Source organism: Paramormyrops kingsleyae, chromosome 7 (genome assembly GCF_048594095.1).
Source record: "Paramormyrops kingsleyae isolate MSU_618 chromosome 7, PKINGS_0.4, whole genome shotgun sequence".
In the NCBI taxonomy this organism is placed as follows: Eukaryota; Metazoa; Chordata; class Actinopteri; order Osteoglossiformes; family Mormyridae; genus Paramormyrops; species Paramormyrops kingsleyae.
The window spans coordinates 35,763,523-35,835,611 of record NC_132803.1 but is presented as its reverse complement, the minus strand read 5'-3'; the positions used below and the strand labels follow the sequence as shown (position 1 = coordinate 35,835,611).

The window sequence follows — 72,089 nt, the reverse complement described above, 5'->3', positions numbered from 1 at the left end:
CCCGCCCCCCTCCGCGCCAATGGGGGCCCCCTTGCAGGCAGGCACACGTGGGGCCCCTAGGCTTAAGCCATATCTAGCCTGTGCGTTAATCCGCCCCTGATTATATCACATTGTAGGCCTATATATCCTGCAACTTCTTAAAGATTATTAGATGATTATGCTTCCATGCTGACAAAAGCACATGATTTTGGTGCCATCATTTCAAATGTAAGACAAGATTGTTTGAAAAAATATATACTAATTGGTGTAGAAGTAGTGTGTGCACATTTGTGTGTATGCATGTGTGTTTTGAATGGATGAAATTGTCTCTCCTGAAATCATGGATGGATATTCACAGTTAATGTAATGGCTGCAGTCTATTACTTGCCAAGGGCAAATTACAAATGTACAATGCTATTTAGAGTTTTGCATGCCGTAGAAACATACACAAAATGTAGATAAGCTTTCCAGAAAATGGGCTTTAATACTTCTGCCTGCCCGGGACATCTGTAAACGATTGCAGAAAGACTATTCTCCAGGGCCCTGCTTCGTTTAGCATGCATGTAAATTTCACATTAATTTATATTTCTGTGGATGACGTCCAAACCAACTGTGCAAAGACTGAAGAACATATTCAGTAATGCACAAACCTGCCAGTTGGAAGAGGATTGTAGTTTTGCTGTATCTGAACAGAGAATTTTGGTCAAAAATGGCGAAATAATACAACGTGGAAAAATGATTGCACAGCAGTCACATCTAGAAAATACAAATATTAAAATATAGATATATAATTCCTCCTCTTGCACTGTGAATGTTAATTCCTGGGCAATTGGTCACAATATGTGTGTTTTCTAGATGTGACTGCTGTGCAATCCTTTTTCCACGTTGCATTATTTCAGCATTTTGGACCAAAATTCTCTGTTCAGATAAAGCTCTTCCTTTGAGAACAAGCAGAAGAAGTTATATATGTATAGATATATATATGTATGTATGCCATCCATCCATCCATCCATTTACTTCCGCTTATCCGAGGTCGGGTCGCGGGGGCAGCAGTCTCAGCAACTGAGACTGTATGTATGTATAATTATATTACAGTATGTAACTTCTTCTGCTTGTTCTCAAAGGAAGAGGACAAATGAGGTACACACAATGCAGACATGCAATCACCTTTTTTATTCTTGCAAAAACAATACACTGTGTATATTTCTCCAAATCCAGTAAAGACACAACAAAACACAGAACAACCCTTATGGCTGAAGAAAAACACATATGAAAACATTCCTCCTGCATGTGCAAGTGTGTGTAACTGTGATCATGTTTTCCATTTCATTACATTATACTGTTCCATTATTTATGGTAAAAATACTCTGCCTCTCATACTATGCATCTCTGAGTACCTTTTTGATGTTCTAATGTATTACTTTACACAGTTTTTTTTTTCAAAGGAAAGTTATAATACTGTTCCACGTTCAGATGAATTATTTGTTTATCAGGTACATTAAAATCTGATTTATTCTCGTTAATTCCCAGAAAACCGCTTGCTTTCTTGGGATGTAAATCTAAGGAAAGAGGAGGGATCTGCTTGTATGTCTGTCTTTTAAGAGCCCTCAGCTATTATTGGTATAGGAACAGCAGGGGAAAGGTTAGTTATCCATCGAAACGGTTGAAACGAAAGCCTTGTCAAGGCGCGTCAAGCAACTGCTGCTTTTTCTCACCATAACAGCCTCCCGCCTCCAGGATACTGGAGTGAGACATTTCTCATTGCGGCAGCACACAATTAAAATGAACGTTGTAATGTTAACAGGCTACAGGTAACAAAGGCAATAGCAGCGCAGTGACCTAGAAGGAGCTCTGTTTCTAGGAAAGATCTGTCAGCTACAATAAAAATTCCTGCTGGAAAAGGAATGTTCGGGGCTTTGGAAGGTGTCTGAGGGGAAATTCATTTGTGTTGCAGGCTCATCTGGTTGAAGTTCTGTCTTAAGGGAAGCTATAGCCTTTATCGTGCAATGGTACGAATATGAAGAGTAAAATGTAAGGCTAGTAGGAAAGCTGAAAGTGCAGGACAGCATTCTGTGTTTTGCTATAAAAAGCATAAAATAAACCTACTTCAATGTAGAAGCAGAAACATGCAGTCCCCAAAAAACAATATGAAGTAACTAAAATAAAATTAAGCTCAAATAAGCACATATAAGAATGGGAGCTACAGTTAATGACATGTTACGTCTCAATCAAGCTGGCATAAACGCAAGTACATGGTCAATGAGTCCAAAACCAGTGAATGCAGTTTTTTTAATAACCTGGCATAAATCACTGCAAGTTACTTTGAGTGAAAACATTGCTGACATAAAAAAGCCAACAAACAGCATTATTTTTGACAAGCATTTATGCAATATGTCATCATCAGTCAAACAGTCTAAAGGAAATCTTCGGAAAATTACAGATTCAGAGTCATATAAACCTGCAATTACTGTTTTATCTTCAGTCACCTCGTGCTGATAACAGCATAAAGACAATGGAAATAAAGCATAGGTTTAAAAACAGAAGAAAAGGACATTTACAGCAATGTAACTGTCTTGGTGATCAGAAATGAAAATGAACAGAGAGAAAAAATAAACTTCCCCTGGATGACTGACTGACTGACTGACTGACTGACAGACAGACAGACAGACAGACAGATAGATAGATAGATGAAAAAGCCACATTCTACATATCAGTTTACTTCAAATTTCCTACCCCAGATATAGTTGACAGAGGAAAGGATGGATTACATTTCTTGAATTTCCAAAATGTAATTGCAAACAATATCTCCTTATAGGTGGTTCCAGTCTGTTATCCTGCTGCTGTAAATAACTATATGCATCCATTTAAAGCTTATGAAGTAATTGTGTGTCGCTGGCTGCTCATGCTGGCATTGGCATCCCCTCACCATTCTCCAATGAACTTTCCAGCATTAAGCAGGGGGAACTGAACTGTGAAGGTCCACGTCCACCTCCAGAACGGAAGCCTTTGGACCAGACGCAGTGTTGGAAGCAGCTCATTTTGCCCATTAGACTGTATTTTTCCTCCAGAACCCAAGAAACATACTGTCCCACCAACATGCATCACAGTCACCCTGCATTAAATGTGAAGTGCATGGAAATATGATTGTTTCATACTTATTTTTCACATTATTTATCAGAATTTAAGGCAATAGTTCTTATTTCAGCATGCAATTAGTAAAATACTCACAGAACTGTTTTGTTTTCTAGTGTTTCACGGGATGTAAAGTGCACAAAACACAGGACAGTGTGAAACGGGGGCTGGACGCAAGGTTTATATACATAGTGCGATGTGTATTTCAGCTATAAATAATACAGTAGTATCTTAGGGTCAAATAAAAAAATGACTAACTAACAAGATAAATATTACACTAAAATATCACAATAAAGGGATGCTTTCCTTTAAAATCAATCATAACAAAAGATAGATCTTAAGTGCACACATTGACAGCAGAACAATACTGATGATGTGCAGAGATCTTTGATTATAATCTGTTGGCTGCCAAAACAAATTGGAAGGGAAATGTATGCCTCTGAAGTCGGTGTGTGAAGGTCTTCCGGCGTCCCTGCACACGCACCGCGGTTTGCTTTGGACATGCATGCAATCATGCAGAAGTGAACAGACCCCATTGTCTTCTGCACCTCCGTCATAAGAGCGCCCACCAACAAGGTCAGTTCTAAATGCGGCCACATCAGAGGAGCTGGGAATCTTGGCACATGGTAGCATCAAGCACAGGGAGCTGGGACATGCTGAAAGGCGACGCCCCCACCCCAGGAATAGTCTCCCCATTAAGAAGATGCTTCATACAAGGTGCAAAAAAGTCACTGCTATGTGACAGGGGAACTTCAGGCCAACCATACCCACTCACTCACCCTCTCACTAACCCGTCTAAAATGCTGAGACCAAATCTTTGAACTGCTTTTAATTGTGTTTATTTAATGACTCAGTTGGAACTATATTTACAACTTTCTTAACTCCAAGTATATAAACATATCTCCCCTGGGGGGGCAGGGGCGTATGTAGTTCATGTGAAAGGTTTTCCTTGTTTTGATTCTCTCCCACTGCACCTTAATCATGACTAAAAGTAACTTCAAACAATGATTTCTTCCTCTGCCAACCATGGGCGTCACCGCCATTAAATCTGAGGGGGACGTGTCCCCCTCAGATTTCATAATTATTTGTTTGGACCCCCCCACATTTAACATAAAATATTAGTTTTATGCCAGTGAGTCCCGTCCCCCCCCACATTCAAAATGCTTCTGACGACCCTGCAGCCAACCTACCCACAAGCTGAAAGCTGTCCTTCGCTGCTTATTTCTTCTTCTTCTTCCTCCTCTTCTTCTTCCACATATTCAGCAAAACAGTTGATGTCATCCCACAGTAAACACTGAAAAGAGAAACATCTTTCCGAATAAACCAGTGATGCTCTGTTACGTATCACGTATCTTAGTCCTCTTTGCAGCCAGATCACCAGTTAAACCGCATATCATTAGGATAAAAGCCTTAATAAAGGCAGGGAAAACAGGGCTCCCATGATGACCTTTTTTTTAAATGGGGAGGGGGCATGATACATTTTGCCAGATAGCCAGTCCACCTCTGCACACACGTTTATACTTGTTTCCCAGTCCCCAAGGTCTAAAATTTGCTAACAGCAAGGGCACCCTGTCAACATAGCTCATAGTAGTTACACCTCATTAATGGTATTTAAAAATAATATATCAATTTTTGTGTAGAAAAGCAAAATGTGTCAGTTTTGAAGGGGTACCCAGAAAAACATATTGACATCTGGAAAGCATTTAATATTTCTGTGGTTCCACTGTTCAGCTGTAAACACACAGCATTATTAATAACGCTACACCTCTGAATGCCTAAGTATTGTAAACTGTAGATTTGTTGCATACACCCTATTGCGATTTTATTGGATATTATTATTATTAGAGAACCAATTTGGTACGTGCAATCTGATTTTGAGTGCTTTTTAAAACACTAGTCAGTTTTATAAATGTCATGACATTCAGTCCCAGGAGTGAGTTGTCTTCTTATCCTTCAGCAGACAGTTGCAGACAGTTGCTTTCAGTCTTTGTACGTAGACATGAATTAATGGGTTATTCAAAAATAACGCAATATAATTATTATCATTATAAATAATTTGCACCAAAACAGCAAAAGCAGGTTTACAGGACATTAAACAATTGCATATTGCTATAGCCTAGAAAAGTAGAAAGCAGAATATTGCCTTAATAAATTTTGTTTGTTTTCTATATGTTTCCACATCTGCAAAATATGCAGGTCAGTGAACTTTCTGTCAATGTATTTTTGCAAAGGCCTTTTTTCGCTGCTTCTGGCCGTGCCGCGCACGGCTGTGGGATAAGCGCGCACCCGCCGCCCTTCTCCGCTACACAAACACAGACGGGCGCGAGAACGCGGCTCCAGTCCAAAGCAGAAGAGGCGATGTCTGGCGACCGCTAATCTGTATAAAGGAAAAATGTGAGGGGAAAAAAAACACTTAAATGAATGTGAATGGAAAGAGAGACCTCTGTTGGTGACACGGGGAGCGATTAATTAATTACTATCGAAAAAAGTCAGATAAACGCGTTGAACTGATTGAGTTTGATCTCAACGTAATGTAACTTCATCGTTTAAAATTGCTTAGCTAATTTATGACATAACAAAACTTCACAATAGGCCTATTAAAATTAAGTAAATATACTTTAAATAAATCATTATCATTAACCTATGCAATATATACAATAACCTGAAAAGCATAACATACCCGAGTTAAAGTATCCCGCGATAATGTATGTTCTATGTTCAACTGGAAAATCTGTTTAAAAGGAACAATTTTTTTTCCCAATTTTTTTTATGTGGAATAATAATTTAAATTGCATTCATAACGTTATGTGAACTGTCATCTTAAGAAATTGGGCACTTTGGCCCTTAATGGTCAGGGTCTTAAATATGTCTGTTTTCCAACAATGATGGGATTTAAACCAGGGAACTTACAATCACAGGTCTAACCCACGGATACACACACCACCTGTGAAAAAGATTAGATAGATAGATAGATAGATAGATAGATAGATAGATAGATAGATAGATAGATTGAGCATTTATGAAAATAGCGTATACAGTATTTATACTTTTTATGTAACGGTTATGCGAAAAAGATCCATGAATAGGGTACACTATTCTGTCAGAACTGATTGTCAGACATGCGGAGAATTATTAAATATGCATGAATTTATGTCTGAACAAGGTTGCATGAACCTGAAAATTGAGATGTGTGACACACGAAAATAGCCTGACGGTATCGCGAGACGCGCAGGCGTGTATGATGTGTTCATACCGATCTGCCTGGTATCGGCTAGCAGAACACCGGCAGCTCAGCGCAGCGTTATACAGAACAGCTTATACACACAGACACTTTACTGTTGTGTTGGTTTTCATATTGTTTATGTTATTTAGCAAAGTGCGCCAATTATTTCCAAATAATGTTTAAAAGATAAAAATTTAACATCTGGAATGTTTTGTGACATTTAGGCCTATAATCAGGGTTGCCAACTCTAGCGTACCTGGAGTGACACTCATGCTTTCAGACTCTTACACTCACGCAAGAAATCTTACAGCAAATATGTTATTCCATTTTAAACCGATAATTAGCTACATGAAAAGCCTTGGGATAGTTTGCAAAACATGCAGACTATTTACAAGGTAATAAAAGTGTTACATACATGTAAATGTGTGGGCAGACTTGAATATATCGACAATCTCACTCCCGCCAGCTGTCCAAAGTTGGCAACCCTGCCTATAATTACACATACACACATGACTGTGTGTAATACAAACACATATGACTAAACAGCATGACTAAATTTATATGCTAATATTCCATGACTAAAAAACATTTAACACCCAGTGAAATAACACTAATGATTTTGCTATTTAGTCATGTTATATTAGCATATGAACTGGTGATTTGTATATCATGGACTGTTTTGTCACTGAACTATATGAAATATCTTGTGTACCAAAACCCTTTTATTACCTGCTGTACAAAATCAATACCAAGATAAAACGGTGGCAAATCCTTAACTATTAGCATTGTTTTTGTAAACGTTCACATTTGGAACCCTCGATGATCCCAGGGCTGGCTGCATGGGCTAGATCCAGTAGCAAATAACTATATCTTTTCTGTGCCAAAATAGCTTTAAGCAGCACTGTTACCTGAGCAAAAATGCACAAAGTATTTGAAAAGCCACTTTGCTAACATGATCCTTTGTGCCTGATAGAGCCACTGTAGCACCTGCCTGTCTTCTTGGGTGGGGGGGGCGTTTGGTGATCAGGTGGGTGGGGTTGTGTATCATGGGGCCTTGGTTGACAAAATTTTGTCCTAGCAATTATGCATGGCAGGTCTGCTGTAGTGTATAAACGGTGGACGCTGCTATTCCCAGCATGACCTACTCTCCCCCTGCTTCATAAATCTGCCATTTTGGCAACGGGCCCCTTCCGAGGTACAACAGCAAAATATCTGATCTGTTCGATGCCTTCCCCGCACCCACTGCTTTGAGCGTGGGGGTTGGATACTCTAGCACTTCCTGCACACGCCAAAACAAATCGCTTTGTTTTCTCCAGGACTAGAGACAGAGCCAGGCTATCATCTTCTGAGAAGTGTTTCAGGTGGGGCCAAGGGCAGGGCCGTAGCCAGTATTTGAAAAATAGTGAGGTCCAGGACCCGGGGGTCGGTATCATCAATCACATTATTGATACCGTTGCCTTCATAAGCTGTTTATTTATTTTTTTTTAAAGTAATTACTTACGTGAAGCATTAGTTACTCTATTTTTTTATTCAGGTGAATATTTAGATTCAAATTTTATTTTTAACTCTTAAAAAATTACCAAGGTCTGGACCTCTGTGACCTCATAGCTAGCTATGGCCCTGACCGAGGAGCCAGAATAGCTAAGCTCCCACGCATGGATTTGGGATCTCCTGCTTCCACAAGCAGCATCACCATTTCTAACATGTGTGGAATGGAAGCTGGTGGTGATCCACATAGGAGTAAAGAATCAAAGAAAATGATGGATTAGTATTAAAACTAAGATGTATATTTCCTTCAAAAATATCCACAGTAAAGGATATTCGGAATGTGCGCATTATAAAAGTCCCACTCAAGGGTGGGATACAAAGAGGACTAAACACATCCTATCATCATTTTAATGTATCCTGTTATTAATATGTTCTATTGTAAATTAAAAGCAAAATTAACCAGGGAGGATTCTGGAGAAGGCATCTGCCTGGAAAAAACAGAAAAATTCTGTTGTTGTAAGTGTGTATAAGAGAAGGAGCATCCTATCGGTTTTTTGGAGATGCTTGATGACTTTGTCTGAAAATGCTCCCAAATGAGTGAAGCATTGATTAACAAAGAAGCAGAACCTTTCACCAGTTTAAGACTCATGCCTTTAGCTTCCACATCCATGACCTTCCCACACAGCCAGGTATGGCTCCATGAGGTCTGTCGCCCAAGGTCATCACCACACATGACCATCCTTTGATATTTCATAAAAACCAACCATGCTACTGACCATTTCTGACTTCTGAACATTCACGTTTTACAAATCCCTGTTGCAGTACTGCTGAGTAATACGGTGTTATATATGAACATAATTCATTTGCTGCCATATTGAATTCTGCTTAACTCAATTCCTATTGATGAATCGTTGACTTTTAGCAGTACATCATATCCCAAACCAAAATACAGTGGCACCTCAGTACTCAAACTCATTAGAACTCGAATTTCTTCGAGTCAAACCAACCAGTTCGAAAAAATATGAACTACAACTCGATTTGAATCTCAGAAGTCAAACCGTGAACGCCGACCTAGGATAACTTGTACGCGGGTAAATGAATCACGTGGCACGTCTCTCAGCGGAATCCAAGGGTAACGCTTCAGTCTCAGCCTCGCATTCGCTGTGATAGCATCGTGCGTGTTTACACTAGCTGAATACATATATTTAGACAGTAAAAATACATTTCGACAATGATAGACAGTAACAGTAATTATTATTATATAATAAAATACATTTAAAAATAAAGATTTCTTATTAATTAATTTAATATTAATTATAAACCATTAATACATTTAATTATAATAATATTATCGTGCTGAGCGGGGACGGAACGGAGACATAGGCGCAGATGTCAGGGTATCGGGGAATACGGGGTTTAATTACAGGTAAGGCAGGCAAAACGCAGACGCACAATATAATGACTGGACTGGGGAAACAAACTGAAATGCGGATGAAATACAGAGGGCTAATGAAAACAACTAGAAACAGCTGATCACACGGGGATTCCACATGGGGTTAACGAGCGGAGGATCGGGGCAGGACACATTGTTTTTTTAACTTTATACACATTGTTTGGATACATTTATTTTCTTACTTTACAAATTACTGTTTTGATGAATGTGCTTAGATGTGTTTAATACAGTATATGCTCTTCTTGTTTTATCCGGTTCATTTTGTGTTTAAATGCTAAAAAAAAAACATATTTAGGTGTATTTTTTTGGGGGCCGGGAAGCAATTAATTGGTTTTCCATTGTTTCTTATGGGGAAAATTCGATCACAACTCGAACTTTTTAGGATTCGATCCGGAGTTCTGAACGGATTAAATTCGAGTTCTGAGGTACCACTGTAATTAAAAATTATGTAGATGTTGTAAAAGGCAAAGCTACATGTGCAGGGATGGACATAACTGGTACGCAAGTACGCATTCACTTTTAAAAACGATATGTGCGATAATCGATTGTTTGTAAAACCGCAAATGAGTATGTATTTTATGTGCATTTGCGCTGCTATGACAAGAAAATACGTACTTGCATTTTAACCTGTATACTGCAAATGAAGTAGAGTTAGCATATAAATGCATTATATTTTGTTCTCATATAAGCGCAAATACACATGAAATAAGCATGCATTTACCCAGTGACCACAATCGATTGTCACACGTATCGTTTTTGAAGGTGAATGCGTACTTGCGTACCAGTTATGTCCATCCCTGTACATGTGACAAGGAGTACGTACCTGATTCTCTTGGTCACATGACCATGGGAATCTCCAAAATTATGTTTGATGATCCGGAGGTGGAAGGAATACTTTGAGGACCTCCTCAACCCTGCCTCAGATACATCTACGCATACTGCCTTTGAGACATCTGAGGGCAGAGAGCCCGAGGGGGCTGGGGGGGGCTTGCCCATCACTGAGGCTGAGGTGGCCGGGGTGGTTAAACAACTCCGTGGTGGCCGGGCCCCGGGGGTGGACGAGATCCGCCCGGAGTACCTGAAGGCTCTAGATGTTGTGGGGCTGTCGTGGCTGACACGCCTTCTCAACAGTGCGTGGAGGTCAGGGACAGTGCCGCTGGATTGGCAGACCGGGGTGGTGGTCCCCTTATTTAAGAAAGGGGACCGGAGGGTGTGTTCCAACTACAGGGGGATCACACTTCTCAGCCTCCCTGGGAAAGTCTATTCCGGGGTACTGGAGAAGAGGGTGAGATCGATAGTCGAATCTCGGATTCAGGAGGAACAATGCGGTTTTTGTCCTGGTCGTGGAACACTGGACCAGCTTTATACCCTTGCAAGGGTACTGGAGGGGGCCTGGGAGTTTGCCTATCCAGTCTACATGTGTTTTGTGGATTTGGAAAAGGCTTATGACCGGGTTCCCCGAGGTGCTCTGTGGGGGGTGCTTCGAGAGTATGGGGTCCGGGGTCCACTGCTGTGGGCGATCCGGTCCCTGTACGAACGGAGCAGAAGCTTGGTCCGCATTGCCGGCAATAAGTCGGACGTGTTCCAGGTGCGTGTTGGGCTCCGCCAGGGCTGCCCTTTGTCATCGGTCCTGTTTATCATATTTATGGACAGGATTTCTAGGCGCAGCCAAGGCGTCGAGGGTGTCCAGTTTGGTGACCTCAGGATTGCCTCGCTGCTTTTTGCAGACGATGTCATCCTGTTGGCTTCATCTCCAGCAGGCACTGGGGCGGTTCGCAGCCAAGTGCGAAGCGGCAGGGATGAGGATTAGCACCTCCAAGTCCGAGACCATGGTTCTCAGCCGGAAACGGGTGGTTTGCCCTCTTCGGGTTGGGGAAGACGTACTGCCTCAAGTGGAGGAGTTTAAGTATCTCGGGGTCTTGTTCACGAGTGAGGGTAGGCGAGATTGGGAGCTGGATAGACGGATCGGAGCGGCGTCTGCAGTTCTGCAGGCGCTTAACCGGTCCTTCGTGGCTAAGAAAGAACTGAGCCAAAAAGCCAAGCTCTCGATCTATTGGTCCATCTTTGTCCCTACCCTCACCTATGATCATGAGCTATGGGTAATGACCGAAAGAACGAGATCGCGAATACAAGCGGCCGAAATGAGGTTTCTCCGCAGGGTGTCTGGGCTCTCCCTTAGGGATAGGGTGAGAAGTTCAGATATCCGGGAGGACCTCAGAGTAGAACGGCTGCTTCTTCACGTCGAAAGGAGCCAGTTGAGGTGGTTTGGACATCTGGTGCGGATGCCTCCTGGGCGGCTACCCGGAGAGGTTTTCCTTGCATGTCCTACAGGGAGGAGGCCCCGGGGCAGGCCCAGGACTCGCTGGAGGGATTATATCTCTCGGCTGGCCTGGGAACGCCTCGGTGTCCCCCCCGAGGAGCTGGTGGGGTTAGCTGGGGAGAGGGAGGTCTGGGTGCCTCTACTGAAGCTGCTACCCCCACCACCCGAACCCCGGACAAGCGGCAGATGATGGATGGATGGATGGATGGATTAACAGCAGCAAATATATATATTGTTCCGAATGGCTTATACATAAGCCAAAATTACGTTTTCCTTCCCATTGATGCTGAGCCCCTTAGTGAAGCAGAGTATGCATTCATCTCAAGGGGAAGTTTACGCTAAAGATATTCAGCCCTTTTTATTTATATAGCTAACCACAGCTACTCCTCTTCTACAACGCTTAGGTTCAAACAGAAGCTTAGATCCGCAGTGCAATTCCAACAGACAGGGGGTGCCCTTTGAAGATCGTGGATAATTTGAATGTGGCTTTTTCGCATAGCAGGGCAGACTCTCCCAAAATAAAAGGAATGCATTGTTACTCGGGACAGGAGCATATGGGGAGGCTGCTTGTAAACCCTGTGAGGTGATCGCCTCCCACTTCCTGGGTACAGGGGAATGCACACTCCTGTAAAACACAGACAGCAGACTTGCCAAGCTTCATATTACGAGTCACGTTTGCTAAGATCAAAATCATATCCCTATGAATAAATACAGAAATATGTGCTACGCTTAGAATTACTCTGCAGTACTGCGAAGTGTGCATATTTCCTGACCATGTGTTGATATTTTGATTCAGATATTTCCCCAGGTTTGTTGATATGCATCTCAGGAACAGTCCTGATAGCCACCGTGGCCAATCAGAGTTGAACCGAGCGCTGCTTTATGAGGACTTCAGCTAACGAGCAGAGATTAAATTGCGCTCAGCACTAACAAGGTGAAAGGTGCTATGAAAAAATACCTCTAGCTCTCCAGTTCATAAGGCTGAGGTTATACAAAGAGAACCTTTTGATCCATTTCACAGGCCCATAGCTGCAAACGACAGCAGCAAATTCCGATTATGCACCAATGCATTACGCGCAACGTATTAAAATGCGGAATGCATATCGTCATGGCAAAGAGCCGCTCCCTGACCAGGGTAAGTGTTGTGGAGGCAGTCAGGCAATATGTCGTGAGTCCGTACGTGGACTCACAACAAGTAACAATGCTGGGACAGGGGAACCCAGGACAGGCAGGAAAATAGAAACACTGTTAGCAAGGAGTACATGAGGGGCAGATGTGGGCCATAACAGTAAATTCATGACAATAGATGAGAAACAACTGGGATAGATGCCAACAAAAGGGCACAGGATCACCAGCAGTGACATCTGCTGGCCAAACAGGAACAGGACAGGGGTGACAGAGATGGCTCATGACTGTGCCCTGCCTTTAGTATACCCCACCGATGGTTGTTCGACGCATGATTAACATAACAAGGCAATGGGTGTTTATCAATATGCATACTTAACCATTCTAGTGTTCTCACATACCCATTTGACATCATCCATTGCTGAAGTACAGTTCCAATACTCAAGAAACAAAACTATGAAGGATGGTGTCACGGATCAACCCCGGGGATCCCCGACTGACGTCAGGAAGACCACGCCTCCGGGAATTCCTTGATCCTACCTTCTCCGTTTTGACAAGCTGTCAGCTTTACGCAGCTATACCGGGTTGTCCAGTTTCTCCGGTTTTCATTGCAACCACCTACCGCAAGCTGTTGCAGGTCATTTCTGCCCCACGACAACGATCCAGTCTGCTCCTTTGGTTTATGTTGAGCGATACGTTCGCCAGTAAAACAATCTGGACTACTGAAAACCTTCGTTTGCTATTAAAATCACTTCGCATCTGTTTCCGCGACAGCGTCCTGTTTTCCCCAACTAAAACCCTTACAGAAAGATCTTGCCAGAGGAAGATGGACCCAGCGGATCAGGTGAGCGTCCAGCAGCTGGCTGAGGCTCTGGCTAGACAAGGCACCCTCCTGAGTCGTCAGCAGATGGACATCGGTGCTGTAGGAGACTCCTTGGATTCCCTCCATGCGGGATTGACAGCGCTAGCAATAGAGGTGCAGCGCATTCAGGAGACACGACCCGCCACTCTGCAGATCGCTTCTAGTGAGCCTCGTATGCAGCACCCCAGCCAATATAATGGAGAACCGGGTAGAGCATTCTTGTCACAGTGCTCCCTCGCCTTCGAATTGCAGCTCTCCGCGTTCCCTTTGGAACGCTCTAAAGTGGCTTACATTATCATGGCTCTGACCGGCTCTGCAAGAGAGTGGGCAACTGCCGCCTGGGACTCCGGTGCTTCGTTCTGTAATTCTCATGCCCGGTTTCAAGAGGAGATGAAACACGTCTTCGAACGTTCGAAGCACGGAAGAGAGGCAGCAGGAGAGATTATGCAGCTTCGCCAGGGTCATCGCACGGTGTCAGACTATACTATACAGTTCCAAACCCTCGCGATGTCCTTCGGCTGGGATTCTCATTCTTATTTGACGCCTATTATAACGGGCTGGCAGAGGACATTAAGGACGAACTCACCACACGGGAACTTCCTGAATCTCTGTCTGCACTGACTGATGTAGCCCTAAGGGTGGACATACGGATTCGTCAGCGTCGCAGAGAGCAACGCAGACCGGAGGAAGTACCCCGCACCTCGTACTCAAGCACTGTTAACCCCTTAGATGCCAGACCAGAGCCGATGCAGGTTGATCGGACCCGCCTTTCTCCAGCCGAAAAACAACAGTGCCTTACTGCCAGGGCATGTTTGTACTGTGGACAGGCTGGTCATTTTATTGCCCAGTGCCCAGTAAAAGGGCGCACGGACCAGTAGGGAAGAGGGTACTGGTGGGTGTGGTTCCGGTTAATAATCCCTCTTCTGTGCAGCGGACTTTTCTCCCAACAGTATTAACGTGGGAGTCCTCCCAGCAGTCCCTGGCTTTCCTAATTGATTCCGGGGCGGAAGAGTGCTTCATCGATTCCACCAGGGACGGATTACGGACCGGGTCAGTGGGGCCGCTGCCCAGGGGCCCTTGGGGTGCAATTTGCAACGCTTATCAACAATGTATTTTCGTTTGTCTATTTTAGAGGGCCTACATTCTTTGATCCTCTGCCTACAAGGGCCCCTGACCCTATAGGGCCTCTGATGGAAACATGGAGGGAGGGCGTTTGGCTGCCAAGGGCCCTTGAATTGTGGTGGTTGTGGTGGTGGTGCTGGTGGTGGTGGGGGGTGGGGGGGCCCTCGCGAACGTTTTGCCCAGGGGCCCACACAACCCATAATCCGTCCCTGGATTCCACGCTGGCTCAACAGTGGGGGATCGCCACCACCTGCGTCCAGGCAACACGGACAGCTTACGCTCTGGATGGAAGGAGAATGGCAACTATCTCCCAGGTTATGGTTCCAGTCAGTCTGTCACTAGAGGGAGCTCATGTTCAGACCCTTTCTTTCTATCTGATCAACTCACCCCAGGCACCCCAGGTGCTGGGGCATCCTTGGCTTGTCCGTCATAACCCACACATCGACTGGGAGAGGGGCACAATAATTGCCTGGAGTCCATTCTGTTTTTCCCAGTATCTGCATGCTAGCCAATCACTAGAGGTCCCCACACAGGATGAGGAGTTCCCGGATTTGTCAGGCGTTCCGGCAGAGTACCAAGACCTGAAGCTTGCTTTCAGTAAGTCCCTGGCTGCCTTCCTTCTGCCACATCGGCCTTATGACTGTGCTAAAGGTCTGCTACCGGGAACCTCCCCGCCCAGGGGCCATCTCTATTCTCTTTCGGGCCCCGAAAGAAGGGCTATGGAGGAATATGTTAACGGAGCTTTGGCTACAGGCATTATCCGTCCTTCTTCTTCCCCTGGTGGGGCAGGTTTCTTTTTCATAAATCCGTCTATTGACTATAGGGATCTGAATGAAATTACCGTTAAGAATTGCTACCCCTTGCCTTTGCTGTCCTCGGTCCTAGACCTTTGCCAGGGAAGCAAGGTCTTTACTAAATAGGATTTCCATAATGCCTACCACTTGGTGAGGATCCAGGAGGGAGATGCATGGAAGACCGCCTTCAACACCCCTACTGGTCACTATGAGTATCTTGTGATGCCTTTTGGGCTAACTAACGCTCTGGCAGTGTTCCAGGCCTTGATTAGCGATGTCCTTCGGGATATGCTGAATAAGTATGTCTTTGTGTATCTAGATGACATCTTGATATTCTCACAGAATGAGCAGGAGCACGTTCAGCATGTTCGGGCAGTTCTTCAGCACCTGCTGTCCCATAGATTGTTTCTTAAGGCCGAGAAGTGCGAGTTCCATAGACATACCATTTCTTTCCTGGGTTTCATCCTTGCAGAGGGTTCCATCCAGATGGATTCAGAGAAGGTCAGGGCTGTGGCAGAGTGGCCACAGCCAAAGTCTCGGAAAGACTTACAACGTTTTCTGGGTTTTGCTAATTTTTACCGGCGTTTTTTATCCGTCGGTATAGCTCTGTAGTCGCACCTCTTACTGCTTTGACCTCCACTAAGGTCTTGTTTCAGTGGACTGATGTGGCCCAGAGAGCTTTTGCTGACCTTCGTGACCGTTTCACCTCTGCTCCAGTCCTACAGGTGCCCGACCCATCACGGCAGTTCTTAGTGGAGGTTGATGCCTCAGGAACCGGGGTTGGGGCGTGTTATCCCAACGCTCCTTGTCAGAAAATAAACAGCATCCCTGTGCTTTTTTTCCCGGAAGCTCACTCCTGCTGAGAGGAACTACAATATAGGGGACCGGGAGTTGCTTGCTATCAAACTCGCATTGGAGGAATGGAAACAGTGGTTAGAGGGCACCCCTGACCCTTTTTTAATCCTGACTCACCATCAGAACCTGGAGTACCTGCGTTCCACTCGACGGCTCAATGCTCGCCAAGCTAGGTGGTCCATGTTTTTTAACCGTTTCAACTATCTGATCTCATACAGGCCCGGCATCAAGAATGGCAAGCCAGAAGCTCTGTCCCATCAAAACGATGAAGGTGAGGTGGAGGAGAAGTCCAGTCTTGTTCTGCCAACCACATGTTTTATTGGAGCTGTCACGTGGGGCATTGAGGAGGCAGTCCGGGCGGTCCAACCTCTCATCAGATCACCAGAGGGGTGCCCATCCAAGTGTTTATTTGTGCTGAAGTTCTTGAGCTCCCAGGTCCTTCCGTGGGGACATTCCTCTCTCCTGGCCTGCCATCCAGGGGTTCACCGCACACGGGCTCTACTTGGCCAGAGGTTTTGGTGGCCTTCCATGCACCGGGATATTCGTAGTTTTGTGGCCACGTGTGAAACCTGTGCCCGGAATAAGAACCCCTCACGAGCTCCAACTGGGTTCTTGCTACCTCTTCCCATCCCTAGACGTCCCTGGTCTCATGTGGCGGTAGATTTTGTGACCGGCCTTCCTCCCTCCCGGGGATATACAGGGGTCTTTACGGTTGTGGACCGGTTCTCTAAGGCAGCCCATTTTATACCCATTCCTAGATTGTCATCTGCGAAGGAGACAGTGCAACTGTTGATCGAGCACGCTTTTAGGCTCCATGGGTTACCTGTGGATATTGTGTCCGACAGAGGTCCACAATTTGTTTCTCGTTTTTGGAGGGAGTTTTGCAGGCTGCTTGGGGCCACAGCGAGTCTGTCCTCTGGTTTCCACCCCCAGTCCAACGGTCAGACGGAACGGCTCAACCAGGACCTGGAGCAGATGCTGTGTTGTCTGGCCTCCCACTCACCTGCAACATGGAGTTCCTACCTGACCTGGGCAGAATACGCCCATAACTCGTTACCTGTCTCATCTACGGGTCTTTCTCCCTTCCAATCCTGCCTAAGGTACCAACCTCCCCTGTTCCCATCCTTGGAGACAGAGGTCACGGTTCCTTCTGTCCACCAGTTTTTATGCCGTTGCCATCGCATCTGGAGGATCGCCAGGACTTCTTTGCTGCGCTCCAGAGCCCGGATGGAGAGGTACGCTAACCAACAGCGGTCCTGAGCACCTCCCTTACGGGTTGGACAATGGTTCTGGTTGAACGCCAGGGACCTTCCCTTACACGTGGTTTCACGGAAATTGGCTCCTCGTTTTGTCCTATTACTAAGATCGTTAATCCCTCCACCGTACGCCTCCGACTCCCAGCCGCTATGCGTAGGATACACCCTACTTTTCATGTCTCCCTGCTAAAACCACATGCTGTTAGTCCCCTGGCATCTCTTGCTCTTCCTCCTCCACCACCGAGGCTGATAGGTGGAGGTGAGGTTTTTATGGTACGTCGTCTGCTGGCTGCCCGTCGCCGGGGTCGTGGATTGCAGTACCTGGTGGATTGGGAGGGTTACAGGCCTGAAGAACGGTCTTGGGTGCTGGCCCGGCACATACTGGACCCCTCTCTCATCGCTGACTTCCGGTGGGCCCAACCCGGGGGGGGGGCTTGGCAGTCCGCTGGGTGGCGGTCGTTGGGGGGGGGGGTACTGTCACGGATCAACCCCTGGGATCCCCGACTGACGTCAGGAAGACCACGCCTCCAGGGATTCCTTGATCCTACCTTCTCCGTTTTGACAAGCTGTCAGTGTTACGCAGCTATATCGGGTTGTCCGGTTTCTCCAGTTTTCATTGCAACCACCTACTGCAAGCTGTTGCAGGTCATTTGTAAATTAGGGAGACTATTTTAGCCATCAGATCTTGCACCCTGATGCGAGATCTTCTAGAGTTTTCTCTGAGTTAGAGCGTTTTCCTGTTTCTGCCTCTCCGTGTTTTCTGACCGTTGTTCTGCCGTTTTGACCCCGAGTTTCTGTTCAGCCCCTTTGATGCCCAACGTGAATCGCCTGACCCCCGCCTGTACCCTGACTACGAGACCTGTCCAGCCCCCAAGATCGACTCCACACATTGCCCGACCCCAGCCTGCCCCACGACAACGATCCAGTTCACTCCTTTGGTTTATGTTGAGCGATACGTTTGCCAGTAAAACAATCTGAACTACTGACAACCTTCGTTTGTTATTAAAATCACTTCGCATCTGTTTCCGCGACAGCGTCCTCTTTTCCCCAACTAAAAGCCTTACAGATGGTCAAAATCCCCAGAGATCTTTCTTACCCAGCCCCAAATATCAAGGATGCATTGACTGCATCCTCACCAAAATGAACAATCCCATGATTCATTGCATCCCAAGTTTGTTTTGAGGAGGCAAGTTAGCAAGACTGCTCTTGCAAGTATGATCCTTGTGTTCTTGATATTGATGAACACCCAATTTAAAAAGGCAGCTTAGGCCCCCAGCACAGAAACACTGTCAGAAGACACCTGGCAATAGAAGATTAACCTGGCAAGAGAAGATTAATTATTGGAAGAATACACATTCAAGAAATGCAACAGATAAGTACAATACTTTTAAATAAACAAAGCAAATGAACTATACTGTATGTATGTGTGTTATGGAGGCATATTATGGAAATGTTTTATGGATATTAAAGAAGTAACCATCCTGGGTAATTTCTGCCTTGGGTAAGCTCCAGACCCCAGCAAAGGCCAACTGCGCTCCCTATGCGTATCCAGGTGCCCCAATTAGCACACAGAAGTGGTGGCAAGATGAATGGTAATGGTAATTAACGGTGCATTGAACCGGGACAGCGTCCATCTACTGATACAGTAAGTAAACATCTCACTGAATGAAATGCTGATAAAAATGAAACATCTATTAACATTTAAGACGTACTAATTTAGTAAATTAGTAAATAAGTACTAAATTAGTCCTGCTCTTAGTATATGACTGTATAAGACTGAACCTGTTCATACCTGAATAGTTATACTGTTTCATATTAAATTAAGATCATTTCCGCTCCTCGGGACCGTGTACAAAACAGTTTTGGTCAGAAATAGCGGCCCACAGACTTTGGCACGAAACACTACATCTCATGTAAAGGCTCATTCTAACAGCCAATTGTGTATGTTTTTCCCAGCAGCCAAACCAACACATGCTTAATGTGAAAACTTTATTCCCAGGATTATTTACTTGGAATGAATAGATTCATACAGCCGTTTGGTGATTTAGATCATACTGCACAGCAACACATTCAGCCTGAAGGTTTTTTTATTTTGTTTTATTTTTTATTTTGACTAACATCTACCCAAAATAAGAACAGAAACCATGGCACTAAATGTCAGTCTATCAGCAATTTCAGACAGAGGCTATGGTATGCCATTGGAAGATTTATCTGAAAACATGTTTAACATAAGATTGAGTGAAGCCTAAATGTGTACACAGTGTTCAAACTGCATTCATAGGAATGAAGGGAAGTTCACCACACTGAACACCACACTGTACTCTATACTGAACAAGATTCAAGATTTTATTTGTCACATGTACAGTTATACATGTACAACATGCAGTGAAATGTAGCTCTGAATCACTCCTGAGACTGAGCGCAGATTTAAATAAAATAGATAAAACCAGATTTGAGAGACAAACTAAAAATTAAGTCTAACAACTAAATAGCAAATAAGTTATATGAACACTCAAGTAATTAGGATTTAAGGTGGCATTGTGCTTGTCCAGTGCGGGTACTAGTGAGAGTGAGGCATGTTTTGGTTGAGGAGCCTGATGACCTGAGGGTAAAAGCTCCTTCTGAGTCTCTCCGTTCTTGTCATGAAGCTACTTTGGTTCTACAGCGCCTGTTCTAAATGTCCTGTAGGGAGGGGAGATCAGACCTACAACAGCACTCTGCTGCTTTGATCACTCTCTGCAGGGCCTTTGTGGTCGTGGATGGAACAGTTACCAAACCACGCTGTGATGCTCATGGTGAGGATGCTCTCAACAGCACCTATGCAGAAGGTCCTGAGGATAGTATAAGAAACCTTAAACCTTAAATTGCTAATAATGAATCCAACCATATACGGTGAGATAATCTGGTTATATGGCATCGGAGCACTGGCTGTACGCAGGCGGTGCTGCCAGGGCTCCAGAGGACTGCCGATCTTCACCATGCGACAGGTTCTTGTTATTTTCCCTCCTCTGATGAAAAAAGTAGATCCAGTAACTAATACTGAAATTCAGCAGCTACAAATTTAATGTGGCTTTTGGCATGGACTCAACTACAGTATGAAGTATATAAACTCATTCTGGTTACAGCGGGTTAAGGTGCCAGTGATCAGAAGGTTGTTGGTTCAAATCCAAGGGTCACCAGAATTAATGCCCTTAACTCCCAATTGTTCTAGAGAAGGGGTCACCAACCTTCTGAAACTGAGAGCTACTTCACGGGTACTGATCCATATGAAGGGCTACCAGTTTGAAATGCCCTCCTAAACTTATCTAAACATCATGTATAATAAACATGTTTTAAATGCTTTTTTTAGATATTGTCATTTTCAAATCTATATAAATGCAAATGTGTTTAAAAAAGAATAGCAACAGCATAAAATTTTATTTTAGACGCTGCTCACTGGTGAGTTGTGCTATTTTTAGAACAGGTTCGCAAGTGACTCATGTGGTCCTTGGGGGCAGCCTAGTGCCCGCAGGCACCATGTTGGTGACCCCTGCTCCAGAGACGTATCAGTACTGTAAATGCACATGTATCAGTCATTAAAAGTGAAAGCAGATACAAAGTAGCATTCACCAAGAAAATCGGGATGCTCATGTTCTCAAGCAAAAGTCAGATTTTGATTTTAAAATGTGGGAGAATAGCAGAAAGCCATGTAAACTGTGTCTCAAAATAAACCCAGCTGGTCTTAGGCACACTGGTCTTAGGGAAGGGGAGCTGCTGGCACACTGCTGGTGTTTTCTTGGCACGACAACCAAAGATCATATGTTGATTTTCCATGGCGTATCTGGTGTGTACACCTTCCCTGGCCCTTCCCAGAAACGGACGAAAGACTAGCCAGCAAAAAGTCCTGAATACACAGTGATCATCCCTCTTATACATAAATCATCTTCATATTCCCTCTGTTTGGGGAGATGTGGGGGATTTTATCAATTCATAAAAACATAAAACAGCAACAAAAGATCCCGGGTCAGTGTTTCCCATATGTGGCTCTGCGTGGCATGAGCACCGGTCTCTGGAGATTTTAAAGGAATGCAGCCTTACTCTTCTGTTAGTTTTTGGGTCATCAACATGAAGCACATTTTGCCCCCCCCCCCTCCATTATTTCCATTGAGGAACAAAGAAAGCTGCAACATTATGATGCCCATCACTGTTTATGGATGATGTAAGTATTTAAAAAAACGCATATTAAGTATGTGAATTCACACCCATTCAAAGCTGTATACTTCTTAATATGTACTTGCATGCTTGCTTTTTATTAGAGCTCTGTGTAAAAAGTAAGAAGCACTTACAGTACAGTCAATATGTGTGATCTTAGTTTTTGGCGGGATATTGCCAAGTGAAAAGGACAGAATTTTTGTGAGGTTCACGCTACCGTTAGAAAGATCCCTGGAAGCAGAGGCAGTATGGGCAACTGGGTCAACGTTTGGGCCAGGAGAGGGGCTTCTATCGAGAGCTTCCTGAGAGTTCAGGGAGCCTGAGCCAGCTGTGGATGCATGTAGGCCGAATAGGAGAGCAAGATCCCCAGCTAGTACTTAACCGATGGACCAATTTGATTGGTTTTCATTTCAAAGACAGGGCTTAAGATTTGGAAACGTCGGCTTTGTGGGTTTCCAGTGTCACACCTTTCCCATGGCCCCTCAAAAAACCTCAGTGCTCGTGGTACCACCTAGTGGACTGCCGGCAACACCGCAAGCCTGAAGCCGATCTCATTCCTGTCGCACGCTCGCCGCTGGCTCAATCAGATGGTCCCAGGGGACAGGACCCTGGCTCCACAAGGTTGTGTGACATCATTATTGCACTCCCCTAATGGAGGGCTCGCCTGTCAAGGGGCTCGTGAATTATTGAAGAGAGCCCGGGCACCTTATTACCCGGCGTGCGGTACGGAAATGCCCCCGGTGCATTAGTATAATATCAGTGGAAACAAGCTGCTATTGACAAGCCGGATCGATATGGCCATTTCAGGGCTGGCAAGAAGTACGGGAGACAGCAGCCCGCTGCTTTAAGACACGGAGAATGGCGGCCACCACTGAACGCTGCCTCTGAACCTGCTCTCCTTCCGAATGTTTCTACGGGGAGTTGCAAATGCCCATTGCGCGCACAATGGTCGTTAGTGTGAATTTCTTACTCAAATGATCTGACATGTTGCAGAGTCATGGCAAAGATATTATCAATACATTAGTTTGCTGTTAATACATTTCACTCATTTGCATATTAATATTCTCGATGGATGTCCTGGGTAAATAAAGGCCCAGAGGAGAGAGATGTGGGACCCCGGGCATTACGACTGGAATTTAATATCTGAATGACACTCAGGCTTGAAATATCACTGCCATTAGCACTATGACTACTAAAAATATTCACAGCACCAGTACTTGTACTGGAATAAATATCTGCTACTATCATTAGCTACACCCAGTTTCCCTGACACTGTTACTGCCACCCCCAATAAAACAAAATACTATTTTATGGGCGTGAATATGAGGTAATTAACCTCATAAACAACAACACTACAATTTTGCAATATAACTACTTAAGGGCTTTACCAAAATGTACAATAAGCAACATGTGTTTTTTTAATGGCAACATCTATTTTGTGTCTATAAAAGAAACTGTAATAAGTATGTAATTATAACAGTAACAATGTCAAATGGAGAGTCATAGCTTGTTTTTTTTAGACATATCCTGATGCCTGTCCCTGTAATTTTACTGCAGCAGTTGCAGTGAACGAGTTGTGTTCAAATGCATCACCTGTATGTGTCACATTATAATGGATGGCATTCTCCCATAGCAGATACACCTATGGACACCCTTCACGGAGCCCTCCACACCCCATCAGTTTCAGGTCTTAATGGCATCCCGGCTCTGGGGCCTCCAGTCATTTTTGCATGCGGCCCATTAATCACGGTTTAACTGACAACGTTTGGGGCAGGGATGTGTGTGTGTGTGTGTGGGGGGGGGGGGGGGTTTAAGTGTCTCACGGCCTGAATGGATGCTGAGGACTCTCTCTGAGAGGCCCTCCAACCACGTATCCATGGCTGTTCATTGATCATGTTGGATCCATTTCACTCTTCCCTTTTTCAACACAGTACAAGGAAGGAAACCCATAGACATTCACATCTAATGTTTAAATGAACACATGCCCATCTTCACATGGCAGAAATTGCTTGCTACATTCGTATAGTTATTTAACAGATGTTTTATCTAACGGGATACACAACTGGGGACCTTGTTCTAGAGGCCCAACAGTGAAATCACTGACCCTGGGATTTGGACCAGCAACCTTCTGATCACAGAGTCCCAATCAGCTGAGCCACATACTGCCTCCTATATTCATGCAGAATGGTTGGAAATGGCCCAGTAATGTCTTTATATCATTTACTGCATGGCCGTCTCAGTCACTGAATATCTGGCCTGCAAAATGGTTATAGATCCCACTGGAGAGCAGCCTAGCATCACACTAAAAGGAAAGGCGACTGGAGCGAGCAGACTCTGCAACACTGCAAAAAGTCTGCTTCTCTAAATCCAAGTGTTTTCACAAAACAAACCTCGCAAAATATCAAAGAGGTAATACTCTCTAATCCCTTGCGGAGAGCTGAGCACATAAAGCGACTCCCTGATGATAGCTGAAGACTATCACTGTCAGTGCAAGAGGGCGGCGTGTTCTGCCCCAAATCCCGAAATTAACTACAACCTAAACAAATGACATCATCCACATAGGCCTACAAATTTCTCCAATAAATCTTCCACAGTATTTGCTTAGCAAACAGCGATGGATCTTGAGTGCAGGCCAAAGCAACAGCAATGTTCATAAATAAAAGTTCAGAATATCAAAACACTGAGGAGACTGAGTCATTTCCACCCAGAGTTGGGGTCTTAGAGGGATCTGGACTTCCAGGAACTGAGATCAACACCACCACCCCCCCAAAGCAGGCATAAAACTATTGTTTATACAGCAATGACATTTTCCATGAAACACATACACTCTAATTCAGCACTCGCCTCAGGATTGGAAAGATATGAGATGATGCTTTATTTGTCATCCGCACAAGTACATTGGGAATTCTTTAATTATGATGTATATAAACAGGTGAGAGTGAAGTTTGGGGTCCAAGTGCAGGGTCACCAAGCATCCCTGGAGCCAAGGGCGTCACCGTGTTTTCACTATGTGTAGTTAGAGTATGGAATAGTCTTCCTGCTAGTGTAGCGGAAGCTAAAACCATGGGTTCCTTTAAATAAGAGCTAGATAAGATTTTAACAAATCTGAGCTATTAGTTAAGTTCTCCTCAAACGAGCTTGATGGGCCGAATGGCCTCCTCTCGTTTGTAAATTTCTTATGTTCTTATGATTGGGGCAGGGACAGATTCATTAAGTCAAGTCTGTGCTCTGACATTATCCTGTATTACCTTGTATGCATACCCATGTATAGGCTGCCTGTCCATTTCAACACTGACTGTATACATTTGTTTATGCATATGCAACTGAAATCGTCACTACATGTTTATCCCCCTTGGTCAATAGGTTAGATGGGAACCGAGTTTATTCATATTTTTTAAAAGAAAATATTAGGTGGGACAAAAAAAAAAACAGTGTTTTGAATACTTGTTGGGATGTGACCCACCCATCCCCCCTATGCGTAACGCCCACGATTACAGTATTTTGGGGGATTAAGGGCCTTGCTCAAGGGCCCAATCTACAAGGCTTTTCCAGCAAGGATGGGATTTAAACCAGTCAACTTCCAATCACAGGCACAGAGGTTTAACCCACAGATACACACACCGCCTGTGAAGAAGGGATAGATAGATACAGTGTTTCCCCTACCATTATATTAGGGGGGCGCCCCACCCTCCCAACGGCACCTCCCGCCCCCCCTTGAAGGTCAAGTAAATTAAAAAAAATTTCTACAGTATATAGCGTCAGATCACAATAGAAGTCATTTAAGGTTACCTTTCCTGTAGAACAGATCTATACATTGTCCTTTTATTAAACAAACTAAATAGCCTTATGTTAAGCTGTACACTCCGTGGATACTTGTCATAAAAAGAAATGTTCTGATGTTTAGTTCAGTTCTTTTAATGACAGCAGTCAATATAACAAGCACATGAACACCATGAATCCTGTTGGTGTCTGTCTGCCCCTCCCAAAAGCTGTAAACCTAGATAGATAAGACAAGACAGATAGATAGACAGATAGATAGACAGACAATGCATCTGTAATAGGAGACCAATGTGCTTGTACAATGGCAAAAAAGTATTATTGCTAGATATAGATTATTTTACACTAAGTACATCAGAATCCAAGATTGCACCGATATTTAGAACACATCACAGGCAAAACCAGCTTAAAGCAAATCAATATCTGACCCCAAAATCCCCTGCAAGCAAGACGTTTGTGGCAGGTTGGGAGGTCTACCACAGGGCAGCGAGCGAGCAAAAGCACTTTTCTAGAGGAAAAAAAAAGAAAGTGGGAATTTAAAGTGAAACATCATATATACTGTATCTCTTTAGATAATTTATGCTTATTTGTATATGTGAAAATCACATACACTGAAACAATACATTTTTCCTAGATATTCTTATATTCATATAAAAAGCAGGATTTGAAGGAAAGAGGCATATCTGGATGGGGTGCTGTGAAGGTGGGGGGTTGTGACATCTGCAGGATGTGCCACTTGCTCTGTGACGTTTAGCCACTATAAATAAACCAGTGGCAGTGGGAACAAGTCCAGCCTCAGAATGACTGTGGTTAAGCAGCTTCCCCGAACCCCAAACCAGGGAGCACGGCTTCAGAGTCATTTTGGGCTCTTTATCTAACCTCCTCTTCCGCTCAAAATGTATGAAGGAAATTAGACACTGCATGTCTAATAAAAGCTACATTTTTAAATATTCTTTGCATCTCTGGGCAAAATAAGAAAGCCTTAAACATCTCATGCTTCCATCCATCATTCCATCCTTCCAGACATCTTCCTACAGAGTGGGGGGGGGGGGGCTATCATAGGCAGCACAGGGGTTAAGGTAGGAGGGCATCCTGGAAGGGGTGCCAGTCCATCACAGGACACGCCCACACGCACGCAGACGCCAGTTCTCCTAACTGTATGACTTGCAGGAATCCGGCACTGCATGCTGGAGAGCATGCACACTCTGCAGAAAATGCACATTCCAATAATTGTCAGTGTTGTTTATGTGCCACTTTGTTTCGATTGAACGTCCTGAACTGATGCTTTTGATCCCAGCAACTCAATAATGAGGGTATCTGGTTACATCCTGATCTTGTGTGCACATGTCACAGAGCACAACTTATTACCAGTGCAGTAATGGTGCAGTAAAGTGGGGGTCGACGCAACTGTGGTAACTCATTGGACATAATATATATTTATATATAAAATTGGTTGTAATTTATGCAATATATGTGTGTATGTGGGTGAACATGACTACTAAGCTCAGAAATGCTAAATTTCAGTTAATGTGTCATACTGCAAAGGTCTCTGGCTTACAGATCCATACAGATGAAACGTCCGTACTTGTTTATTGCCTGGCTGATAGTCTGATTGATTGATTGACTGAACCATTTGGTTGATTAACTGCTTGATCGATTCTCCTAGTAGCTTACTTTATTGAAAATTGATTGAATGACTCATTGGCTGTTTACTGATAATATATCACAAAATAACACAGATGCTATACTGATATTTCTTCGGATTTAATTACACGGTATTACTTATTCTTAAAAGTCATTATGACTCATCTTTGACCTGTCACAATCGGATCTGGCAGATGGTGGTTGACTTACAGTAATCGTATTAATGTGAATAGAAAGGATACAACAGTTATCAGGAGCTGTGTATGACTCAGCAGCTTAGGATGCGATTGGAAAGTCACTGGTTCAAATTCTAGGGTCAGCAGAGTGATGTCACCACTGGGCCCTTGAGCAAGATCCTCACCGCCACCTGCTCAAGGGACTAAAGCATCTGTTCAATGAAAAGGAATCGTGTAATGGTGAATATGAGGACATTTACTGCAATATACTAACACAAACTGAGCAGACTTTGCTCATGATCCCAGGTGGATGGTCTTGAAACAGAAGACCCTAAATTCTTGAATATCTGAAGGTGACTGCAAAGATAGGGAAGACTGCATCATGGGCTGTATTAGATGAACTGTAACAGTGATAAGACAGGGCAGAAATGCAGAGTCCAGCCTGCACACTGTGCAGACGGAGCATTCCAGGCTCCAATGGCTGCTATGAGAACTTGGAAAAAGGTTGTCTGACCAGAAAAGTGAGTTAAAAAAGGGAATGAGAACCAGAGTAGGTGTGAAATACTGATGTGTGGTGTTGTGGGACTCTTCCTCTCTGATCCTCAAATATCCTTATCCTCCTCCCTAACTTCTTGCCTTCACTTCTGCGTTGTGGGTAAAAGACTATAGCACCTATGTAATTTCATTAATACTACAGTTTGTTTTTTAATTTTGAAATTAGAAGGTATATATTCATTGATATATTCATTGATATTTTATATATTTGATTTAAAGGTTGGTTCAAATGCATTTGAGGTTTAGTAATATGCAAAAATGGCGTCGTTTGTTCCTGGTACTGTTTGTGCCTGAGATTTTTTGTCAGTATTCCGATGGGATACAATGAATGTCCAGTTGTTTGCGTTATAAAACTCTGATCACCGGCCCTGCATAGAATCATGGAGCTCTTCAAGGAAAAGCTGTTCCCACTGGGAATATCACATGGTAAATTAACCTTACGACTGCATTCAAGAAGACCCTGCGATTCAGGAAAAGGATTGTGATTACTGTTGGCGTCAGTGAGGGCTACTGTATATGGTGCACTGTTTCAAAAATAGTGCGCTCCATTCTAGGGGTGATTATCAGGTGTGACCTTACCGACTTCACAGAATGTTCATTTGATAGAATTGTCTCTTTGGGTAATTTCACTATGCAAACGATACATATACAGACGCATGACTCAGACGTGCCCAGCAGCACTACTGGTTATCCTGTTTTACAGAAAGGGTGGAAAAATTGATTTTACACAGAAATCGGCCAATGTAAATCAGCTAAACATAATAGGCTTGCATTTTAGAAATAGCACAGATGATAGAATTCCTATTTGTAGTAATGTACATGATGCAGTTTAGTAATTTCTTTTGATAACATTTCAGATAAGCAGCCATAAACAAGACTTTCATGGCATGATAAGCTAATATAACTATTTGTGGATATTTTTTAATGATTTAGAAGGCGCCTATTAGAGTGGGTACCAAACAAGACTACTCCGTCATAAGTGCTGAAAATCAGGAAGGGAGGTACAGCTGGACCATTAAAAAAAGACCTTAAGCTCAACTGTATGGTTCCAGCTGTATGAAGCTACAGTTTGGAAAGTGAGGTATGCAAGGAATAAAGTATTAAAAGCCTTGCAAACAGAAGATGTTACCTTGCACTGCGGTCCCCCTGCCTTTGACCAAGCTACAGAGATGTCCTATCATCGCATATTAGCAAGAAACAGAAGTTCAGAACAATATACTCCCTATCACTGGATGGTTACTATCTCAGGTCTATTCTGTAGTGGCAAATGTCCTTAGCTTTCCTTGCTATTGAACGTAAATAGACTGAATTGGAGTTTTATTCCTAAAACGAACAATCATGGAAATGTAAAACAGCATGTCATAACTGCTTCTGCAAAAACTTGAGTTGATTAAATCAGATTGTCCTACTTTTATACTCATGTAAGTACTTGATTCCTCTTACACCCCACTGTGCCATTAGGTCAAATTATGACTACCAAGGTATCTGATATAATTCAATAGCTCAGTGAGAACTGTGGCAGATTTCATGAATCGAGATGTCACACAGCATGATTTCAGCTAAAGAAATGAAAATGAGTAATATTCACTCGCATCTTATCTGCAGCTGCACTGTCGTTAGTCATTCATTCATTTCCTTCCTTTGCAAGCCCAGATGGATCGCTGGTTTCATGTTTGCCAGGAATTGGACAGTGGCTCTTGAAGAATTTTGTTTGACAGGCAGGCTATGACAGAACATTATGTTCATGAGAGAAGATAACACAGGGTGTGGCAGGTTTGGGGTCATGTAAAGGAATTAATTATGATTGGAGTTACCCCAACCCCCAGACACCTGAACTCAGCAGTAGATTAACAACTGGGCACTGATTACTGCCCTGGCATTTTCACTTGCATGAGGGGTCTCTTTATGTCAAAGATCTTCATCTAATATCTCCACACTTCTGCCTGAAGGTCTCCTTATACCAGGGAAGACACAACATGAACTTCGACCTTTGATCATCTTTTATCCATGTTTTTCTTAAGCAGGACATTAGCTCACTTCATTATAACAGTATACCTCTGACATACCTCTTTTGTACACCCATTCTTACAAATCATCACAAGATCTTTCTGTTCCTATGAGTACATACCAGCCGTTAAAGTTCTGTAAATAGCTTGTGCCAAAATATTTTTTTTAATTTATTTTAATCTCAGTATCTTTAATGGTCAAAATATTTTGGTTAGCAATCAAAACCTACCTTTAGTTTCTTATGATCTCAAATAGGGCTTCTGGTAATGGTCAGTAAATTGTTTGAAATGACGTGACACTAATGGGTCCTAATAACAGTCTAATGCCATTTCACAAACACCGCCACGCTTATTCAGCCTGTGTGCCGCTGAGGTGCCTGAAATCCACGTACATATAAACTGTAGTTTCTATTCATTATTGTAAGAGGCACTGAGCTCTTTTTTTTTTTTTTTACTAAATTCACTGCTGCGAAACATGCTACAGCGTCTTCATCACTTTCATAAGTATACAGATAACATGGGCAGCAAATGGCAGCTCATTAAAACGAGCCATGAGACATACCTCCTGACCTGAGGTTTCTATAGCTTCCATTTCATCATTATGGTTATGTTGTCCTGGAAATAAATAAAACCTTTTAGAAGGGATTAAATGACCGGAAAAAGACCAGCATTCAAAATAGGTCTCAACGTTGGGAAGATCATCTCATTTTACACCTTAATGAAATATCAATATTAACTGTACAGTCTTGTCTTTGGCTCTGGTTTTGATAAATATAGTCACTGAATGAATACTTCCCAAAACAATGCTTGGGTACACCATCTAACTTGCAAAGGACAAATTCTGTTTTACTGAGAGTAGTATCAGTACTGATATTTAGCAAAATAACACAAAGTAATGACACTACAATGACACTGTTTCTCATTCAGGCCTCATTAGTGACACTAAATAGTAATCCCCAGTTACAGAGTTTGTTTTATTAAACTGTGCCTTAAACTGATATTCCAAATGAAATTAGACAATGAATTGCAGGACCCCCACTGAATACATGACACTGAAAAAGAAACCAACTAAATGAAGCTCTCAGCCATTCATAGTTTTTTTTTACAGCAACATAATAAAAGCACAGGACAGTGTCCTGGGTCAGCTTTATGCTAAGTACACCATCAGAAGTTGGCAATGAGGGCCAGGCTCTCCAAACTGCCAAAGACCACATTAAAAAACAGCTTTAAACTATTTGCTGACCGATCGCCAACTGAATACTTAAAATGCTTAAAATGATCTTTTCTAATAGAATTTAATTGCTAATCATAGTGGACGGTGTGTCTCCAGTAATGGTACAATACAAAAAAACAAAAATAAATAATAATACAATAGTCTGAAAAGTTCTGAAAAATCAGCAGAGTGGCTTAGCAAATTTTAATAGCTGCAGACTTTAAACAGGAATAAGTATCTAGGATAAAAAAAATACAGGTTTCAAGGTATTCCCATTAAGGGCTGAGATACAAAGAAAAGCAGTGTGACCTGTGACCTTCAAGGAGCAGCACAGCTCCACAGCAGTTATTTATCATACTTTTGACTTCAAGAGGATTTCCACACATATATAATGTTTAAGCATTGCACCAAATTCGGTCCCACAATTTTGACTTTTCTGAACCAGGCTAGTAAATAAGCTGGTTTCACCTAAGCTGATTGGTTCTGCCCAGTTTCAATGTTTCATGGTGCGTAGACCAGTCAAATTTGGTTTTAAGCAATTAATATATGTTGATCCAGTTCAATATGGTTGAAACTTTTGAAACCAATTTAAAACACCAATTAAAGGTACAAAAGTTTTAGTTACATTAACTACTGTACATATTACTTCATTGCTCAAACAAGCCATATAAAGAGATCAATATTTAGTTTGACATTAGGTTAATGTACATTTGTTAAAAAGCAAAAATTAATAAAATCCACAAAAACTAGTCTCGTGTAAAATAAAATTATAATAATAGTAAAATAGTTTTTTTTTGTCTAATACATGTTTTCAATATTTAAAGCATATTCTATGTTGAGTCTAAATTTTTCTGGAAGTTGGCTGCAAATTCTCGGTTCACGGTTGATCTCCACGACAGGATTTAGATATGCTGATTTACGTACTGCGACGGCAATCATCTTCGTTTATTCTTCTTGGAGAAGACTGAGACCTGAAACTTCTTTTGCTAAGATTTGGGAGAGGGGCTGAACAGAAAGACAGAAATACTACTAAATAAGATATAATGTGACCCTGGGGTAACATTATTTTGTATAATTGCAGTGTTCCAGAAAAGCTGCGATTAGCAGAGTTAGCATGAATGGACAACAGAAATAGCGCTTTTCCACACCTGGAGGAAACAGAGAGCTTTTGTTTTCCCTTGCGCCACTGAGCTGTTAGAGTCGTCAACTCCATAAATTGCGAAAGCGAATGCGGTCGTGTTTATTTATGCTGTAGTCCGGAGCCAGAAAAGCTCCGCATCGCGGACAGATGTACACCTCTCCGCCCCCCGACAGTGGAACACCGGCGTTTGTCCGGATTCCCCTCAGCAAAATCGGCAACTCCATACCGAGCGATAATTACTCCAACCTCATTTCCCGGACAAATCAACGTGCATATAAATTTATATTTCTATTTATTGTTTTGTTTGTACTTTTATTTTGTGCTAACTAATTCCGTTATATGTTAAGTTGTCTTTTAGGGCGCAGGCAGAACTTCCTATGCATGCAAATACAGAACGCAGGATCGGTTGTGATCGCGCTCAGGCGCTGGGAGGATGTGGCCACGATCGAGGATGTTCGTCGGGACACGCCCACTGCGTTCCTCCCCTAAAAAGGCCATATTGTTTGCATGAATGGGAAATTGACATGAGTGTTTTCGGCTGATGAATGGATACTCTAGAAAATGAGATTGGTGTACTATGTGTAATACCGCTGTCCTTGGATAAAGGCCATTGTATTGTATTACAGGATGTTTTTTGTAATAAACAACCTATCTACCTCTAATAGAGGAATTTCTTTTTTTTCATATTTGTATTTTATTGATATTTTTTATGTATATTTGTCTACTGCACTATATGTTTATTTTGTGTTTGAGCTGTTTTAACTGTGCCGCATGGAACATGCAGAGTAATTTCACTGTATGGTGTAACTGACTGTTTTACTGTGCTTATGACAATAAATTTAACTCTCTCTTAACTTAAATCTTTTTCAAAAGGCAGTGTTTTTAAATTATCCAGTATCACCAATGCACATTATAATAAGCCTGATTTCAGATATGCAACACTGAGTATGATTAATATTGTACCAGAACAAGGAGCTGTGAGAGCAAATTAAAATAATACTCTCCTCTCAACTCGAATTATTGTTTAGAGAATAGTAGCTTGTCATTTAAATAGTGGCGTTTCTTAGCTCTTATGCTTAAGTAAAAGTTTAAACGGACAAATCAAATTAAGTTTCATTTTTTTTAAAGAATGATGCGTTTTTCCATGCTGCAATTCCTAGTTCCCCCCTTTAATAGGCTTTTATCTATGGTTGTTATTTAGTTGTTTTTAACAAGATTTCTATGAATAAATGGCTCGTTTTAAAATAATTTGCAATCGGCATAATCTGAATGGTATTTTCATTACCCAAGTGCTGTCAGTGATACTTGACTGTAACTGTTAGTTTCAGCTAAGCTTCAGGTCGCATCGGGAACTTTAAGTTCTTCTGTTTTTTTTCCTTTTTCATAAGAAGAATCTGTCCTGTAAACTGATATCCCTGCCGAGTCATGACCTCACCCATCAAGCATGTGTTTTCAGCCAGTTTTAAACGCAGCCCAGCTCTCCGAAGTAACCGAGCCTAATTATGATAGGCCTCCGAGGATGCCAGCCAAGGGAGGAGTTGAGTAGATAAGCCATCTTCTAAGAGCAAAGTCCTGCTGCACACGGAGTAAATATTTATACACGTATATCCGATGGTACTGTCCAGGATTTTTTCGCTTATTCGTTTCTACGTGGCTTTTGTTTTTCGGACCACGTTTCTTTCTCCGTTTCTGCACCATCCCTCCTGCGCATGTTTAGGTCTGTTTCCCATTTAAATAGTAAAATACTGTCCCAAAAGATTTGTGGTGGGGTATTTTTCCCAAAGCACCTTAATTCAGAACAAATTTGTCACTCAGCTTAAGTAATGTTTTATTTTATTTACAGTAAGACGTAGCATCTGATATATGTACTGACAGGTCTGTTTGCTTAAGATTTTGGCAAAATCTAGGCCTACGCTTAATAATTTGTTTTTAACATTCCCCTGCAGACTTCTCTTCACATTTTATCATCACAGATAATTTTCTAATCATTTTATCGTCATAAATACTGGTGTCCGCTGCCCTTTGTGTTTCTGAATAAACTGACTTAAAATCCTTTGCAGTTTATATCATGAGACAAAGTTGAAAGAATGAATGCTAATTAATTTAACGATCAACACGTTTATATTATGTGAACACCTGGGTAAAAGTTAATGAGACCATATCCCCAGGTAGATATTTTGCCATTTAAATCTTGTAATTTCCTGGACAGTTAATTATTTGAATTCTCATCGACTCCCCGGCAGGCTTGGTTATGGATTTAGCGTTACTATATGCAATCAGCCGCACGACTTTTCGCAATTTGATCGAGATGAACACATTCTGGCTGTTATTGCTCACCGTCATCGCAGGCATGCTGTGAGAGAAGCTGGTGAGGAGGGTCGAACAGCTTGAAGAGCATGTGTTCCTACGACTCCCACGGGAATGAGGTGCCCGAGCTCCCCTGAAGGCTACCCAGCTCCAGGATATGAAAGGCTGCAGACAGACGGTGTGATCACTCCCCCACCCTCTGTTCCTTCCATCGCTGCGTCCATTAGCCTGCGATACTTATGGCTTGTTGTAAACATTGATTTATATACTGCGAGTACCACTGAGTGGGGTGGGGGTATAGCTTTAGCGGCTTTTCTCATCTGCTGCATCCTTTTTCAATTAGATTAGCTAAACTGCACAGTTTTTTCAAGGCTATAGTGTTGTGGGTTTAAGAAATGTTAATAGATTTACCTAAAATAATAATAAAATACGAACGTGAATTTAGCGATAGCACATATTTTAACACCAAGCTAATACCAAAAGGTCTGGATAACAATGGTAACTGCTTAAAACAAGCGTTTTGTAAAGTTTATACATAACTTTTCACATAAAGGAATGTGGTGAAATCTGTCCTTTCACCTGAATAATTCCTTTGCAGATGTTTCCTGTCGGCTACAGTGAGAAAGGGCCTCTGGCTGTACACCGCTTGCTTTCGCAGTCTCTTGGCACGCGTGCAAAGGCCATTTTTGCTGCTCTGAGGTTTCCATTAACGTACTCGACTCACGAAGCACTTTATACTCCGAACTGATCGTGACATTTATATAGGACCTAGATGGATTTGTATTTCATTACAGAAAGTTGTTTTAAAGTTTACTAACATGCAGGCCATTCATCCATTTAAGATTAAATCTTTCCTCATATACAAAATGAATACTATATATATCGGTGTACAAAAAGCTGTTATTAATAATCATCGATACTTTATTGATCGCCGTGGGGAAATTGTCTTTACGTCTTCCTCAGCTTGCTCTTTTGTAGAGTAAGCCGTCAGAGAAGGGCTGCCACCCGTAGCGGCGCCCAGGGAGCTGGGGGTTGCTCTTGCTCAAGGACCCGCAGACGTGCTGAGGCTGGGTTTGAACCGGCGACCTTAAGTTGTGATTACAGGCACACAGGCTTAGCCCACTGAGGCACACGCTGCCCCTCTTGTCAAAACTAACATGCTTGCAGAAGCAATGGAACATAAAACAGCTTTACATTGCGTACACATTGGAATTAGAAAGTAACACGACATTTCAATACTTATGTTTTAGTGACATCTGGTGGGCAAGATGAAGCGGCGAAAAATTGCCGAATTGTACATCAGCCGGGACTTATACAGGAAACAGATAATAAATATCGTTTTAAAAATCAATAAAACTGCGTTATTTGTAGTTGTGAGCAAATGAATTGCCTAATTTAAAAAAATCTGAAAATACAAATACTGATCAAATATGCTAGAAAAATAATTTGTGACCATAACCTGTGCATAAATACAGCACGCAAAAATGTGACTTCTTCAATAACCTACATCACTGTGACTTTCAGTGACTGGTATTTCAGCTAATCTGTCTCTACTTTGAGTTATAATGGGATCATCTTAAAATACTGACTATCGCAGAGTTTGATCCATTTAAGCATTTGTAAAGTTTTTTTCCTTTTTTTCCTTGCATTCGTCCATAAAAATGTTATTTCAGTGAGCCGAGCACGTATGACTTTCTCATGCTGGTCGTTTAGGACGTGTTACTAATTGTCAGGGGAATTTATTCAGATAAAATTTTACAAACTTTTGGAATATGCATCCTTACCCAGCCTTTGGAAGCAATTAATGCGGAGTGTATTCATTGTAGTGAAACATTACGAACGTTGGTAAAAACTGCAAATGTAAACAAAGACATTTATAATTACAAGGTGGTTTGGAGCAGTGCTTCATGTACCCAGTAGGCAACGGGACAGTACCACTGTTTTTATCTTCAGAATACCGGCACCGCTAAATAGGCCTATCTGCTGATACTGAATAGCAAGGGGAGTACCAGTACTAGGTACTGAGTAACAAGGAGAGTAGGCCTGTTTCCCCCTACGACAAGCACTGGTTTGGAGCAAACCACCATGAGCGTCATATTCATACTACAAGTTTTAACCTAACCTTTCGGATATAGATTTCAATGTGTGCCACATGTTACCTTTTGCATTCTTTTAGTCTCTTCATAATGTATTTTTCTCAGATACATATTACCAGTACAGTTAAAATGCATTTCTGGTTTCAGCATTACTGGCGCTAAAAAAAAATTAGGAGTACCATGCAGACGTTTTTTTTCCCTTAAACTGAGAAGAGGAGTGTACACTCACTTGGGGATGAGCTGTGTGTGCTGGGGTCTGCTGATTTCATAGTCCCCACTGTTTACTGAAGCATTTTTGGGGCTGGGGAAGCAAATCACCACATTCGCAATTTGTCATGCAATATATACTCCAGGGCAAAAAAGGAGCGACAAAACAAGAGCCAAATCCAATTTGTGCAACATAACTAACGCTTTGGTCTGTTTTTTTTTGGCCAGGAATGCATACCAATCAGCCATGACATTAAATCTAATGACAGGTGAAGTGAACAACATTGGTTATCTCATTACAATGGCACCTGTTAAGGGTGCCATTATTACAGCTCTGGAAAAAATTAAGAGACAATAGCACAAATTTTTGTTTCACTCACTTCTCAATTAATGGGTATGCATCTGTGAATAATTACATTGGAAACTGCAGCCTAATTCTTCTGTGTTTCTCACTGATGAAGGGCTTCTGCCTTGCTTTATGGGACTTCCCCCTGTCCTCGCTTTACTGGCTTTTCGCACTGGCGGGACGTGTTTGCATCAATGATGTTGAGAGCTATGCCGTCAAAAGAGCCATAAAAGGCGGACAGGTCTCAATTTGAGGTGCCAGGCCAAGTATACAGCACAATGTTGGCAGCAGGGCATTGCAGCATTGAAGGCAGATGATCAATCCCTGATTCGCTATGGTGGAAATGTCGGTTTAGTGAGGCATTCTCACAGGCATTACATAACTGCGTGGAAGAAAGGGCAGACAATCTACTTCCATATAATGGCAAGAAAACTTGGACATGACAACTAAGGAATTTCCATATAGTGCTGGAAGATGTGTCCTTAGGTCACAAGCCATGCAACGAGCTACTGGCGAAGAGCCAATGGTCAACTTGAGTATGATCAATGCTTATGACGTGTCAGGATCAAAGCCACATGGTCATCTTGACACTTATGTTGCCAGCTCAGAAGTGAAGATCAGAAGCTGTTGAGACACTATCAAACATGGAACATGGAATGCCAGAACAATGAATCAAGACAAGTTGGATATAGTCAAGGCTGAACTGGACAGAGAAAAGATCAGTTTACTCAGAATCATCGAGCTGAGGTGGACACAATCAGGGCATGTTGAATCAAGCGAACACTGGGTCTACTACCCTGGCAATGACAGCTAAAGACGGAATGGAGTAGCAGTTATACTCAATAAGAAGCTCTCAAAAACTGTACTGAAGTACAATGCCATCAGCAACAGAGTGATCTTGATATGCCTAAAAGGATCACCAATCAATGTTACAGTCATTCAAGTCTATACACTAGCAACAGATGCTGATGAGGAAGATGTTAATCAATTCTACAACCAGGTTCAACCAGAAATAGACCGAACACCAAGACAAGATCCTTATGGGAGATCTGAATGCTAAAGTGTGGGTCAAGGCAAACTGGGAAATGTTGACAGAAAATGAGGTCTCAGAGAACAAAATTAAGCCAGAGAATGACTTGTAGACTTTTGTACAACAAATCGGCTGTCAAACATGAACATTTTCTTCCAAAATCATAAGCGAAGGCTTTACCCAAGGACATCACCAAATAGCATTTATAGGAACCAAAATTATTATATTTGCATTTGTCAATGATGGAAATCATCAATCATATGAGTGAAAACAAAGCCTGAAGTCAACTGTGGAACTGACCATGAATTCTTGACATGCAAGATTAGGGTTAAACAACAGAAAAGGACACAAGAAAGAGTGAAACCAAAATTTGACTTGGTCAATATCCCCCAAATAGTTCGGGACAACCTAATTAACTGTTTCTCAGTACTGGACATGGATGGGAGCGTGCTGGAAGAATTTTGGACAGATATAAAGACAATGTGTGTACCCGTGATAGACGGTCCCGTACGGTGTCTTGCCTGCGTACGGTGTTGCAGTATATGTAAAAGAAAACTGGCAGGCAAGGGAGCTCACTGATAAAAATAAAAGTACAGAAGCTGTATGGATAAAACTAGATGCTAAAAACTCAAATGGCCTAATTGTTGGGGTTTGTTATAGAGCACCTAATGTAGCTGCAGAGGAAAGCAGAATGTTATATGATGATATCAGGATTATGAGTAATAAAAATGATGTGATGGTTATGGGTAATTTTAATTTACCTGGGATACAGTGGGACACAGTCTCTGGCTCTTCTGTAAATGAACTTGAGATGGTGGAATTAGTACAGGATTGTTTTTTTACTCAGTTTGTTAATACCCCTACCAGGGTAGAAGCCCTTCTTTCTCTAATAACCAGGATAGGATTGGAAAATTAGAGGTTTTAGAACCATTGGACGGTAGTGATCATAGCATGGTTAAATTCGAGGTTAATTTTAGTGTCTGAAGAGCAAAGCCCAAAACAAAACAAAAATATACAATGTCAGGAAGGCTGTATGAGACTGAACTAGAAACTGTAAACCGGATGGAATTAAATAGCAAAACGGTTGAAGAGGCATGGGAATTTTTTAAATGCACATTGTTGCAAGTGCAAGAGGACTTCATACCTGTTTCCAGCAAAACTAAATCTAGGAAACTACAACCAAGGTGGTTTACTAAGGAAATCAAGAATAAAGTCAGGAGTAAAAGGGCTCTCTTCCACAAATGGAAATTAACTGATTTCAAAACTAAGCAGGAGTATCTAAGTCTACAGGTTGAGTTAAAGAACATTAGACTCTCTACAGCGTTGTCTTTGATCAATATATGTATAACTGAGGCTGATGTGGTACTAAGCCTAGATAAGCTCAAAATAAATAAATCACAGGGCTCTAATGGCATCTTACCTATAGTTTTAGAAGAGATGAGGGATATTATTAGCCAACCTTTAACTTTAATATTCCACAAATCATTATCTGCGGGTACGGTACCTTCTGATTGGAAGCATGCTAATATAACACCCATATTCAAAAAAGGGGATAGAAGTAATCCAGCAAACTATAGGCCAATCAGTTTAACTAGCATTACTGGAAAAATAATGGAAGCTATAATCCAAGTGAAAATGGTAGATTACCTGGATGCAAATAACATTCTGAGGGATAGCCAACATGGATTTAGGAGAGGTAGATCCTATTTAACGAATTTACTTGAGTTCTTTGAGGAAGCTACAAGAGAAATTGATCACAAAAAGGCCTACAATGTGATCTACTTAGATTTCCAGAAGGCCTTTGATGTTGTCCCCCACAAACGGTTCTTGCTATAGCTCAAAGCTGCAGGGATTTTAGGAACTGTAGCAGCTTGGATTGAAAACTGGTTAACTGACAGGAAGCAGCGAGTAGTTATTAGAAACACAATGTCACAGTGGGCCTGCGTTCATAGTGGGGTACCGCAAGGTTAAATTTTAGGACCACCATTGTTCCTAATATATTGATATTAATGATATTGACACCAATACATACAGTAAACTGGTTAAATTTGCAGACGACACGAAGGTGGATGGGGTAGCAGATACTGATCTAGCAGCGGAGAGGCTACAGCGGGATCTGGATTTAATTAGCGACTGGGCTGATACCTGGCAGATGAAATTTAACATAGATAAATGTAAGGTAATCCATGCAGGGAGCAGAAATATAAAGTACAGATATTTTATGGGTTCCACTGAAATAAAGGTAGCTGATTACAAGAAAGATCTCGATGTGTATGTTGATGCTTCCATGTCCCACTCTCGCCAGTGTGGGGAAGCAATAAAAAAGGCCAATAGAATGTTGGGTTACAACTCTAGGTGTGTGGAGCTTAAGTCAAGGGAAGTTATGCTACGATTATATAATTCCTTGGTAAGACCCAACCTTGAATATTGTGTGCAGGTTTGGTCACCATACCTTAAGAAGGACATTGCTGCCTTGGAAAAGGTGCAGCGTAGGGCTATGAGAATGATTCCTGGTCTTAGAGGAATGTCTTATGATGAGAGGTTAGCTGAGCTGAATCTGTTTAGCCTTAAGACTAAGGGGGGACATGATCCAGGTATATAAGATTCTAACGGGTCTGAATGCTGTTCAGCCAAATGGCTATTTCAATATTAGTTTAAATACTAGAACTCGTGGCCATAAGTGGAAATTAGTAGGAGAACATTTTAAAACAAATTTGAGGAAGCACTTCTTTACATAGCGTGTGGTTAGAGCAGGGGTCTCCAACTCCGGTCCTGGAGAGCTACTATCCAGTAAGTTTTCTATCCTACCTGGCTTCTGATGAGCCACACTAGTTCTCAGGTAAATACCAGGAGCAGGTGTGGCTCATCAGAAGCCAGGTAGGATAGAAAACTTACTGGATAGTAGCAGTCCAGGACCGGAGTTGATGACCCCTGAGTTAGAGTATGGAATAGTCTTCCTACTAGTGTAGCACAAGCTAAAACCCTGGGTTCCTTTAAATCAGAGCTAGATAAGATTTTAACAACTCTGAGCTATTAGTTAAGTTCTCCCCAAGTGAGCTTGATGGGCTGAATGGCCTCCTCTCGTTTGAAAATTTCTTATGTTCTTAAGTCATTGCTGCAATCAAGCTTTTATCAAATGACAAGGCACCTGGATGTGACAACATTCAAATAGAGCTCATAAAGTCTTCAGAAACAGCTGTAGAAGCAATCAGGTTATGCCAGCAGATATGGAAAACTGGGAAGTGGCCAAAGGACTGGACAAAATCAGAATTTATTCCTTTTCTTAAGAAAGGAGACATCACTGACTGCAGTAACTATTGAACTATTACACTCATACCAGCAAGATTGTACTGAAGATCATACAAAGAGGATTACAACTTTTGAAATGTAAGGGAACTACTGGAAGAACATGCAGGCTTCAGAATGGGCAGAAGAACTAGATATATCAGAGCTGATATTAGATGGATCATGGAAAAGACTAAGGAATGCCAAAAAAGCCTATACCTATGTTTAATTGACTACAGTCAGGTCATTGACTGCGTGAATAATCAGAAACTTTGGGCAACATAAAGGAATATGGATGTACCTCATGAGAAACCTTTATGTTGACCAAGAAACTACATTTTGGACAGAGTATGGCGATACCCGTCGGTTTATAGTGACAACTGGCAAATATGACCAAGATACGTTTGAACTGGATGATGACAAAATAAAAGTGGTCAAGGATTTTAACCTACTCAGATCAGTGGTAAACACAGACATGACATCAATTCAAAAGATCAAAAGAATCGCCATGGGAAACTCAACAATGAAGTCACTGAATAAGGTCTTCAAATTAAAGGACATTTGACAAAAATACGACTCACAAATAGTTTGATCTATCTTGTGGTCACATATGGATGCGAGAGCTGGACAATGAAGAGATAGGACAGGCGATGGATTGATGTGTGTTACATGCCGTAAGTTCTAGGGGCAGCCTACAGGTTCTCCAGACCTCCCTTCCTTGTCGTCATTCGCTGGCTGCATCTTGGCTCCGCCTCCCTGACCAGACCCCGCCCATGGCTCCTCCGATGCGCCGCTTGTGATTTCCGGGTCCTTCGAAGAAAAGGCGGCAGCTTGCATAGCTAAGGAGCTCTGCTCATTATTTGGATTGTATTTGGTTTGCTTATTGGTTTTTGATTATTAGTGTATGACGGTTTTGGTTTTCGGATTTTGATTTCTCGCCTTTGATCTCCCGCTTGTTTTCGACTTCTCTTTGCCTTCTCCCTTCGATACCGTTGCTTGTGTTCTGTGTGTTTGCTGTATGTGTATGTTTGTACCAAGTGTGTGTAAGGAGTGACTGCCTTTTTGATTCTTCTCTTTGCCTTCTCCCTTCGATACCGTTGCTTGTGTTGTGTGTGTTTGCTGTGTGTGTGTTTGTACCAGGTGTGTGTAAGGAGTGACTGCCTTTTTGATTCTTGCGTGACGTGGTTTACTGTATGTTTGGGTAGGGAGTCAGAATTTAGTGTTATTTTGTTTCCTTTTGTTACGCTTAGGGGTAGATTAGTTTCGGGACGGGTTCGTTAGCTGTTTTGGCCTGGGTCACTGCCTTAGTCTGTTACATCTGGTGTTTGTGAAAAATAAAAAAAAACAAAGATCCCTCATTTCCCATGTTCCCTTTCCCTTATTCCCCGCTTGTCTCGTCTTCCCCTCTCCCTTTCCCTTACCTTTCTGGTGATCCCCAACCCTAGACTGGGGATCGTAACAATGTGAAATGCGGTGCTGGAGACAAATTCTGTCAATATCATGGACAGCTAGAAGGATAAACAAATAGATATTGGAACAGATCAAGGCGACAATGTCACTTGAAGCCTTGCTTACTTTGGACACAATTAGGAGGGAATGAACACTGGAGGACATCATGACTGGATGGATTGATGGAACAAGACAGCAATGCAGTAGCTCAACACAATCAGAACAGCAACTATGAGGACACTGGTTGGGCTCAGTCAACTTGCACAAGATTGATCTTCCTATAGATTGTTCATCCATTAAGTTACTATAGCTCAGGCTCAAGCTGACAGCCCCCAACTGTAAATGTCATCCTCCAATTAATGAGAAACTGTTGGATAAGCCATCTCTGCCATTAAAGTCACTTCCGCCCTCTACCTTCCTGATTTTTGGTCGTACCAAATGTCTTGTTCTTGTATACTGTAGTCTTAAACATTGAGCCTGGAAGTGACCTGCTGTTTTCTGGCAGCAGAACCAGGATCAAATCAGAATGTTAAAATGCAGACTAAAATAATGTACATATGGAACAGTCATTTTTTTCCAGTTGCATATTAGGCAAGTGAACAGTTGAAGGTATGTTGGAAGCTGGAAATATGGACAAGATCTGAGCACCATTGACAAGGACCAAATTATGACGGCTAGATGACTGGGTCAGATGACCTGGTATGCAGTGGTCAGTACCTACCAAAATTGGTCCAAGGAAGGCCAACTGCTGAACCAACAATGAGGTCATAGATGCCCAGAACTCATTAGGGAGCAAACAGCAGCCCATCCAGTCTGAGCCCACAGTACACAGCTGTGTACTGTAAACTCTGCTGGAAACTTAAAATAAGTTGTTTAGAGCCCTCCCATGGAGTTTGATGGGTAGATTGACAATTTTAATGGTCACTAGCAGAATTTAAATTGCCATTTAAACAAGTGAAATGGTTGTCATTTAAAGTGGGAAATAGTGGTTTCCAGAAAAAATTTGCACGAAGCAGAACAGTCAGTTGTAATGCTCCCACAGAGGGGACAAAACTGGACAAGCTGCTTATGCTCGTTTCCCCAAGCTTGGCTCAGACATCAAATATCAAAAATTGTTTTCCAAGGAAATTGAAAATTGTCACGCTTTGCCAGGACAAACTCATAATGAAATGGGGACTAAATTGGCCTTTATTTGCATGCTTTCTACATTTGGCTAAATTTCTAATTTTGAAAATTTAAAATGTGAAGTAAAGAAACTTCTAGGCATGAAACTAGTGTTTACAGTCAGCCAATAGTCCTTTGTAGCGAAAGCTGACCACTTTCAAAGTGGACAGCTGGGCTGCTCAAAACAAAAGCAGCACTATGGGTGGTCAAAGGATTTGCATGCATGTGTGGGATCAAAGTAGCTTGTTCCTACCTCAAAAAAAAAGTCACAAGCTGAACATTGAGTATGTACACCTGGAACCTTCCAATTTATTGCATAGCACAAGTAATAGGACAATAAAGGCATAAAAACCAAGCACATAAAACTGGGGTTTAAAAAAAAAAAAAAGAGTCAAATAAAATGCAGGCAGCTTAACTGACTTATCCACAGCAACACAAGTACATGCCTACAGGACAGAGTTGCAAAAAAATGAATTTGACAGTCATCGAGTCATTTAAATGGAGAAAGGTGAACCCCCCCCCCCCCCAGAGGTGGAAGACCGGCAAATCAAATCTTGCACCTTCCAAAAATGGAAGGCGTAGGTAAGAATGACCTATAACCAGCCATTTCAAATTACCAAGTTCCCACAACTGTCCATCATGTAGACCGAAGGCTGCTCCGAGCAGATCAGCCAACAGTATAAATCACTGAAGACAGAAGCAGCAGATGCTGTTTGAAACCTCATCCTTGAAACTCAGCTCTTGTACAAGTCACAGTAGAGTAGATAAAGTACTAACAATTATAAAGTCATTAAAATAAACACTTATACACAAGACAGCACATTGTGCTCAATAAACCATTATGACAGTTTGGCCAAATCCTTGATGACTGAAGACTTCAGCTGGGGAATCAAACTGATCTTCATCTGCTTCTGACTGGCATACTTATTTTTTATTGCCTGTGAAACAATGAGCAGGTCAGCTAGATCTTGCTACTGTCAGACACTATTACTGCATTACAAGCCTCCCACTCACCATGTGCTTTGTCTGTCCCTCATTCACCTTCACCACATTCTTAGCAATATGCTGCATCACAGGCACCAGGCAGTCCTCTGAATAACCCATGTAGTGTTGCAGGGTGGGCGTCTGCAGCAGAGAAAAGAGATGTAGCCCTGGTTTTCTGGGGGAACCCCAGACTACTGGGTCAGGAGCCAAAACTTACCCATTCGCCACAGCTGAAAACCTTTAGCATCAGAGCAAAAGCAGCAGAAGCGATCAGGGAGGGTGCAAAGTGAACCATGTCGTAGTCAACCATTGTGAGCTCCACAAAGTACTTTGCCAAGGTATGATGCTCAGCTGTCACCTGCAGGGGGAGATTAGCTTTAGTTTAACACCCAAGTCAGTCTAGTGCAGGGGTGGGCAATCTTATCCACAAAGGGCTGGTGTGCATGCAGGATTTTGGGGTTACCTGTAGGCCAGTTGTTCAAACCAAGGTGTAAGGACTCTTCAGCCAATCAGTCCTCTAGTTAAGGAGCAGCAGCAGTGAAAATCCATGTACACCAGCCCTTTGCAGATAAGATTGCCCACCCCTGGTCTAGTGCCAAACCAGAGGGACCATAGCAGTGACAAGCTGACAGACTGAAGGCCAAAAATCAGGCATTGATCGATCATGGTCAGCTACTATAGCCAGATCCATGTAGAGTTTCCCCATGTCAGACTAGTACCCCAAAATACATTGCAGTAGGGTTGCACAGATCATAATGGCACATGTGCAATAACTGGGGCTTGATGCAAGTGCTATCAAGAGCTTTTCAGTACTAGATTCACTTGTGCCCACAATATGGTAAGCAGATTAATGCATGTATGAGATGCCAAGTTACTGAACTTAGATAATCCTTACATTGAGTAAAATTCAGTCACCAGAGCACATTTGTCTTTCATAGAAGCAATAAGAACTGCAGTGGACAGACAGCCCAGCCATCTCTTTTGAAGGCCAAGATGGTGTGGCAGGACCTTTTACAATTTAAAAACAGACTTAATGATACAATATAATCACACCAATTAATGTTTGGGTGTTGCAATACACTTCCTAAACATTATGTATACTGAACTGCTTACTAAACAGGCAAGTGTCCATAGCAGCACAAAGCTAGTGCAGTCAAGTTTCATAAAGTTCCACTTTTGATAACAAGAGTAAATTTTGCAGCAGCTTTCCCCATTCCTCCACCCCCTAGGTCAGCGTTGACATTGATTTAAAGTAGCCCCAGGAGTTCCCTGCAATGCCACCTTTTCCAGAAGGTGGCAGAGGTGTACAAAATCCAATTAGGCACTTGTAGAAACTGAAAGGGGACTTACAGATGAGTGCCGTCACCTACTGTACACAAGTGTACTGGAACCTGGAAATCAGCAAATAAATCCAGGTACCAAAAGTGGATTAGAACATCCCTAATAGTAGCACATTACCTCCCCAATCTTGGAGGCCCGTCGCAGGAACTGGAGAGGCAGAGGTCTGCCGAAGCTGAACTTGAGCACCCTGAGGATCTTCATCTCCATGTCTCTGATCTGAGCAGTGGTGTATGCACGATCAGTGACAAAGGCGAAGTCTGCGATCTCAGGAGGATACATCTCCTCGTACTTTGAGGCAATGAACATTGCGGTCACACCGACAAGCTGCAGCTGTTTCTTTGGCACAGGATGGTCCTGGAGAAAGGAGTAGTCTGTCACATGACTTATAAGCAGATGGTATGATTAGAGATGAGTTTCTCAAGTACAACAGGGCAAAAAAGTACTTGAATACTCAGGGTGGGTGGAGTTGGGGGGGGGGGGGGGGGGGGGAACAGATGGGGTCAGATAACATGGTTCTGTGGCACAGCCACCCTGGAAGTATACAGCCAGCCCCTGAATCTTAAAAATCAGGCACTGCACAGGGTTGCATGTACCTATTTAACCATTAGCCCATTGAAGTGGCAGTTCTAGGCTCATTCTTTATTCTATTTGATTTGCACAGACCAAGGGTCATTCAGTACATGTATAACTATGCAAGTGAAATGAATCTTGAACCTCGTATGCGTCAAGCAATCTGAAGACAATCAATTCTAATACAGCTCAACTTTCACTGTGGAGCACTTTCCAAGTATTCAAAGGATCCATTCCTATTCAGAATACTGCTTACCTGGAGGAAGCGGTCAATGATTGCTACCGTCAAGTACATGGTCTCCTGGAGAAGCCTGAACTTAATCTGAACCTGAACCAGCCAGTCAATGAGGATAGCACGCATGTTCCCAGTAACCTCCTGGCCCTCCAGATATTTTGGTCTGACGCCTTGGTCAACCTTGGAAGGAGACAGTGGCCATATTTAATGAGCTGGAAGAGCAAGATCAGCAGCCATCCCTTCATGAAGTACACCAACCTCAAGTTCACAAAGATAGCTGTAGATGTCCTTCACATATTCACTACAGAGCATGGGATTGTCATAATCATCTGCATCAACATCCTTGATGTTCAGCAAGACATCAGAGAAGGCTTGGCACAGGTCATCTGGAGCACAGCCAGAAGTCTCCATGGGTGTGGGTGACTGGGGCTCAGGAACAGTCTGGCAGGAACATGTAACCATTAGCAAGCTAGCAGACCACACCAGATGGTCCATCACTGAACATGACTTTTAGGATTTTAAAAGCAAAACACGTGATTATGCAACACCTTCTAGGAGACAATGTGGGCCGAGGCAGAACTACAGAAACAAAGCAAGCAATGCTTCAGGGCTACCAGGAGAGCTCACCTCCACAGGCTTCGCCATGAGGACCACATCCTTTTTGAGGAGTTGCTCATCGGGCAGCTTCTCGGACTTGCTCGGCTTCCTCAGAGCTACCTTGCCCTCGGGCTTAGCGTCCTATACAGAAAAGTACGCCAAATAAATCCGTGTTTTAAATAGACGCTCTCTTTACAGTTTGAGGGGGATATTTAAAAAAAAAAAAAAAACCCACACACACACACACAACCTTACCTTCTTCAGAGGCTGCCGGGTCGCAACCGTCTTGTTTCCGATGTCCCCGAGCGCTGCCCTAGGCCTCACGGTCTGTTTCCCAGTCAATCCTGGTTTTCCAGAAGCAGCATCTCTGTTCACAGCCAGCTGAGAACTCTGTAGATCACAAGCATATAAACCACTTCCTTCACAAAAGCTTTACAAAAAGAAAAAGAAAAAAAAAAAAAGAGAGAAGAGAAGTAGATATCTGAGGTAGCCATACATTAAAGCAAGTCGTAAAACGAAGAAGCATAAGAGGGAGGACAGCAGGGAAAGAAAATAAAGACACAAATCTTAGTTTCCGAAAAAGACTTCAAAGTAAGGTGAAGCAGAAATTCGAACAGCAGAAAACTATTAGTAACGCCAAAAAGCACAAACTACAAAGTTGGAAACCCACTCACCCGAGTTACACGAAGAGCCATGTCAAACTAGCACAACTGCAAAACAAGTCTCAATGAATGCGTTTCTTCCACAGCATATAACACAAGGGAACACATTTTTGGTTTAAATCGTCGCTCGGTTGAATCTGATTGGCTGCTTTGAGCGTCCACAGTGATACTATTGGGCGAAACCCACCCTCTTAGAATGCGTTTCTAAGACAACGGCTGTCATGTGACCGATAGTTTGTAAAATTATCTGTTGGTAAAATATTCGCTGATTCGCTACTAAATAACGTTCAGTAAAGTACCTTTCTTTTTAGTTAGGTTAACTGTAATAATGACAACAATGTGTATTATTTATATAATATTCATAAATATAATTTGCTGTTTTTACACTTATCACAAGCTTCCCAGCTGCATTAGTACTGTAGAGCAATGGACATCGTTTTTTTGTGTGAATTAAAAAATAGCTTGCTTGTCCGGTATTGTCAGCTGTGGCCACATCAGTTACTTAAGCTGCATAATGGTAGAAAAAATATTATTTTGTGCTTAAGGAGTCTATAACTGGAACTCTGGGTCTTAAATGGAACATGTTATTTGAGGACCTGTGACCTAAATGTAGGGTGACCAGATAATCCATGTCAGGGAGGACACTGAGCTAGGACACTGGACAGGAATTGTAAATTACCATTTAAATTAAAAGGACCTGGATTTCACTTTAGCACTGAGTTCTCGCTGTGTGCTGATTGGTCAGTCTTCTATAATCATGCATGTGTCACTAATGCTAATGTGAAACTGCTGGATGAGTCTTTCAGTCAAGGAAACAAACCAGTCAAAGCACAAGAAGAACTGAACTAATTAGCCGAGCACACAAGCCTTTCAGTTTGAAATTAGTTTGTAAAACCTGAAGTAGCTCAAAGTGTCCTCCCTGACATGGATTATCTGGTCACCCTACCTAAATGTTCCCAGCACCAGACTGTGTTATTTCAGTAAAATAATTTTCCTAAATTCCTCAGTAAATAATTACATTCAATCACAGTTAGCATTCTTGAATTGAGATATAAAGGTGTCTATGAAAAATTAAAAAACCAGCAGCATGATGTGTCTTACTAGGGGACTGGGCCAGAAACCACAACAGCTTATTTGGCTTTGGCAGAGTGTCTGGAGTTTTGTATGACAGATTCGTCATCAATGTTCACTAAAAAATCCCACCACTGGTTTGGAAAATGGATGGATAGACGTTTTGGTTTTGCTGATGGTGGTGGAAAGACTTGGTGTCCTATTGAGTTGCCTCTAATAGACTCAAAGGTAAACCAGCAGACCCAGGGACAGTTTCTATCCCACACCAGTATCCCTAACCAACAGTAACTGGTTTGCTAACAATAGGCATGTTGAAGTTTTAAATCAGCTGGGATCCTGTAACTCATCCCAGCATCACCCTGTTCATAACATTCACTAACTTCACACTTTATTTCACGTTATGATGCTTGGCTGTAGAAAGCCTAGTGCTAATAGTATTTGTACAATTTCACATGTTGAAATTGTCTTCCATACTATATATTATAGTGGGGCACACCCACCAGGATAAATTCCTGGCCAATAGAGATTTTTCGGATTTTAAGAGCTAAGCTTGCTTCAGCACAGGGTCCACAGTGTCTGTATGGTCTGCTAAGCATTCTCAAGGTCTTTAGTGTTTTTAATGCTGTTCACATTTTGCTCTCATTTGACTATATAAAGAAGCAGAAAGAGTGACAGGGATTCATATAAAGGTGTAGGTCAGAACTGGACTTAACACAACAGTTTTTAAACAAATATATTTAACGCATGTTGAATTGAAGGCCAAATGACATTTCAGATTAAAACCCATCACAGTGGATTTCTATTACGGTTTAATGCAAAACAAGTAACACAAAATGGAAAGTCCATAATACACAGAAATTGTACAGAGACATGTGCAAAATACCAAGAAGAATAAAAGAAAAAAATCCACATTACAGTTTCCTAATTTGGTAAGTATCATGGTTTATTGGTTGCCACAGTGACATCTTCACATAATGCAGGTGCCATCTTTAAGGCGGTTCATGGCCTCCATTTGCTGCGTCATGGCGAGGACCTCATGGAAGCCTGTGCTTAGGCCAGACATGTGCTGGAAATAGGCCTCCTTCTCCACCTGGATGGAGAGGTTGTTCACCCCTGCATCTTTGAGCACAGCTGTCACCTGGTAACCAAAAAAAAAAAAAAAAAAAAAAAAACATGCGTGAAAAATGACATTCAAAGTTCTGCACAAAAATGTAATTCTTATCCAGGCCACATCATTGTCAAGGACCAATCTATAGTTATTGTGTTTTGAGGAAAAAAGAACAACACGAACCTGCTGGATGATTCTCTGCTCTACAATATCTGACATGAGCTGTAAGTGGATGGTTCCAGCTACAACCCCTGCTGAATGTCTCCAGAAATGGGGGTCGCGGTAGGACAGGACGCCCTCGATTTTCTGGATCTGAAAACCAGCCCAGGGCAGAAGAGTAGATTGGTTGGTTATGGGCATCTGTGCCGTCTCAGGTCAGTGAGTCCCTGTGAACATGCGGCAGGCGACTGACCTTCTCAAGTGCGTGATTAAGGTCCTTCTCATGTTCGGGAGGGATCCTGAGGAGGAGAACCTCACATGCATCTTTCAGCAGAGGCACAACGCTGAGGAAGATGAGCACGGCGATGAAGAGCGAGCAAATTGGGTCCGCAATCAGCCACCCAAACTGCCGGATGAGGATGGTAGAGATGATCACCCCAACGCTGCCGAGAGTGTCAGCCAAAATGTGCAGGAAGACCCCTGAGAGAGGATGCATCACGGCGGAAAGTCTACCATTAGCCTCAGATTGTCCTCCATTTACACACACTCTGTATAGCACATGCAGGTTAACAGCAGTACTGTTACAGCCGATATTCAAGCCTATAAAAATATTCAAGATGTTTAACTGGGCAAAAATTCTCTCAAATTTAATGGAAATTTGGCAGCTTAAATATTTCATTTATTGCCCATTTACTGTGCAGCATGTGGCCTTCACTGTTAAGTTTGCTTTCACCTATATGTGTGTGTATCATGCAAGATGGAGAAGGCATAAAGAAAATTTCCCCACGAGGGATCAATAGTGTCATTATTAGTGCTGTCAAATGATTAAAATTTTTAATCAGATTGATCACAGGGTTGCTGTGGAATAATTTCGATTAATCAGGATTAAATGTCATTCATTTTTAATCTATATTAAATGCATTTAATTTTGCATGAGCAAACAGACTCAAGAAAAAAGGGAATATATATGCACTGAACATGTTTATTGAACATCTTGAACACGAGTCGGATGCATTCCATCTGCCACAGAAGGGCAATACTATGGATCCATATCAAAAAGCAAGATTTTTTTGCTTAGCCGGACAACTTGTAGTATTTAAAGTACCTCTATGTAGTTCATTTTGTGCCAAAAGTATTAATCAAAATTTTGAAAACCGCAAGCAAATCATTAAGTATCAGAATGAAAATATGTTTTCCAAATATCAAGAGTCGAATAAAATAATTTTTTTCCTTCTTCTCTAATTTGTTTTGCTTCTGGAATTTTTTTTTGCTTTTGGAATGCTTTTTTGCTTCTGACATTTGGTACTGTTTTAACGGGTGGGCGGGCCTTAGCAACTTGCACGTCTATTGGTCAGCTGGAATTTGGAGTGAACACGCCTTTAACCATCTGAGCACGCCCACTCCATGATGCTTCAGAACATCGCAACATGGCGGGTAGCTCCGGAGGCAATTTACAGCATGGAATTGCATCTTTGTAGTTCTATAATAGTGTACTTTTATTAGGAATCGGTGTATGCAACACATATTTCGCGTTCATAAATGTCACCAACCCATCCAGTTCAGTAACTTTCGCTATTCCACCAATTTTCATTTCAGGGATTTTGAGTCATTCTGCACTGCAGATGGGTTAATTGCATAAAATTTTTTAATCAGATTAATCATGATGATGGATTAATCCGCGTTAACCCATTAATTTTGACAGCCCTAGTCATTATTAATGTTATTCACAATTAAGTCTTAAGACATTCAAAAGCAACATCATTAAGAGAAGAGATTATGCTTTTTAGAAATGCAGTGCTTAGGGCGCCCGCTACCTCTCATATTGGCATTCATCCTGCCTCCTCCCGCACCGTGGCTGTGGCCGTGACCGTGGCTGTGAGTGTGGGCGTGGCCATGTCCACCGTGGGCGTGGCCATGCCCCCCATGGGCGTGCTCGGCGTGTCCGTGGTGGGAGTGACCGTGGTCATGCGCTGAGCAGCCCCCTCTAGAGGTGTGGTGCGAGTGTGCGTGACTGAAGGCACAGATGCCCACCAGGTTCACGATGAGGCCTCCAATTGAGACGGGCTGCGGGGGGCAAAGGGAGAAGTAGTTTTATGGGAGACATCAAGAAGCAGCAGCTTTAAGGAGCAGGTTTGGTAAAATCGGAATGATACGCAAGCTTAAGCAGTCACACTCACAGTTAACATGTCTGTGTTGATGTTGGGAGGGTTGATTAATCTTGTAATGGATTCCATGAAGACAAAGAAAGCTATGACCATGAGGAAGAGTCCGTTGATGAACCCGGAGAGGATTTCAACCCGACCGTACCTATCAGGGAAAAACCAACCATTAGTATGACAGGAGAAACAGGAAACTCAAAACAAGCTTTGATGGGTAAAGACTGAAGATTTACCAAATCTTATTTATCAGCACGCCACCAAATTAACAATCAGTCATCCAATACAGGGTTACAGGCAGACGCGGACATTTCAGGTTGGTTGAAACAAAATCCTGGTTACAGGGAACCTGCAGACTATCCCAGGATGCACAGGGAATGAGGAAGGGGTCACTCCGGATGTCATACCAGTCTGTCACAGGGACGCATTTTCACACACAATCTCACAATGGGTGAATCAGAGATAGTGGTCCAGCTATCTGCATGCTAACCTACCCAAAGGAGTAGATGCGTGTTGCCTTCCACCTGGTCATTAGGGCAGCCAGCAGCCCCAGCACCAGGGCGGAGCAGTCGAAGAGCATGTGGAAGCCATCCGATATCAGGCCCAGACTGTTGGTCCACACGCCGTAGAAGAGCTCGACGAAGGTGAAGGCCTGAGTGTGCGGAGGATGAAGGTGAGCAATGGCAGGGTTCTTAAGAATATACAAAACAGGTAGAAATGCATGACCAATACACGTATCAGTATCGGCTCACGCCCACTAAAATTCAAGACGTCGGCGTTAGTCTGATGCGTTAGTCTTCGTAAATGCTGATATTTAGGCTTCAGTCAATAACAAAAGTTTGCAGCACCAGTGCTACAAACATAACTACTGAAGTAATGGAAGTGATCGCATTAGACAATCAGCCGTTTTCCGTTGTGGATGATGAGATATTCCGTCACTCATTCAGCACTTAGAACCCCGCTACAGTATCCAAAGTCTGCACTGACATCTCACTGCCTGCATTATATCATGCGGCTGCTACACACATGTACGGTATCCTAAGAAGAAACGTCACCCAGCATGAGTTTCCCTGCAGATTTGAGGACCGCAGAGGATACCTGGTTATCACGTCGGTTATCGTTAATATTAGACAAAATTATACTGGTAATTGGTATTGGCCAAATTTCCACATTGATTGATTGATTGATTGATTCTCTTTATTGCTGTTGCAATTCACCATGTCACTAGTCACAAGTACCAGCGAAAAGCAGGCCATCAACCCGACCATACATACACAAACATTATAGGGGGGCAGACAGGTCAGGAAGACAGGGGACTGTAGGAAAACTCAGAGAAACAGATTACGTGAGGAGAGTGGAGGTGAATAAAAAAAAACAGCCCCCAGACTGTACTCCAGTAGGAAGTGTACATGGGTGTAACACTACACACAAACAAGTACTAACCACAGGCATTAAAAAATATCAGTATTTTCATGAATTAACAGAATCCAGCAAAAACACAGATATATGCAACTGACACCATGGAGCCTAAGCAGTTCGTCCATCCTGGAAATCTGCACACAACATATGATCCAAGCAGACATTAGTTACTCCATTGCAACCCCGGTCGTCAAGGTGTAGAGCCCTGCGGGAAGCACATTTTGGCACCTCAAACGTCGGGTGATGCGCTGTTCCTTTAAAACAGGAATTAGGAGCTGCTAAGATGGTTAGCAGAAAGAAAATGGCAGGATTTCATCTATCCAATGAGGACCTGGTTTATAGACCAAGAACTTCCTGACAAAGTGATGTTTCAACTTCCTCATGATGTTTCAAACCCATAAACCGTGGAGCAACGTGTTTTGACTTCTAGGGAGCAACCGCAGCTGAGATGGATCGACACCGAGAAACCCGGCAAGGCCAGGCACACTCACCAGGTTGAGGCAGAGGAAGTAGAAGATCTGCCGGGAGTCGTACTCCTCCAGGATCTGCTTGAGGCAGTCCTTTATGAAGCGAGGCAGAGACTGCGATGTCTGCTGAAGGGCGTCCCCCATGAAGTTGTACAGAGGTGTCCCTTCAGGGGAATAACCCACCAGCGTCCCCTTCTGGCCCTTCTTGGATGGCGAAGATAAAATATTGTCAGCTGTGAAAACAGATGTCAGTGAAGATGTTGGCTTTGACCCTCAAATACAGAAATGAGAAAATGGCGAACTATTGGTCAAGGTAACAACAATGTCTTTGTTCTTCTGAAGACTCTAGATCTCCTAAAGCAGGGTTCTTCAACTCTGGACCTCGATTCCAAATCCAGGCCGTGTTTTCAGTTCTCCCAGGTAGTTGTTTAATAATTACTGATTGGTCAGAGGCTTCACACCTGACTGACAGGTAAAGGAAGGCTGGAAAACCAGCAGTGCTTGGACCTCGAGGACCGTGAGTTGAATAACCCTGTCCTAAAGCTTCACTTATTCACTATGTTTCCTATGCATAAGTAATTACTCTTTCTCACTTCTAACCCCAAATTAGTCAGATGCCGGTAAGCACAATACTTGGATGTCTGCATCTTATACTTTATTTAGAAGGCGCTTTTACCCAAAGCAACATACAGGTCGTTGTCGATTTACGACCCACGCGACTTACAACTGATCTACTTTATGACCCTTCTGAGACCACATATGTGGCCACAACTGCACTGCATCTGGCAGCGAGTGTATATCACAGTTTGCGGCCCAATTGCTGGCAGCAATAAACTAAGAAAACGGTGATAAAAAGATTTAAAAACACCAAACAATGACATATAATTTTATTATGCAGTTCACAATACATATTCTAATTTTTGCATATAAAATAAAGGGCAGACTTATGACCAAATCGACTTGCAACTGGTCACTCTGAATGGATCACAGTTGTAAGGTGTCGACGACCTGTACATTTTTTTGAGACAGCAGGGTTAGATTGGGAATTAATGGCCTTTCCCTAGGGCCCAATGGTAACACATGCCACATGCCGCTGCCCCTTGAATGCATGCCCGCACCCAAATGCTCTCTGTTGACCGTTCCCATGACATCCATATCACTCGCCTCATGGCCAACCCTCGGGCCGAGGGAGTGTCACTCACCGAGGATGAAGAAGACAGCGCTGACGAGGACGCCCCCTGAGAGCACGTGCTCCGTGTCGTCCTGCCGCGTCTTGGCTCGCAGCTGCCCTGTCAGCGGGTGCGCCCAGAAGTTGGCCAGCAGCAGGCCGCCGACGAAGAGGAAGACGGAGCCGTAACGGGCGCAACGGGGGGCCTCCATCTTGGCGACGCACATGGACTCCACGTAAAAGTCTAGGATCATCACCGACAAGACGACCATCCCCAGTGGCAGGATGAGCGTCGACCAGGATTCCACCTTACTCTGAGCATCAGACACAAAATAAGTCCGTCAGGAACACTGATGTACTACATATCAACCTCTAGCCACAAAAGCAACTTTTGGTTTTCATTCCTAGAACAGAACTCAAAATCTAAGCATGTTATTGTCAGATTCAGATATATGAGGCATGGAATCATACACTGAGCTGAAATATCATTCTCATTAGTCATAGTGCAAAGGAATAGAGTATAAATAATGAGATGTATAAACAATACAAATATTACATCTTAAGATATTAGACTGGGATTCAGATGTGTAATTCTACTGTTTACAAACAGGAAAATCCAAATTAAATTTGCTGCATTTTCTGTTCTGTCCCAGGATGTTTAATACCCAAACATTTAATTCACTGTTAAATGCTGTTTCCAACATGGCGGGCTGAACTGGCTCTACTCTTGTGATAGAAGTTAACGTCTGCTGGTGTTGCCATGGAGAAACAGCCATGCCATGTGGCCCTTTCTCATACGGGACCCTGTCATGCACCTCGGTGGTGGCAGAGAGGACGAGGACCCAGGGCAACAGCGCGGCAGCGGAGACCAAGCTGGAGAGTGCATAGAGCCGTTTGGCCCCGCCCATCTCTACGGAGAGCTTCCTGGAGGCTGTGTGGAAGGCCACCTTCAAGCAAAGGGCCGCCACCAGCAAGACCACACCTCCCTAAAAGGGGAAAGCAGAAGGGCAGTGTCTGCTCAGAGCTCATGGTGAAAATGCCGCCTGAGATGGAACCGGCTCATCTCAAAGTCATATTTCCTTATATATGTTCCGTGTCATAAGTAACAAATTCTTACTTCCTGCAGACCATAATGTCACACAGGCATATGGTGTCCAACAATAATTCACACTACATGTATAATAAACATTTACATTTACAATAAACAATAAATGTTTTCAGGATATTCTATTGATGTATTGTGTACTTTTTAATTTGTTTGCACCACATTTACTTGTTGTAAATTTAGCATTTATAAAAGGAGTTATTGGAGGTCTGGTTTTCAAAGATAATTCCTAAAGCAAACTGCAGACCGACAGCAGACCCGCGTCACGCAGGGACCCACGTCACGCAGGGACCCACGTCACGCAGGGACCCACGTCACGCAGGGACCCACGTCACGCAGGGACCCACGTCACGCAGGGACCCACGTCACGCAGGGACCCACGCCATAGCTCACCTTATGGTCAGCCACACCGAGGAAGGCAATGGCAGTGTAGAGGGCATGCGTGAGTGCACTGTCATGGTGTCCCTCCGCTAACAGGCAGAGTTGTTAAGGCAGGCATCACACAGCTGCGTATGTCACATGTGTATATATGAGAGGGACACGGCCATAATCCCTGCCGTACAGGAAACTTTTTGGCCGGCTCTCAAACCCCAACGATGCAATCACCCTGCAGGCTGATTTCAGAGCTCTGCCTGTACCGTTCCCCATATGCTTGCTTTCCTAAGAGAATATTCTAGAATTTACATCATCTCACAGCTTCCCTCTAAATTCAAGAAAAACCCTCTGCTCAAGACACCCCACAATAATTCAAGAGCAGGGATTCTCCTTTTACAGAAAACAGAGCGATGAAGAGAAGGACCCGTGGAATGCGTATTGCCGGAGGGCCACGGCACCTGCACTGGCTCCAAGTGAAAGGATACGGTGCTCTGCCATCTTGGCCATGAGGTCGTCATTATCGAAAAGCAGCAGGCAGATCACAGCTATGATGAAGAATGCCGCTCCCCTGGTCTAGAGAGGCCAGCCATAGCACAGACAAAATAATGAATGATAAAAACAGTACTAGCTGAGCAAGTATGTACTTCACTGCAATTATACTTTAAATTATGAAAAGAAACCAATTTCTTCCACTTTAACCAGATACTGGGGAAGAAGGCTACAGGTATGGAGGGTGACAGGGTGGTATTTTATCCCTATAAACCACATAACTTACTTATAATTAAATGACCTTTTTGCAGCTGGACGTAGGTAAATGCTGGAGATTAGAACATGCAACCTTCTAGTTACAAATCCAACCACTGAAGTAAAAAGACATCCTGCTGTAAAGTGTATGTAAGCTATTGCCCACCTTAGAGGGTCCCCCACCGGAGCTGGTGAAGAGGACACTGAGGAGGGAGACGACAACGATGTCGCTGTGCTCGAACAGTAGCATGGTCCTGCGCGGGACAGGGCGGGCAGAGCCAGAACACCTCATTAGCGTGTACAGAGGCACACGGCCTGCTTTATCACACACACCACATTCAGTGATGCTCATCAGCAGCTGATGGCTTCTGCTTCGGAACTGCACATTTAATTTCTGTTTTTAAGCAGTAAATTTAGTGTTGATCTTGCAATAAGTTCAAGTGCGGTCGAAAGACTTATGCTCCAGTAATGAAAAACCCCAGAGCAAAATGAGGCTCTGCTGAAAATCAAATCACGATATAATCAGGATTACATGGCGCATGCGCGATAATCACCAGGACTTTAGGCGACGGGTGAAACATTTGTCCGGATGCCAGCTTTCAGTACTATACGGACATTTACTTATGCCCAAATGTGTTAAGCAGGTGAGTAGTACACCTAAAACATTAAGGAGATATGTCCTGTGACGTATAAATCTGTATAAATTCAGTGTATCCTTATGCTTATAATATTGGGTTAGCAGAGCACGCCACATATTTCTGTTCTGGTAAATAATGGAAGTGATAAGCTCTGAAGTGGCGGTGAAGAAAAGGACAGCTCAACAACCACAGCATCTTTTGGAAGAGACATTGTGAATAAACAAGGTAAAAAGACATCGGTGGTGTGGCGGTGCTTTTTGCAGTCTGACACATTTATTACGCATAATATATGCCAAATTTATACAGATTCCTAATATTCCTAATTAGGCACACTACTAATCTGCTTACAAAATTGCGGACATAAGTAAACATCTGCATAGCACCGAAAATCTGGCATCCGGACAAATGTTTCATTCGTCATCTGAAGTTCTGGTGATTATCGTGCATGCGCCATATAATGGCAAGTATATCGCGCAGCCCTGAAAAGAATACAAAGTAACTCTTTACTTAAAGCACTCATATATAACGCATTATAGATACCTTCATAATGTATTATGAAGCATTGAGAAAGTATTATGAATATGGCTATAACTATTTATAAAAAGGCATAACACATTACAGCCATGTTTATTATGCATTATGAATGCTCAATGATCATCTATAATGCACTATTAATACCTTCATAATACAGTACCAAGGCATCCTTAATTCTTATATCGACCAATATAATGCATTATGAAGGTATGTATAATGCATTACACGACTGCTTTAAGTGAAGTGTTACCAAACACATTTATAAAAGCTGAAAAGTGGCTGCAGAAAAACATGTGTGCGTCACATTACCTTAAAGGTCCACATAGTGTGAGGCCAAAGAAGCTCAGCAGTGAAATTATACAGCTGATGACAGCGTGCTTTAGGATTTTAATCCACTGAAAAGAAAATGCAGAATGGAGATGGGGAGGATCACAAGGTTGTTCACAGGAGCAACACAGCAAAGCCATCTATTACAGAGAATCTGCAACGAAACCAAACAACTAGAAAAATGAGATGCTCTTACCTGGTGTTTGGAAATAACCTTTCCAGAGGAAAATGGCTTTTGGAAGAAAAGCAAGGAAACTGCACACCTAAAGACATTTATTTATGCTTTAAACCAATGTCAAATGAAGGATTATCAGCATGTTCTTGTCTGCTTGAAATGCATAGACTCACCCCAGTTTAAGGATGAAGATGAACTGCACAATGTGGACGACTTTAAGAATATCGTAGGATTCAAAAACTCCCAGAGCCTTTAACAGTTTGGTGATGCACAGCAATACTATGTATCTTGTTAGTCTGGGGGGAAAATAATGCTGTAAGCCACCATGCAAAATCCTGTATTTAAATCAATCATGTACCACAGTATTTTTAAAATAAACAAGGAGCAGAGCACTAAAATAAGAATACTATAAAAGAATTTACAGGAAGTTAGAAGAACATCTTCTCATAATATAAACCATAACTCTTCATTAAACGGTACAAAACTCTATTGTGGACTGTTTAAACTATTTAATTAAAATCTATAGTTCTATTGGAGGACGATATCTTAAGTATAAGCATTTATTTAATTGATATTTGGTTACAGTTGTCAGATACTGCTTATGTACAAAGGCATGCGTTGCTGTATAATAAGCTACCAGTTCTTTCAATTGCTTACCTGGCATTTGGTACCTCGACTGGTCCCAGCTTCCCACTGGAAATAACATTATTACTGTACTTCTCATCCATGTCGCTCAGTTGTTATTCAGCCGTCCAGAAGACAACTGTCAGTCCTTCAGTCCGCATCACCGGAATAATCAGGCAAAATGAAAAGGGACGAAAAAAAACATGTGTTCACTACAGAACGTGAGTACGCCTTCCTTCAATCCTGTAAAAAGTCGCGTTAAGTTACTTGCAGTATTTGTGTTTTAACACCCTAAATAAAGCGGAGTCAGTTTAATTACAGCACTAATTCGTGTTGCTGCCTTGTGTTTCCGTATACAAAGCAGATGGACAGTACGTACCGGCGGATTAAAAAAGCCACGTCACGTCATCCGCCTTTAAGGTTTACTTGTAACTTCTTACACATACCATGCATTGTTATACCCCTACAGACACATGAAATACATTAGTTTTGAAAATAATTAGATTTTCACTCATCAGTCGATATTCCAAATTAGCTCCAGCAGTGACTACATAACACTCAGAATCCTTTGACCCTTCTCTTTTTTTTTACTTCCCGTTCGTGCCAGCCGATTTCCGGTCAAATACGTCATGAATATACATTAGCGACGATGTCTGCCCCCACCGAAAGCTCCATTCACTTTAATCACGGTGGGGTTAAAGAAAGAAGAGCCGCGCATGCGCCTTATTGTACTTATTTTTCCCTTATTACTTATTGTTCTTTCCCTCTACTGGTCAACATGGAAAACTGCAGCGCGAATAAACTAACAACTTACGGCCATTTTCTACGTTGATTTAGAAATCAAAATGTCGAGTATGTTTCATAAAGTAAAAAAACTGTTGTGGTTTTGCTTTACTGTTGCATTTTTCATGTGTTGTTAAACAAAACAGATAGCACTTTTTCCGAAATCTTGGTGATTAATCATTAGATTAATTAGGCAATGATCAGCAAATAACACGATCATTCCAATTAATGTTTACTTTCCGCATTACAAGTGCTTTATTTCAAATGTTTTACCCAAGGCAACTTATACAGCCGAGAATGACTACTAAACAAACTCACGAACTATAGCAGGAGCTGGCATGGGGCTTGAACAAACAGTTCCTTCCAACTGAGACCATATGTATCCGTGCACATACAAACCGCAGTTATAAAACCACTGGTGCAAACTGACAGTTTTTTACATGTAAGCATTTTAGCTAGTGCTAGCTGTATTTCCTGTCAGACAGATGAAAGGAATAAAAACCACTAACTTTCTGGTTTTGATTCTTAATCTGCATTCCACTCAGATGTTTTCTCAACATGCTTAAGGGAAGCACTTAATATCATGGTGAATGCGTTTGCAGAATATGAGAATGAGCACATGCAGTGAGTGAACTGATCTGTAATTTTCCCACGGTATATATGTGTTTCCTGCACATTCTGGACCTGGCTTCAAGCCCCCATGACTGTGTACCTAGTAAGTCTATGAATATGTCATATATTAATAATTAATAATAAAAAAAATGCTAATCAATTAACTAGGTAGAACAGGTAAATCCCTCATACCAATTTAATATATTAAGACTCCTCAGTTAGGTTACCAATATCCATTATGGCCTGTCAGGGGCGTCAGTGGGGTATAAATACCCTGGCAGATTCAGGGGGGCTTGAATACATAAAATTCTACACAAAATATGGTCACTGGACTCAGAATTTCTATGTCCGCCCCTGCAGGCTATTCTTTGTACCTTACCTTAGCAAGTGGGTAAACTTTATGTGCGTCTCCATGTTTATACACGCGGATCCCTGTAAGTTTCACTTGCTTTTGGCATAAGCCACTTCCGTTCAGTAGGCCTACTCTATTAGCATGAACCGATGCATGATTAGCACGAATACATAAAGGATGCTTAATGGTATAATTTGTCATGCATGGAGCCCATTAAATGCCTTGATAATGATAACCGTAGTAGTCACAGACACATCGATCGTCCGAGGGTCACAATATGAAAATCTCCATCAGTTTTATGCTGCTGTTGCTGCATCGTTGCTATTATATATATATATATATATAAAATTGATGGGGAGGCTATAGTGCTGCATAATTATGCTCCAGATGAGGATTATACAGTATCTGCTTTGGATTGGCGCCCCGTCCTGTGTTATTCCATGCCTTGAGTCCAGTGGTTCCAGGATAGACCCATCTGGACCACCACCACCCCGAATAAGACAAGCGGGTATAGAAAATGGATGAAAGAATGCATGCATGAATGAGGGTTATATGGCCTTAAAACCAAGACTAAGGTATTTTTGTAACTGGTGATTTCTATAGGCCTATATATTAATTTATCTTTAAACGACATACAAAATCCCGAACTACAAGGTCTGTGCTTTTTTGCGATACATAAAATACAAACTGACAACGCATTATATTTGTACATAAGTTTCAGCATGTTTCACTCTGTAGCTGTACTGCATCTGTCGTGAGAGCTGGGCTGCTGTTTGGCTCCTGTCTATATAGCACCCCTCATCTACGCCCGAAAACGGCGCGACGTGCCCCGTCTTGAGCGCACGAGTCGGGAGAAAGCCAGTCAAAGGGGCTCCTGCTGCAATCGCGGCATTCCTGCGTGCATGTCCCGACGTGAGCGCTGGATCGCAACTCCTGCCGCTGTGACTGTCTGTCGGTGATACGGCACTCCTGTCAAAGCGAAAAATGAAGGGTGAATATTAGATGGATGATGGGGCGGCTTGGCAGTTAGTGTGAAGAAGTTAAAAAAACATAGGCGTTCCACACCTGTCTGGGATACCGGCACTGTAACCTGTACATAGACGGTACTGATGCTGGTTATTTACCTTGTACAGTGTATCAATTCACAGCGATGGAAAACGTAATGTTGCATGCATATGATTACATGATTTAATTGTTATGAGGGTGTTTTAGTATCAACAACGAACAAATGGTGTTCAGATACATGTAATATAATTTAGCTTATTATTAACGGGATGTTGTCTTTTTAACAGTTAATTAAATAAAATTTACGACTAGCCAAAATAAACAGGCTAGCCGAATTATTGTTTTGGGACACAACGTCTTTTTTCAGTTTGTTTTACACTTGCAGTATCACCAGCGCTCCATTAGATGGCTCTGTAGGTGTTTCACGCAAGCACACCATCGGTGACATTACTACAACAGGAGCGCCGTAACAGTTCGCCATGAAAAGCTCATGTGAAAAAGTGTGACACTTTCGCAAGTACGTTTTGTTCGTTTTGTGCATTGGTATTTAATTTAAATTGTTCACTTTCATAGTATTATCATATATTATTACATTAATAATATGTGAGTTAAAATAGAAAGGGACAGAAATACTAAAATTTGTGGTTACAAAAAATATTAATATTCTGATAGGACTTATTTATATGGATTTTTTTAAGATAAGGAGAATTTACCAACTAACAATCCCTCAAAATATTTTCCATAACTGCTTGTTTAGTGCAAGGCCCCCAGAAAGCCTGGAGCCTATCCCAGGCAGCCCAGGGCAAAGCAGGGGCCACCGAGTCCATCACAGGGCATATTCACACCACCATACATCAGACACCAGGTCACCTAACCACGTCTTTGAACAGTGGGATGAAACCTGTACAAACATGAGGAGGTTTGTTATTTCTGGGGCCCCAATCAAAAAATCACTTCGGGGCCATGTGCCCCACCCCTAGTGTAGTGAATGTGGTGGCCAACAGGGGACCCCCACACCTCAAGGGCCCTACACAGTTGCACGGTTTGAGTGGCAGCAAACAGCACCACTGAAATCCTCGCTGTAATGAACCTACAAAATGTTGAAGTATTTGATTTATTTACATTTAAACAGAAATATGCAATGAAGGTGACCTGCCTCCCCGAGAAAGAACGCCCTCATGTCTCTACTGCCGCTTCAACAGGCCTGTGATAGCAGTTTCTGTAGCACCTTAACAGAATATAGCGCTACATATTTACTGGCCCTGGTCTGTGTGCCTGATCGTCTTTCATACTAAAACCAGCAGTGGCTGACAGCGGGGGCTGCTCTGGGCAGCCGACAGCCCCCCGCCACCCAGCAACATTGATAACATGTGCAGATCGGGGGCTCAGGCATCCAGGCATGCGGGGCAGGAACGAAGGGCTACAGCTAGTGAGCGCCACTTCTGACTGATGCTAACAGGGCTTATAATGTCGTAACTCTCCCCTCATGGCTTCTGAATGCTTAAAATAGGCCTTTCCAATAGCTGTATGCGCTTTGTTGGATTAACACATGCCTATGCCATACATAGCACACACTTTGGTTGCCGGACAACAGAAAATGTTGGACTGTGTGACCTGGTCTTCTAGTTTATATTTATTTGGCTTGGATTCATCCAATGTATATGAGTTTGCTGTGTCCCGAGGGCACAAAATGCCTATTTTCTCATGAGCCCCTTGATTTTTTTTGATAAAAAAAGAAACATATGTCATTTCCTGTAGCACTTGTTTTGTTAGCCTCATGCCTTCCTTACAGAGTGCGCTTACAGTTCATGACATGATGAAAACCTGGTTGATCAACCATGCTGTTATTTCCTGGCATATTTATTATTGATTGAGGACAACAAATATATGTTAAATTTACTAGCGCAGCAATATGGCACTGATCCTGGAAGGATGTTCATAATCAATACGTAAAGGCGCAAGTGAAATGCTTGTCAGTTCGATGAGCCCGTTTTGGGGGAATGAGTAAAGAGACAGGCACCATTTCACGCCTGCTGTCTACTAATGCTGGGGGTGACAGATACCCACTACGGTTTTGTGTCAGAAAAGTACAGGATATGAAGGGAAGCTCAGTGCTGCAGTTGGCCTAAGATAGAACTGACACTACAGTTACAGTTCAGTGCATGGAATCCTTGCAGGTCACTGCATTTTGGTCTGTAACACAAAACACCATGTACAGATCCTTTTGAGGTGTGATCCTAGCATGAAATGAGAATAATAAACGTGAAGTCCTGCTGTATTCATATCTAATGGCCAAAAGCAGAAGCAATGGTATCATTTTTCAAAATAAGTTCTAAGCAAAATTTTGCTACAAAGTTAATCAAAGTTAATTTTTAATTAACAAAAATCGTTCTCACATCATGCCGATCTGCAAAACGTAGCTAAATAAAATGTGTTGAGTTCCACCTGACCTCAGATTTCTGCTGTGCCAAGTAGCCATGCTCTACTTTATAAATAGCTTAATTTAGCAGATTCTCCCGAAAGGTGTTGCTGCATCGTCAGAATGCGATTGGCCACATTTTGCCGGCGCCTGAAATGTCATCTTCTGTATCTCCTCGATCTCCTACTGGAAGGGGATCAGTCATGGATAAAAAGGGCCACCTAGACACTTGCATGGATTACTGTACAAAACACTATGTTAGACTTATAAAATTATGGATCAGTAAATTAAATCCTTTATTATGCACCAGAGAATCATATATCTAGGCTAATCTCACCAACCCTGTGCATTTATGAATTCAGCCCTGACATTTGAGCTGAAAGATAATTTGATAGTGTTGAGAGGAGTGACTTAGTCTCCGGAAAGCCTTGGAAAAAGCGAATATTAATGTCTTTGTCTCATTAATGCTTTGAAATGATTGAAAGCTAATATGCAGAAGAAGCAGTAAGTGTCATTCTCAATTATTGTGAAAGCATCTATTAGACTGATGATAATTAGACAGTTAAGATACCGTGTTTTTCACTCAAACAACTAAGTTTAATTAAAAAAATATACCTTCGGATTAATTTCTTTATTCGGGTCGGCAGCTATTAAAAGCAAATAAGTTGCACAAGATGAAAGACATACCCCAGGCGGGCTGATTAGCAGAGAGAGCGCCTTCCTACAGCCCGCAGGAAGTTGTGCATCAGCGCCGTGAGCACTGAACGGCTCCAGCTGGTTTTTGGGAAGCAGGAGGAGAACGAGCAAATCGTTTAATCCAATCAGAGGGCAGTAAAACAGGTTTCTATTTCAGGTGCCTGAGTCAGGTTTCAGTGGGATGAGAAGCAATGACATCACCCTTCTCCACCGTATCTGCAGAGAGAGAGAGAAAGAGAGAGAGAGAGAGAGATGCAGGTCAGGAGAAAGGTGGGAGTGATGAGATTATACTGAGGCCATTGAAATCAATGGCAATTTGTGTTTTTATTAAGAGTACCTTTAAATTTACTATAGTGCTGCCTTATCTAATGTTTCTCACTGACAGTCTGATGCATTTTACATGCAAAGGTTAGGGCTGAGATCAGGGATGCCGTAAAGGGGGGGGAACAGATTCCAAGGGCCCCTGAGTAGCAGGGGTCTGAAAAAAATTGGAATATAATTGGATTGGTCTGGGTTGGGGGCCCAAAATCTCGAGCGGTGCTCCAGGCTGAGATTCAAGGAAGCGTCCTTCATTTAAGAGAGGTGGCAACTCTATATGTAGCCTGGGACCTCTGTTTGGTTCCCAGGCAAAATCAATCCTTCACTCAATCAGCTGCTGGTTTTAAAATAGCGCGTATCAAAGTAAGATCACTGTGCTCGATCGGAGAGACGGCACGCAGATTTAAAGGAGCGTCCTGTTATAGAAAGAGACTCAGGAAAGCAAAACAGGATGGCAGTAACTACTACTAATCACACATGACAAGAACAGAGGATTGACATAAAATTCTACCATAAATTAACGGGTTGAATCTGGATGATTGTGTGGTTGCGTTACAAAATCTAAAGTGCTACCTCCTATTTATGTTGATATATTATTGATTAATCAGATAGGATATGAGCACAGATGAACATATAGATGTAGATCAGGTAAGATATGCAACAACAAATGTTTACACATTTTGGCTGATAAATGCCATCCCAGCAGAAACAATGACACACATGCCAATAATCCTGAGTTTTTCCTGACCTGGACACTGAAGTATGTGTCTCTTCGTGGATATTCTACCAGTGCCTTATTATTTTTGCATTTCGATTATTGAAAGGAATGGTAATTTAAATAATTTGATGAGTGATAAGCCACATATTATTTTAAAATTTGTTTTGGTGTATGCCGCCAAATGTATCAATACATTCTGATATTATGTGAAATGGAATAGCCAGTGACAATGCTGGAATAACTGAATGGAAACAAAAGCTTCTTTCTTACTTTATTGCCATTTAAAACCAGCTGGTGAACATACAGGTATTTACGAATCAATATATTGATTATGTATCCAGTTTACATAGTCTGTGACAGTTTGTGTTCAAAGTGCCAAAAGGTGTATTTCAGAAGTAAACAGAACCTTTCTTTCACAACCTAAGAAACATACTTAGTTTATGAAGTCCTGAGGTTAGTCCCGATCCTTGCGAACCTTACAGAGAAGTGGAAAATTCAGATCTAGAAAGTAAAAATCCAGACCATGATTTTATTCCAACCAACCAGCTGAGTACCCTGTGATTGTGACTCTTACGTAATACGCAACTGGTTGGTTGGAACAAAATCTTGGTCTGGATTTGTACTGAAACTGTAGTTTCCTCCTTTTCAAGCCTGTAACCTCCTGAGACCCCACCCATTCATTTATGTCCATTGTAGTGGACATTTTATTTTTGCATCTATCTTTTCACTGATGTTAAGAAACGTATTTATTCCTGTTGTACACTAAGGAGGACATGCTGTGGAATTAAAAATAAAAATAAATTTGAAAAAATCTAAATTGTAAGATGTCTTATTTCCTCCAAAGACAAAAAACCTAAATAGAAGGAAACTTTTTTCCTTGGGTCTCAGGAGGATATTGGTTTTGGGTCATACAGTAGCAATATTATTGCCACATCTTTACTTCTAGTGCTAGACGTAATGTAATTGCGAAATTTAAGCAACAGCATTATTTCTATGGTCAGAGAGTGTGAGGTTTCTTCCAAGCACTAATAAGTAGCATCCAGAAACCCTAAACTGACCTTGGAAGTCTACTATTGAACCATTTTTCAATACCCTCTCGTTTTGGGAGGAGATTTCAAAATGGTAAATTATCGTTCAAAAACCCAGCAATGATCGATACTGTTTGCTCATTAGCGATAGTGAGCACACTTGCGGCAACTTGCCCTAATGAGAAGCAGCCCTGTCGGAGGAGGTGTGGTTTTTCCAGGTCGAAGTGTAACGTTCATCAGTATCGGCAAGCATAATATGCCGTTTATTTATATAATCATAAATAAGATGGGACATCACAGGATATTCACGAAGACGCTCAGTGCGCGTTAAAAAGAAAATATGTCCTAGAAATGACTCTAAGTGCTAAAGTGTGAATTAAAAGACCTAGGTCATCTAATTCCCCTTTCCATTATTAATGTACGGCAGAACCACATAAAACCTTGCATGTAAAAATCTGATATAGTGTTTCTCAACATACTTAAAAAATCTGCGATAATTCTTAAATTATTAGCATTAATCTGCGCTCGCTGTTTGACCCCAAACGATTTCCACGAGGTGGGGCCATGTAACAATAATCCTAAACGAGAAGACATGCAAAACTGAGGAACAAGCCTTCCTTTAAAAAATTTAAAAATAATAATAATGTGGTCTCTTAAAAATGGGTAAAGATATATTCATCGGGATACTTCATGGAAATCATGGTTTCACGGAAGTGAAGTTTAAATTTCTTTAAATGTCAATCACGTGATGTTAAGATAGTAAATTCGATACCAGGGTTCTTTAGCCTTCTGATAATTTAAAGGCATGAAACTGTATTTGTAGTCTAAGGCCTGATCACGTGTCAGACGCTCGATTGTCATCCCACCTGTTTGCGTTTCCAGTAATCGGTGGGCATATCAGTGCTGCCCTGCACCTTCAGAACCGTGGCAGCACTCGGTCCACATACTGGCGCTATTAAATCACTGAGCGGAGCGTCTGTCATGTGACTTTCTTCTCCATGAAGAAGACTTAGGGACGATTTTAACAGCCTGACTGAGGCATGCAAGAATCGCCTTCCTGCAAAGTGAAAATAGCTTTTGCACGTCACAAACCCTGTGCTTTTTTATTAAATAAAACACGTTCTGTTGAAATTTTATCCAAATGGACCAGTGTGAGTTTTTTTTTCCAGTTGCTGGAGTGCCAATCCTGCCACCAACCCCCAAGTTATTTCCTGTAAGTTAGAAGACCTCCTTATAGGGCTGGATGTAGATTAACATCATACCCAGGACAAAGCAATTGCATGCAGGTTAAGGGCCTTGTTCAAGGGCCCAATGGGGTAGAATCACTCCAGACATTTACAGGATTTAAACCAGCAACCTTCCAGTTGCTGGCACAGATCTCTAGCCTCAGAGCCACCACTCCATCCATAACATCTTAGAAAGATTCTAAAAGATTAGAACATAAAAATAACTGCAATCGTATGCATTTCTTAATCCCAGAATTTGTCATGCCCTGCTCGTCCGATCCTCCCATGTGCCACGCTACCTCGTGTGGAATCCCCGTGTTACCAGCTGTTTCTCGTTGTTGTTAATTAGTCCTGTGTATTTAAGTTCGTGTTCGAGTATGTTTCCCCAGTCCGGTCATTAACGTTGTGTGACATCGTTTCATGTTTCCGAGTGTTTCCGACCCGAATAAATCCCACATTACCCGATTCCACGGCTTATGTCCTGCTTCCCCGGCGATCATGACAGAATTAAACAGGCCTATTCATTCATGATGCCCATATGAAAGGCATTTAGTTGTAGAATATAAAAATATATAAATATATATGAAAAACAAACAAATAAATTGATGGGGACAAATAATTACTTTACCATAACTTTGTTTGTGTTATTAATCATAGATTAATCTAAAGTAAGGTTTAACAAAATAGATGACATTTTTACATTTACATTTATTAAATGGCATACGCTGTTATCCAAAGCGACTAAACTTAGACTGTTGCATCTCAAATGTACATCTGTCGAGAAGGAACTTGCTGCAAGGCTGAGCTTGCATTGAGTAATCAGAAACAAGTTCAAGATGATGGTCTAGGGGGTGGAAGGTACTTTCCATAAATAATTTGGGATTAGGTCTTGGCTGAATTATTACATACTCCGGGCGATTCTCAGGATTTGCCGGACACACAGGAGTTTTCATTTATGGCCTAAACTTAACTCCATGCCCCGATATACACTCCCAGTGGACATTAAAAGCCTATAATGCAATTTCATTCTAAATATTGTTTAATTCTTTTTCTAATGTTTCAGCAATCGATGTTTTAACGAATCACTGCACATTCATTTAACCAATACATCGCTCGTGATCGTTATTATAACTTATTGACTGAAAATTAAGTTTGGAAAACAACGCTACCCTACAGATGTGCTCAAACGAAGTTTGCTGATTTTAAAATAGATGACGGTTGATAACCTGTAATGCATTGTTTGCTCCTAAGCTCGCTACTACAAGTGTTTATATCGGATAATATTTGTTTTTGGTTGTTTGAGTAGTTTTTTGAATACCAAGCTCGAAAATAACTGTCACTCATTATTCTTTTAAAATGAATAATTGGCACCTGACTAGTCTGTTACACATCCACACAATCCTGTCCGTGTGAGCACCCGACTATTGTTACACATCTCACAAAGGAAATGACTCGGTTTTTGAGTAGGGATTGGGTACCATTGTAGTTTTTTCTGGAGGTCAGACCTACTGAAACACTTCAAATGAAAATGACTCCCTGAGAGTCCAGCAATGTCCCACACAGTCGCCCTTCATGGGTAATGATTCCCACCAATGCCACATGACAGTCATTTTAAATGTGGTCAGCTGAGATGTGTACATAATGGAAATTTTACTGCACTGTGGTAGTTGGGTACCTCTGCTGCCAGAGGATGTGTGCTGCTGTATACTTTACATGGTCTCTCTTTTTAGGCATCTCAGTCTTTCGTATCGTTTGGAAGATGTATGGAGGTACAGGCCAATGGTGATTTGCCACGTCGTTTCCACTGTATTTGAGATTGCTAGGATTTTAAAACTGTTGATATTTCATAATTTAAGTAGGTTTTAGGAACTAAGTGTTCCCACTAATATCTCTCCAATAACTACATTCCATTTCTATCGGCATTGACCTAGTTCTGTGTTGTTTTTTTATTGTATCTAGATGATTTAAATGTTGTTTGATGCATTTTTTCATCAGCCACACTGGCATTTTTTTCCGCAGCTGGAATGATAGGATGTCGAAGGTCAGGGCTCAACCCAGAATGCTCTCGCTGGACTGACATCACCAACAATTTCTCCTGATCTGTTCCAAAGTCTGTCTGCGTAATATTTGAATTGGCTGTACTTTAATAGTCCATAGTTGCACGCAGGCCTTGGTTTAGGTTATCTTGCTCAAGCCTGTCCGTGTGATCAGTACATTCCATTATAAGATGCTATCTTATTTTGAGATTCGACTGGCTTGGGAAAAAGCAACACCTTT

At 42.3% G+C, this 72,089-nt stretch overlaps 2 protein-coding genes across 4 annotated transcripts; both read right to left on the bottom strand.

The window, feature by feature from the left end:
• Positions 1-44,476: 44,476 nt before the first annotated feature.
• On the bottom strand, positions 44,477-48,735 carry ccnb1 (cyclin B1). Its single transcript, XM_023795879.2, has 9 exons — positions 48,598-48,735; positions 48,179-48,313; positions 47,954-48,064; positions 47,585-47,767; positions 47,348-47,506; positions 46,639-46,875; positions 45,398-45,538; positions 45,211-45,321; positions 44,477-45,134 (listed from the first exon to the last, which is right to left on the bottom strand). Exons 1-9 carry the CDS (start codon positions 48,616-48,618, stop codon positions 45,036-45,038), a joined length of 1,197 nt encoding a protein of 398 aa, XP_023651647.1. The 5' UTR covers positions 48,619-48,735; the 3' UTR covers positions 44,477-45,035.
• A 1,717-nt stretch (positions 48,736-50,452) lies between these two features.
• slc30a5 (solute carrier family 30 member 5) lies at positions 50,453-66,666 on the bottom strand. Of its 3 annotated transcripts, none has more exons than XM_023797314.2 (17): positions 66,514-66,666; positions 60,689-60,803; positions 60,205-60,327; positions 60,053-60,119; positions 59,839-59,924; positions 58,524-58,611; positions 58,099-58,186; positions 57,632-57,708; positions 56,949-57,119; positions 56,168-56,447; positions 54,990-55,198; positions 53,574-53,731; positions 53,101-53,230; positions 52,738-52,987; positions 51,177-51,403; positions 50,948-51,076; positions 50,453-50,794 (listed from the first exon to the last, which is right to left on the bottom strand). In XM_023797314.2, the coding sequence occupies exons 2-17, from the start codon at positions 60,757-60,759 to the stop codon at positions 50,624-50,626; spliced, it is 2,325 nt and encodes a 774-aa protein (XP_023653082.1). In that variant the 5' UTR covers positions 60,760-60,803; positions 66,514-66,666; the 3' UTR covers positions 50,453-50,623. The 3 variants fall into 3 exon arrangements, with proteins under 3 accessions (XP_023653082.1, XP_023653077.1, XP_023653068.1); XM_023797309.2 differs by lacking the exon at positions 66,514-66,666 and adding an exon at positions 61,757-61,946; XM_023797300.2 differs by lacking the exon at positions 66,514-66,666 and adding an exon at positions 61,035-61,352.
• Between the last annotated feature and the right edge of the window lie 5,423 nt (positions 66,667-72,089).

Excerpts from the sequence above, each read along its gene's own strand:
- ccnb1 (XM_023795879.2), bottom strand. The coding sequence starts at position 48,618 with ATGGCTCTTCGTGTAACTCGG. Across the intron at positions 48,314-48,597 it reads TGGCTCTTCGTGTAACTCGG|AGTTCTCAGCTGGCTGTGAA; the intron begins GTGAGTGGGTTT and ends TGTGATCTACAG. Across the intron at positions 45,539-46,638 it reads GGGCCTCCAAGATTGGGGAG|GTGACAGCTGAGCATCATAC; the intron begins GTAATGTGCTAC and ends CTCCCCCTGCAG.
- slc30a5 (XM_023797314.2), bottom strand. The coding sequence starts at position 60,759 with ATGGATGAGAAGTACAGTAATAATGTTATTTCCAGTGGGAAGCTGGGA. Across the intron at positions 60,328-60,688 it reads GTCGAGGTACCAAATGCCAG|ACTAACAAGATACATAGTAT; the intron begins GTAAGCAATTGA and ends TTTTCCCCCCAG. Across the intron at positions 56,448-56,948 it reads TCCTCTCTGCCACCACCGAG|AGTAAGGTGGAATCCTGGTC; the intron begins GTGCATGACAGG and ends TCTGATGCTCAG.